Genomic DNA, 72,089 nt, shown 5'->3' on the forward strand with positions numbered 1-72,089 from the left:
TGGGTTTCCCTAGGCCAGGGCGAGTTCCGTAGGCAAGGTCCCTCCATAAGGCAGGCCATGTGGCACCCCACCCCACCTCTGTAGAGTGACAACTACACCTAGTCATGCCCCTGTGTCATCCATGTGTGCAGATGTCGTCCATAGCCTAGTAGGCCATTTCCTAGGAATTGAACAGTGGAGCCCAAGAGCGCGGCGTAGTGCAGGGGGCTTGTGTGTCTGTCGTGTCCGCCAACGGTAGCGGTAATGCATGCCCTCAACATGTATTTCTTCTGTCGTCCCCCCCCTTTTTGTGGTCTCCCTGTTCTTGTGTGCATTAGCATCATCAGGCAGAGGAGCAGTGGCACCGGAGCACGAGGGGGCTGCATCCCACATGGCCATGGAGGGCCACACTACGGAATCGGACTTCACCAGTGGGACGGAGGACGAGGGGAGCTCCACGCCGGGGACTGGAGCTGAGACCAGTGACACGGACTCGTCCTCTGATGGGAGCTCCCTTGTGGTGGCGGCAACATTTGTGCCCTCCCATCTACAGGTACAGCCGCCACCACCCCTTCCAGCACCGCCATCCCAGCAGCCCCTCAGCCTTTGCCCCGTGCCCGCTCACCCGGGAGGGTGGGCATCATCTTCGCGCCAGGCACATCAGGCCCTGCCCCAGTCACCCCTGCTGCCCTCAGTGAGGAGGCCATTGACCTCCTCAGGTCCCTCACTGTTGGGCAGTCTACCATTTTGAAAGCCATCCAGGGTGTAGAAAGGCAGTTGCAACAAACAAATGCATTCCTAGAGGACATTCATTCTGGTCAGGCGGCCCTCCAGCGAGCTTTTCAGACTGTGGCCTCAGCACTGATGGCAGCCATTGTCCCTGTGTCTAGCCTCCCCCCTCCAACTTCCTCAACCCAGACCCAATCCCCTGTACCCCAGCCTATCCCAAGCACACCTCTAGACCAGCATGCACACGTCAACACACAAGGGAAGCTCAGGCAAACATAAGCACCACGCATCCCACAGGCACTCACGCAAGCATCAGACACATGCAGACACACCAACATCCACTGCCTCCACTGTGTCCCCCTCCTCCTCGTCTCCCTCCTCCCTCCCAGTCTCGTCTCCACTCACACCTGCATGCACTACCTCTACAGCCACTACATCCATCACCAGCACACCCACCACCCCACCCCGCTCACGTGCAGTCACCACCCCCACTACCATTCACACGTCTTCTGAGTCCTCTCCCAGTGTGTCTGTGACGCCCCCTACCAAGATACACAAACGCAGGCACACACCCACCCAACAGCCATCCACCTCAGTCAGCAAACGAAAACCTCCTACAACCACAACCTCTTCCTCCACTCCCAAACCCCCTCCAGCTACCCATCCCAGTGTCTCCCAAAAACTTTTCCTGTCCAACCTTGACCTCTTTCCCAAACCTCCCCCACGCCGTCCGTCTCATAGGTCCCGAACTAGCACCTCAGCCACAACATCTCCGGGATCAGTGGTGCCTGTAGTCACCGGAATCTGGAGTACACCGGCCACAAGGGCAGCCAGTGTGGCACGGAGCCACAGCACAGACAGTCCCTCACCTGTGAAGCATCAGAAGTTGGCCAATGCCCGGTGGGAGAGGGGGAAGACTCCAGCCACCAAAGCCGCTCCCAGGGGTCCAGGTGGGAGTGTGGAGTCAGCTGCAACACCTCCCAAGGTGGGGAAGGGGCACAAGAAACTCAGCAAGTCTGGGAAGAGCAGCACGGCGGAGAAGACCGCCATCATCCCCGCTGCCCAGGAGCCCACCGCCAGCACCAGCCCAGCTGCCCAGGAGGCCACCGCCACCAGCCCAGCTGCCCAGGAGGCCACCGCCAGCACCAGCCCTGCTGCCCACGAGGCCACCGCCACAAGCCCTGCTGCCCAGGAGGCCACCGCCAGCACCAGCCCAGCTGCCCAGGAGGCCACCGCCAGCACCAGCCCAGCTGCCCAGGAGGCCACCGCCAGCACCAACCCAGCTGCCCAGGAGGCCACCGCCAGCACCAGCCCAGCTGCCCAGGAGGCCACCGCCAGCACCAGCACAGCTGCCCAGGAGACCACCGCCAGCACCAGCCCTGCTGCCCAGGAGGCCACCGCCACCAGCCCTGCTGCCCAGGAGGCTACCGCCATCATCCCCGCTGGGCCAGAGAGGACCGCCAGCACAAGCCCCGCTGGGCCAGAGAGGACCGCCAGCACAAGCCCCACTGGGCCATGAAGGACCGCCAGCACAAGCCTTGCTGGGCCATGAAGGACCGCCAGCAGCTGAGTCACTGCAAAGGAGCCTGCCGCTCCAAGCACCGCTGAACAGGGTACCGCTGTCTCAAGCACTGCTGAACAGGGCACCGCCGTCTCAAGCACCGCTGAACTGGGCACCGCCGTCTCAAGCACCCCTGAACAGGGCACCGCCATCCCAAGCACCGCTGAACAGGGCACTGCCGTCTCAAGCAACGCTGGCCCATGAGCGCCAAGGGCACTGACGCTACTGAGTCCATCACGGGCAGGATGAAGCACTCTGGGCACCATGCCCCCTCTAGAACCAGTGGAGAGATCCATCCACTCCCTCTGTCCTTAGCAGGATGAAGCACTCTGTGCACCATGCCCCCTCCAGAACCAGTGGAGAGATCCATCCACTACCTCTGTCCTTTGCAGGATGAAGCACTCTGGGCACCCTGCCCCCTCCAGAACCAGTGGAGAGATCCATCCACTACCTCTGTCCTTAGCAGGATGAAGCACTCTGGGCACAATGCCCCCTCCAGAACCAGTGGAGAGATCCGTCCACTACCTCTGTCCTTAGCAGGATGAAGCACTCTGGGCGCCATGCCCCTTCCAGAACCAGTGGAGAGATCCATCCACTACCTCTGTCCTTGGCAGGATGAAGCACTCTGGGCACCATGCCCCCTCCAGAACCAGTGGAGACTGTTATCCACTTGAGAGACTGTGGCTTTGCACTCCCCAGGATGGAACAGTGGGCAACCCACCCACTGTAGAGACTTGAGAGACTGTGTCTTTGCACTCCCCAGGATTGAACAGTGGACAACCCTCCCACTGTAGAGACTTGAGAGACTGTGACTTTGCACTCCCTAGGACTGAACAGTGGGCATGTGGATTTGGCGTTGTGCACTCAAGCGGCTGAGGTGCCCCCCCTTTCCCTTCCCCTGAGGTGCCTGTTTTATTGCTCTCTGATGCCCCTGCAGTGTTCTCTCCGTCATGGTCGGGGATCTTGTGTGGGCCTTGCCCATACCGTGTGGGCCCAGTGTTCCACGGACTTAATTGGAACACTACCTGGACTACTATGCTTGGTGTATATTTTGTTAATGGTGTATATATATATATATTTCTGCCTACTTGCTTTTAATATATTAGAATGGTTACACTCATTTCCTTTGGTCTTTGCATTCTTCCGGGGGGATGGGGGGTGTAACTGTGATGTATCAATATGTATTAGTGTGTGTGTTGTAGTGGGTGAGGGTGAGGTGGGGGTGTTGCGTGTGTGTGTCCCTGTTTTTTTCCTCCCCCCTCCCCTGTGTCGTATGTGCAGTACTCACCGTGGTCTTCGCCGCCGGCGTTCGTGCTCCTGGTAGAGGAGCAGGAAGACTATCGCAGGGAGAATTTGGAGTTCCGGATCCATGGTGTCCTCGTTCCTCGTGGGGTGTGTAGAGGTGAGCGTTTTCCCTTCGGAATCCTGTTTCCGCCGTGTTTTTATCCGCGGTGAATCCGCCCCGGAAAAGGTGGCGGATTGGTAGGTTGTGATACTGTGGGCGATACTTTGTCTCCCGCCTGTCTGTTGGCGGTGACCGCCGCGCTGTTTGTTTGTACCGCCGTGGCGGTCGGAGTGTTAAAGTGGCTGTCTTTGTTGGTGGTGTCGTAATTCCAAATTTTTTACCGCCGGCCTGTTGGCGGTCTTACCGCCGCTTTAACACCGACCGCCAGGGTTGTAATGACCACCTATATCTGTCCAGATTTGGTTCAGACACTATTAAACAACACATTAGGGCTGGAGACCCCTGACATATAAAGAATAATTTGTTACAGCTGGGAGACCACACCAGGAGACCTCCACAGTCAATCTTAATCAAGATAGACTCCTCACCTGGTAGGAAGAAACACCGTAGAGTACCAGGCAGTCAATTGCAGTCTCTTTTGCAGTCCATGCCAAGTATGGCATGGTGAGTTTATCAATGGGGGAAATTGCATAACTGGGAGAGTGAACAGACATTGAGGAATTGAGGCAAGGATGTTCTTTGTCATTTTGTGACCAGATGTTTGTTATTCTTCTTGTTGTTAGCATGTTTTTGGTGGGAAAATGTGTGGTTTCTAGGACCAACATTTAAAAAGACAATACGCTTTTCTTTGAACTTGGCTTCAGAACAAAGGCCCACCTTTATTAGTGTATTTTAGCTGCTCAGCAAGAGCATCTCGATGCAAGTGTGCGGAGATACTGGGGTTGTGGGTGAATGACCGGTAGAGGGAAAAGAGGGGTCATGAAACTACCAGTGATAGGACAGGGTAAGTGTAGGCAGTAACAATTGTACACATGTCAAAGGTTGTGAAAGACACGAAAAAGCATGTAAGGCAAATAGAAGGAGTGGATCATAAACTGGACAACGTCATGGTAAGAGTTAATCATGGGAGAGGCAAAAGAGATAACAGTGGTGCCAGACAAATGGCTGGAGAGCTTGGACTAGGCAGGACAAGTTTTAGTGACTGGAGGCAGCAGGAAATGACAGCAAGGTGTATTGGTGGAAGTAAGGGACCCAAGAGGACATTTCAGGAGCATGGGAAGTGGAGAGGAAGTTGAAGGAAGCAGAAGAAGAGTATGTTGCAGCCAGAGAAGGAGAATGTAGGGGAGAAGGCAGTGAAGGAAGGCAGAGAAGGCAGAAAGAGACAGAATAAAAGAAGGAGAGCAGGGACGCAACATGCCCTTGTGCTTTTAATTTTTTAGGGTCGAGCTCACAAGTGCTCTAGCCTGTTCTAATCTCTTTGTGGACTTTTAACCACATCCACTCTTGATATTCATTCTTTGTTCTGCTTGTCTTAAATGCTTCATTTTTATTGGTGCATTTTGTGAAATGTCTCTCCTTTGTGTGTTGAGTTCCCTCCCCAGGCGATTTAACTAAGTGAACATTTCTATTGGCCATCACGCTATATCAAACTTCCTCCTGTTACAGCGTGTGTTGACCCCTCCTCTGGTTTAGTTTTTGCCTTTCATCCCACCCGCGATCCTTTCTAGACATTCACACAGGGAGCCAATAACTCTCGAGCTCACGCTCATGGCTGCTGTGGTGCGTTGAACTGGCTTGCTTCTGTCAACTGTTTTACTTACCATTTTCAATTCAAATGGCAAGAAATGTCCAGTTAGGAATTTACAACAGTAATAGCTTTAACTAGAGCAAACGCGAGACCCATTGCATTGCAAATGCTTGTTGAGTATTTTGTCATTTTCAAACCTACGTCTATTTACTTTTTGAAACCGTATCTTCTTTACTCATTGTGCAGTAAATGCAACAGACCATAAAGTCAACTACATGGAACAAAGTTCATAATTTTAGATTTGTAAATGAATAATTAATACTGCAGTTAAGGATATAGACCATGATTTTGTAGTTCATTTTGAAACTATTTGTTCAGCTTCTAATACACACCTGCTTATTTTTTGTAGAAGTACCAACATGCAATTCTTTTTTCTACAACATTTGTTTATTAACATTCCTTAAAAACAATACTGTAAACAAGAGACTTTGCCCCATGATGACAGAGAAACGTGGCAAAGAATGACAAACACACAAGTTGGGGACTAGCAGGATCTTCAATCTAATTGTGGGTGTCCTGTCTTGGCTTCTGGGGCATCTAAGCACTGGGGGCATGTTAAACTTGGCACCCTTGGCATAGTCTCCCCTAACTTTTTGCCTCTGCTTCCCAGGTTGTTGATGTGTGCTGGACTCTGTTTTTGCTCTTTTTAATACTCTAGGCACTTTACCACTGCTAATGGGTGCTAAATTGCAGGTGCTTCTGTGTAAAATGTATGTGTAATTGGCTATTCATGATTGGCATATTTGATTTACTCGTAAGTCCCTACTAAAGTGCACTAGTGGTGCCCAAGGCCTGTATTTCAAGTGCTACTAGTGGGCCTGCCGCACTGGTTGTGCTACCCACATCAGTATACCTGTAAACATGGCTCAGACCTGCTACTGCAGTGTATGTGTGTGCAGTTTTAAACTGCCAAATCGACTTGGCAAGAGCACCCCCTTGCCAGGCCTAAACATTCCCTTTTTATACATGTAAGGCACCCCTAAGGTAGGCCCTAGGTAGCCCCATGGGCAGGGTGCAGTGTGCATTAAAGGTAGGACATGTAATGATGTGTTTTACATGTTCTGATAGTGAAATGCTGCCAAATTCAGTTTTCACTGTGCAAAGTCTATCTCTCTCAAAGGTTAACACAGGGGATGTCTTTAATTATTACAAAAGTGCAGATTCCCTTTGAGAGCAGATAGAAATTTGGATTGTTGGGTCTCTGAACTCACAATTTAAAAATACTCCTGTTAGTGAAGTTAGTTTAGATTGTTAGTTTGAAAATGGCACTTTTCCAAAGCAGGCATTTTTTTGCTTAAACCATTCTGTGACTCTGCCTGTTTGTGGATTCCCTGTCTGGGTCAGACTGACAGTTGGGCTGTATGTGAATCCCCTCTAGACAGTGAGACAAAGGGAGCTGGGATGTAGCCTGCATATCCTGATGAGCCATCTGTGCTAGAGTGGAGGGAGGAGTGGTCACTTACACCTGAATGGGCAGTGCCTGCCCTCTCACAATGCAGTCTCCAACCCCCTGGTGTGTGTCTGGGGCCTGGTCTGGGAAAGGCAGGATCTTGCAAACAAGAGAAACTTCCCTTTGAAGTTTACCAACTTCAAAGGCTGAAAGGGGTATAAGTATTAGACCCACAACCCTTGAAAATTAGATCACTTCTAGATTCAACAGGAGCCTCTGCCAAGGAGAAGAGCTGAGGAGAAGTTCTCCCCCTGCCTCTGACTTTGCTTTGTTGGGTTATCCTGCTGTTGCTGCTCCTGCCTGTGAAAGGGGACAAATACTGGACTTTGTTGTTCATTCCTGCTGAGAAGACTCTCCAAGGGCTTGAACTGAGCTTGCCTCCTGTTGTAAAGTATCAGGGCCATCAAAGACTTAGGGGGTGATTCTAACTTCGGCGGGCGGCGGAGGCCGCCCGCCAAAGTTCCCCCACCAAAATACCGCTCCGCGGTCGAAAGACCGCTGAGGGTATTTTGGGATTTGCCCTGGGCTGGCGGGCGCCCGCCAAAAGGCCGCCCGCCAGCCCAGGGCAAATCAACCTTCCCACGAGGACGCCGGCTCAGAATTGAGCCGGCGGAGTGGGAAGGTGCGACGGGTGCTGTTGCACCCGTCGCGTATTTCAGTGTCTGCATAGCAGACACTGAAAAACTTTGTGGGGCCCTCTTACGGGGGCCCCTGCAGTGCCCATGCCATTGGCATGGGCACTGCAGGGGCCCCCAGGGGCCCCGCGGCACCCCCTACCGCCATCCTGTTCCTGGCGGGAGACCCGCCAGGAACAGGATGGCGGTAGGGGGTGTCACTCCGCCGCCATGGAGGATTCTGCAGGGCAGCGGGAAACCGGTGGGAGACCGCCGGTTTCCCGCATCTGACCGCGGCTGAACCGCCGCGGTCAGAATGCCCTGCGGGGCACCACCGGTCTGTCGGCGGTGCTCCCGCCGACCCTGGCCCCGGCGGTCAGAGACCGCCGGGGTCAGAATGACCCCCTTAATCTGCCAGCACCTGGACTCTCTGCTGAGCTTCCTGCTTTGTCAAGTGGTGCTCTATCCAGTCCCTGGGCCCTTGAAAGGTAAAATTGGCAGAATAAGAGCTGAAAATCCACACACAGAATGTTGTGCGGTGAAATTTTTGACACACCATCTGCAACATGGCTGATAAATGACACAGCGCTGGCTTTGTGGCTGAAATCAACACTCCACCAGCATCGTGGCTGGGAGATCAGCGCATCGCGGCTGGAGAAATGACGTGCAACACCTGCTTGTGGCTGCTGATAATGACGCAAACGCCATACAGCATAATTTTCTAACTCCGTACGACTGGATTTTCCACGCATCGTCCCTGGGCGTCAAACTCATCCCGACTCTGCGCGAATCCGAGGTGCCATGTCCAGAAATTGACGCATCGCTCTCTTACGAGAAACAGAAACCATGCATCACTGAGCCGACCAGAGAAGAAATGACATACGGCCTCCCTTGCGAGGAAGGAATCAATGCATCACTGCCTTTTCTGAGGCACGTTCGCCCGTGCAGCTTTATTTTTTTCACTAACTAGGTACTTTTTGCATAATCGTCGTTTCCATCGCTTTCTATAGAGTAAGACTGTTATTCTTTTGACTTGTGTATGTTGGATTGTTGTCGTTTTTGGTCTTGTTTCATTTAGATAAATATTGCCTATTTTTCTAAACTGTTATGGTGTCTGTTTTGTAGTGTTTTCACTGTATTATGGTGCATGTTGGTACAAATACTTTACACATTGCTTCTGAGTTAAGCGTGCCTGCCTGCTCGTACTGCTCGTACTAAGCTACCAAAGGGGGTGAGTGGGGGTTAACCAGGTGTGTTTCTCCTTTGCCCTGACTAGAGTGAGAGCCTTTGCTTGGACAGGGGGTAACCTGACTGCCAACCAAAGACCCCATTTCCAACAGGCCCCAAACCTATCCCAGTCCCAGGTGTTGTTGTGAGAAAGTATCACAAAAAGTCTAAAAGTATCTAAGGTCGAAGTGGAGGATGTGAAGGGAGGAAAGGGGATGAGGGAAAAGGAGTAGGAGGTGTGTTAATTGGATTACACACCTCTACAGGAAGTGCAGAATTATTAGGCAAGTTGTATTTTTGAGGATTAATTTTATTATTGAACAACAACCATGTTCTCAATGAACCCAAAAAACTCATTAATATCAAAGCTGAATATTTTTGGAAGTAGTTTTTAGTTTGTTTTTAGTTTTAGCTATGTTAGGGGGATATCTGTGTGTGCAGGTGACTATTACTGTGCATAATTATTAGGCAACTTAACAAAAAAAAATATATACCCATTTCAATTATTTATTATTACCAGTGAAACCAATATAACATCTCAACATTCACAAATATACATTTCTGACATTCAAAAACAAAACAAAAACAAATCAGTGACCAATATAGCCACCTTTCTTTGCAAGGACACTCAAAAGCCTGCCATCCATGGATTCTGTCAGTGTTTTGATCTGTTCACCATCAACATTGCGTGCAGCAGCAACCACAGCCTCCCAGACACTGTTCAGAGAGGTGTACTGTTTTCCCTCCTTGTAAATCTCACATTTGATGATGGACCACAGGTTCTCAATGGGGTTCAGATCAGGTGAACAAGGAGGCCATGTCATTAGATTTCCTTCTTTTATACCCTTTCTTGCCAGCCACGCTGTGGAGTACTTGGACGCGTGTGATGGAGCATTGTCCTGCATGAAAATCATGTTTTTCTTGAAGGATGCAGACTTCTTCCTGTACCACTGCTTGAAGAAGGTGTCTTCCAGGAACTGGCAGTAGGACTGGGAGTTGAGCTTGACTCCATCCTCAACCCGAAAAGGCCCCACAAGCTCATCTTTGATGATACCAGCCCAAACCAGTACTCCACCTCCACCTTGCTGGCGTCTGAGTCGGACTGGAGCTCTCTGCCCTTTACCAATCCAGCCACGGGCCCATCCATCTGGCCCATCAAGACTCACTCTCATTTCATCAGTCCATAAAACCTTAGTAAAATCAGTCTTGAGATATTTCTTGGCCCAGTCTTGACGTTTCAGCTTGTGTCTCTTGTTCAGTGGTGGTCGTATTTCAGCCTTTCTTACCTTGGCCATGTCTCTGAGTATTGCACACCTTGTGCTTTTGGGCACTCCAGTGATGTTGCAGCTCTGAAATATGGCCAAACTGGTGGCAAGTGGCATCGTGGCAGCTGCACGCTTGACTTTTCTCAGTTCATGGGCAGTTATTTTGCGCCTTGGTTTTTCCACACGCTTCTTGCGACCCTGTTGACTATTTTGAATGAAACGCTTGATTGTTCGATGATCACGCTTCAGAAGCTTTGCAATTTTAAGAGTGCTGCATCCATCTGCAAGATATCTCACTATTTTTGACTTTTCTGAGCCTGTCAAGTCCTTCTTTTGACCCATTTTGCCAAAGGAAAGGAAGTTGCCTAATAATTATGCACACCTGATATAGGGTGTTGATGTCATTAGACCACACCCCTTCTCATTACAGAGATGCACATCACCTAATATGCTTAATTGGTAGTAGGCTTTCGAGCCTATACAGCTTGGAGTCAGACAACATGCATAAAGAGGATGATGTGGTCAAAATACTAATTTGCCTAATAATTCTGCACTCCCTGTATGGGAAGACCCGTGGGGGCAAAACAGTCAACCAGCGCATCGGGAAAAGAGAGAAACTTTTGATTTTTTGGCCTTTATTGTCTGCTGGGTGGGCGGACTTCACTGTCCCCACTGGGGAGGGTCAGTGGTCTCGTACACAGGTTCATATGTTTCACATGTGTAATAGGCCAGGAAAATAGGAGAGCAGGGGGGGGACCTTGGGGTTGCAACCTGGAAGACTGTGAAGACCATAGTTGAGCACATTGACCCTAGGGGCCAATGCCACCATTTTGTCTGTAGCGGCAGGCAGAGTGAAGTACAGAACATTCTCAGGTGGAGGAGGGGGTTATGGGGTCTTGCTGATTCTTGGCAAGTAGGGCCACATCCATGTTCTCTCCAGGGTATCTTGTGTGATCCCATTGGGGAGTGGTACAGGGATGGGTGGTGGGGGCATTCAGTCTCTGGACAAGATGGTAAAGGGAGTGTTTGGCCCAGATAAATATATTCTCCACTGTCAGTGCTGTGGCTATCCATCAGTGCATGTGTGTGTCCAAGTCTGGGGTATCTACAGAGTTGTGGTGGATTGCTAAGTGAGCCATGCATATTTCATATTCCATATGTGTCTATATATCCATCCAGTAAGGTTGTATGACCTTGCAGGTTTACAGATTGTGGTTTAGGTTGCAAGTGTTTTCTGAGCACTGCCAACAACAACTGTGTGGCAGTAATCTAGCCTGGCAGAACCTCTTCTGAGTCCAGTACCAGCCATGAAGGATCTTGTAATACAGGAAGTTAGGGCAGGACACTATGACGACTATGTCATGACTCTTGAAGAATGGCGTCCAGTCGTCAGGGGTGTATTCTCTACCCAGAGTTGCCTGCCACGATATTCGTGTGCGGGTAAGGGTATAAACCAAGAGCATGTTCTTAATAAGAACTCTTTAGAGGCTCAAAAAAAGGCCCTTATAACTACCCGCAACAAGTTATTGTAGAAGAGGTTAGGGCGGGAGTTCCACTGGGAAGGGACCTAGTTCCAAGCACAGGCAATGTGTCAGTTGACGGTGTCTCTAGTAGTCAGTCACAGACAAGGCAAGGTCCTCTCTCAGCTCTAGGACCAGTTTGAATGTGATCTTACTGAGAGAATGATTGACATAGAGCAAACCCTTCATGCTCCAATTGGTTATGTGCAGGGCTATGTTATGCCACATTGGTGCCGTACTGTGGAGGTGGGAGTTGATCACTCGAATTTTGCCCTGTGTGGCAGCTAGGAGCAACAAATGTGATGTGCTCATTAGGTGCCATTCATTTCACACCCACGTTGGTGCCTCCACTGAGGTGCTTAGGCAGTGCGCAAGTAGAGAAAGGTAGAAGGCTAGATTATAGAGGAACATGTGGGGTAAATGGAGGCCTCCAATCTCTGTGGTAGATCAGAGCACCACAGCTCACAGGCAGTGCTCAATGCATATGACATAATGTTTGCCTCATCCCCAATAGGAGCACATAAGGGACTCTCAAAGACAGCATACTAAAGATGAAGTTATATCAGGGTGCCACTGTTTTCTTCAAAGTTTAGAATTTGCCTCAGAGGGAAAGGTTCAAGTATCCCATTTAAGAAAGTCTAGTTCGCACTGCACCCCGATGGGAAGAAGGTTGGCTTCCACCATCCGATGTAGACAATTGTTTACCCGGATACCAAGATACTGGAGCCCCTTTGACACCCATCTAATGTCCTGACCACAAAGACATGCTTTAGTGGTCCCTTTGGAAAGTGGGAGGGCCTCCCATTTCACTCAGTTGATCTTACACCCTGAGATATCCTAATAGCGGTCTATAATGGACATTGCACTGTCAGCAAGGTGTCAGGGGGGAAGAGAAGGAGTAAGATATTATCTGTGTTTAGTAGTGCCTAGACAGTACTGCCACCAATTGTTAGTTCAGACACCTCTGTTACTTGTCAATTGGCCAGAGATAGGAGCTCGAGCGCCACTAGGAATAGGAGGGAAGAGGAAGGACTAGCCTGCCAAATGCCTGTATGTATTTTGAACATGCTCGACAGGAAGCTTCGACACTGGACCTCTGCTCTGACTGTGTCATATAGGACTCAGACCTTAAATATACAGTCGCCTCCCAAGCCCATTTTGATCATCGCTCGGTAGAGATAGGGCCACTCCACTCAGTTGAACGCTTTCTCCACTTTGAGCAAAGCAACAATTTCTCATCCAGGTCATCCTTAATGTGCCATAAAACGTGGGTGAGGGTGCATAGGTGGTCGCACAATGTATGGCCCGGGGCAAAGCCAACTTGGGATCCATAAATCAGCTGGTCATGCTCCCAGAATTTTGGCAAAGGTCTTGAGATCAACATTTATCAGAAAAATCAGGTGGTAACTGGTGCAGCCCACCATGACCTTACCTTTCATAGGGAAGACTTTAATGGTAGCCCTGTTGGATATCAGTCCCAGGAAACTCTGTACTATGGCCTCGTTGAATGCTTGGGTCAATGGGGGGAGTCAGCAGGGATTTTGTTTGCTTTATGGATCTTACCCGTATTTGCCTGGGAACTTACAGATGGGTGTGCGGCGATGGCCTCAGATACCTCATCCTCTAGTATATCACACTCTAGATGCATGCAACTCTCTGCTATAAGGGGGGGCTGGAGCAGCTCCAAAAAGACATTGATGGGTGCTTGGGGGCAAGGGTATAATTCCAAATAAAATTGTGTAAGTTGTTCCACTGTGTTGTGGAAATTAGTCAACGTAGAGCCTGTTTGAACACATTTACACCATTGTAGTTTGACTAGTGATTTGTCAGCCACTGCAGTGAAGAAGGCATTAAGGGATGATTTGGCAATCTCCAGGTCTCTGTGGTTAACTTCCATCGAGTATGCCATATACCAAAGATAGAGAGCCTTCACCTCATCCTCCTGATGAGCTGCCTGACTCGGATGTTTAGCCACTGCAGAGTCTTGCACCAGGGATCCTTTTAGGGTCCCCTTCTTGGCAGCCCAGTTGATTCTGCGGGATGCAACTGATCCCTCATTGTCTGTCAAGTAGGTACAGACATAGTTGCGGATGCCTCATTGTGTTCAGGAAGCATGCAGGCAAAAACCTGAATCTGCAGCAGGCTGGCGGAGGGGTAATCGGAAACAGCTCTATGTTTAGTCAAGCCATGCCATGGTTAGTTACAGCTGCTTCCCAGATCGAGCATCCCATAACTGAGGGGAGATGTGGGTGTTGAAGAAGTAATCTGTTCATGATTGACAGTCATGGAGGCATGAACAAAGTGTGTTGCCTTTTTGCAATGTGTAGGAGTTGCCACACAACCACTACCACTAGGGTGTGATCTTAGAGAAGGTTGTTCAGTACGGCTCCTTTCAATCTCGCAGATGGGGCTGTCCTGCCTATGTGGTCTGTGGTCTAGTATCAAGTCCAGGGCCAGGTTTAGTTGTTACCCAGGAATGAGAGGTACAAATGAGGAACAGAAACAGTTGTAATAAGCTGGCTAGGAAACTGGTTTTGTCCACGTTGGGGCACTGGTGGACCCAAGCACTAAGGACCTGTCCAGGAACTGCAGTTTCACGAAGACCACCGACCACCTGGAAATGTCCATTTTGTAAGTACTCTGCAGGGAAGAGCACACTGAATAAGGAAGGACACCCAACATTTCTCAGAACTGCTGCAAGAGGGGACATGCACTCCCCGACACCACCAGATTAATGCCACTAATGACAGTGCCCACCCAGTCCCATTTAAGTTTCAGAGATTCCTCAGGGTTCAAGTGTATTTCTTGTAGTCAGGCAATGTCCACTCTGTCAATCTGTAGATAGTGTAGGAGCTTTTTCCATTTAATATACAGTAGTGCAGCATGCCATTGCCATTAAATGTGGAGATCATGAGTGGTGTAGGTATAGTCAGTCAGTGAGGTGGTAAGGTGTAGGGGCAGTAGCTCCCAGGAGTAAGCAAGGAGTAGTCAAAGTACTGGGGGGAATGTACAGGGGAAGTAGGTGTGTTGGGGAGGGGTCCTGCTACTGAATTTAGAGGGATGAAGAAAAGGGAGGGTTGAGGGAGGTGTGGGGGTTGCTGTAGTGTTGCGAGCTAGAATCTGTGATCAGCGGCATCCACCCTCCTGAGGACCCCCTGTTAGTGAAGGGTGACCAGCGCCAGTGGGAAAGCTAGGGGAGTGTGGTGGACACCCGGGCTTTTGCAGGTGATGCTTATTTGTTAGAGTGGGTTGTAGCCAGGAGCGTGAGCAGAGTAGACTGGTCAGGAACTACAGGCCAGCAGCATGCAGGGGCCACACGATGAGATAATACAAAAAGGAGCCTGTGGCTGGTAGTCATCGTGGAGGGGAGGGTTGTGGCCATCTGCTTAGCCTGATGAGAGAAGGGAGAGGAATGCTGGGGGGGGCAATCAGTCTGTGTAAAATGAATCACTAATATCCTGATAACATTAACAAAAGGAAGACTAAACATCAGCTTAATATAAAAACTGAGCAATATTATGCAACATTAAGCAACATTCCACCTTTGTCGCCGGGGACAGTCCTGCCGTTTCCCTAGATCCCAGACCCATCTAGAGGCCAAGAACTGTGGCGTTTACATTCTCAGATGCCACAGGGTGGGTTGAAGGTCTGAGCAGATCATAGGGAAAAGTTATCTATTCCCAAATATCGATGTTTGAGCACAGAGTATGGAAAGTGTTTAAAGGAGGCATCAGGAACTCATCTCCTCATCCATAATGGGTGCGGAGGCCTGGCTTGAGGGGCAAGTGAAATTTGCTTCTGTCTATGTTCAGAACCTCCACCACGTAGTGAAGGCCTACTCGATCCGAGTCCTGACGTCATAACCCTGGGTTATGCTGGTCTTGTCAGCATGGCCTGGGTTGGGACAAAGTTGGCCCATCTGTGGACAGGTCAGTGTGAGTGGCCAATGAGGTTTTTGTGTCCATGGAAGAAGGCTCAAGGTTGTTGAGGAAGGATTCCTGATCATATGGGTTGGTGAAGTCTCTGTTCCAGCCATTGAAGGTGATCCACATCTAGGCTGGGTCGAGGAGGTTGTACCTGAGGTCCAGTAGTTACAGTCTGGTGTGAAGGGCAAGAAACTTCCTATGCTTCACACTGGTATTCAGAGAGTAGCCCCCCAAGATTGAAATATGGTGAATATCAAAAAGTAGTGGGGCTGAGGAATGTTTTGCTGCTTGTATGATAGCCCTGGCAAGTTGGTGTTGAAGAAGGGCAGCAATAATCAGACAGGGCAGTTGGTAGGAGATTGTCAAGTGAGACCAGATCCTTTGGGCCCTCTGTAATTGTAGACGTCAGAGAGGTAGAGCAAGAGCAGCTGGGGTAGTAAGATTCAGAGGAATTTTATCATGTCCTCCCCATCTGCACCCTCTGGCATCCCAAAATATGAATGTTGTCCTGTTGCCCCATGTTCTTTGAGTCTGCAACCTTTTGCAAAGTTAAATCTATGGCCCTCATGATGACACTGGCGTTAATTCACGCTTACTGCCACGCTGGCAGCCGCCAACTTACTGCTGCGGTGGTGAATATCCGTTCACCATATTATGACACACACACACACCAATCCAACAGACTAGAGGCACATACACAAATCCACCAGACCAAAGTCAGTGATAGTCTGGCAGTCCCAAAACCCATACTGTTATGGCAACAAAACAACGCCCACCACATTATGACCCACGAATCACTCATTCAATGGCGGTAAACCATTAGCAGTACATACAGCTGCGCTCAGAATGGAAACCCATATACAAAACAACACTACACTGACCAACATCAAATACACACACTTGACACACATACACACACCACACCCACACACTCATACCACTATAAAACACACACCCATATCAATTAATCAATCAATCAGTAATTTGTTAAGTATGCTACTCACCCGGAAGGGTCTCAAGGCGCTGGGGAGGGGAGTGCTACTGCTCGAAGAGCCAGGTCTTGAGGCGCTTCCTGAAGGTCAGGATGTCCTGGGTCAGACGTAGGTTGACGGGGAGGGAGTTCCAGGTTTTTGAGCCAATGTGGGAGAAGGATCTGCCACCGGTTGTGGTCTGGTGGATGCGGGGGACGGTCGCGAGGTTGGCAGAGATGTGGAAGTTGAGACGCTCGTTGAGGTAGGCAGGTCCGGCGTCGTGGGGAGCCTTGTGAGCGTGGATCAGGAGTTTGAAGATGATCCTTTTGTTGACGGGGAGCCAGTGGAGGTCTCTGAGGTGGGATGAGATGTGTTTGTTGCAAGGGAGGTTGAGAATGAGTCGTGCTGAGGCATTCTGGATGCGCTGAAGTTTCATCTGGAGCTTGGCCGTTGTTCCCGCGTAGAGAGCGTTGCTGTAGTCCAGTCTGCTGCTAACGAGGACGTGGGTGACCATTCTTCTGGTTTCAACGGGGATCCATCTGAAGGTCTTGCGAAGCATGCGAAGGGTGTTAAAGTATGAGGATGTGATGGCGTTGACTTGCTGGGTGATAGAGAGTGATGAGTCCAGTATGAAGCCGAGCCGAGGTTGCGTGAGTGGGTGGTGGCGGTTGGGGAATATCCCAGAGTGGCAGGCCATCCGGAGTCGTCCCATGCTGGTCTGTTGGAGACGACGATGATGATCTCGGTCTTCTCCAAGTTCAGTTTGAGGCGGCTTGCCTCCATCCAGTTGGCGATGGCGTGAAGTCCAGTGTGAAGGTTGGTCTTGGTGGTTGCGGTGTCCTCCGTGAGAGAGAGGATGAGCTGTGTGTCATCCACGTAGGAGACAATGTTAAGGCCGTGGGATCGGACGACGTTGCCGAGCGGTGCCATGTAGACATTGAAGAGTGTGGGGCTGAGTGAGGAACCCTGGGGGACTCCGCAGATGGTCTTGGTGGCTTTTGACAGGAACGGGGGGAGGCGGACTCTTTGGGTTCTGCCAGAGAGGAAGGATGTGAGACAATCCAGTGCTCTATGGCAGATTCCGGTGTTGTGGAGGCCCACATCACCCACAGTCCCTTACAAACAACAATTCCCACTAGGAGACTGAGAAGAAGAGCACAGACAACTAGGCACACACACCACTTACACCATACACCCCTCACGCACTCCACATCACACAGCCCACCACATTACCCAACACACCCTCACCAACACACAACACCCATGGCAACATAAAGGCACCCCCGTTTCACTGAGGAGGAGTTAAGGGTCATGGTGGAGGAAATTGTCAGGGTAGAGCCACAGCTCTTTGGAGCACAGGTTCAGCACATTTCCATTGCAATGAAGATGGGGCTATGATGGAGAATCGTGGACAGGGTCAACGCCGTGGGACAGCACCCAAGAACAAGGGACGACATCAGGAAGAGGTGGAACGACCTACGAGGGAAGGTACATTCCATAGCAGCAAGACACCAGCTCACCATACAGAGGACTGGCGGTGGACCACCACCTCCTCCCCACCAACTCACAGCATGGGAGGAGCAGGTACTGGCTATACTGCATTCTGAGGGACTCGCTGGAGTAGCCGAAAGACTGGACACTGGTAAGTCAACATTTAACCCTTATTACCCCCAATACCTGCATGCATCACACCCCCTCAACCTCACTCCCATCAGTCCACTCCATCCAACACACTGCACCCACAGATCTCACTAATACCAATACCAAGCCCTGCACGCCATACCAGTGCATGGACACCCCTCCCAACCCTGCATGGACACCCATCACTAAAGCAGGCACAGCATAGGGAAACTAACATAACCACAACACATCACCATACACAAGCAAAAGCTGGCAGGGCAGCACCAACCATAGAGGGGAAGCTAGGGAAGTACAAATGTCATACACTTGAAGCATAATACATAATTTACATCCCCACAGGTACCCTAGCCAATGTCAGTGGAGAGGAGGTGCCACCGCTATCCAGTCCCCCAACAGAAGAGGCCCCCAGTGATGGCAGTAACTCTGGACTCTAGGATCTGGAGGACTTACCTGGCCCATCAGGGACCACTGTACAGTCGGTCACCCAACCCCACTCACATACCACCACAGAGCCTCCCCGTCAGGAACCAACACAACAGCACCCACCCAGCGTACCCACACCTCTGTCCCCAGGACACGTCAATCAGCAGTGTGCCCACCTGTACAGGGTCCCGAGGCCACATCTCACCCACAAGACAATCAGGGACCTGGGGACAGTGGCAGTGGGCACACTGTTCAGGGGACAGAGGCACAGGCCAACAGGGACACTGGGAGGACTGCTGTGCGCCAGCGGGAGGACAGGACCAGGGAACCGACTCTCCAGGAGGCACTTGCAGAGATCCTGGGAGCCTACCAACATTCCCAGGACATGATGGGCCAGATCCTTGACAATGTGCAGGAGAACAGGCAGCTGCAGGAGGGACAGTATCAGGGGATCAAGGAGGACTTGCAGACCATCAACACCACCCTGATCTCCATAGCAGGGGTGCTGGCAGACATGGCCAACATCATGAGGGAGGCTACAACACACCAGCGGGCCCCTACCACTAGCCAGACCATCGACTAGCCCTCCACTTCCACTGCCGCTAGTGGGCAGAAGGCCCCGCCACAGGACCCACAGGCCACCAGCATCCCCCCCTGCAGAAGGTGAACCACCCTGCAAATGTTCCCTGCAAACCAGACAGAAGCCAGAGGCAATTGCCAAGACCACCGCCAGGAAATGAGACTCTCCTGATTGTCTCCCTTGTGTCCCACTCTGTCACCTTGTCCACCTTGAACTGCCATTGCTCTCCTTCCTATGGCTCCTTGGACACTGCACCCACGCTACTAGCAGACTGGAACAATACCCTGTACTTTCCTCCATCATCACCCCATTCCATTGCACTTTCTCCTCTATTTTTTAGCACTACAATAAACACCCTTGGATAAAACTCGACTACTAGTATTTCATGTATTGCAAATTTGTATTGATTGAAACAGCTATAACCATTACAAATTAACTACGTAGTGAGAGTATAGAATGAGTGACCTATTGCTGGCTGTTGTGATCACATCAGGACATTGTTGTCATATCACCAACATATGTAAAATGACAATCCATAGGTAACAGTAAGTAGTTAATACCGGCATGCCAATGCCACACAGAATACAACTATAGTCATAGAAATGTGAAGTTGCACTGTCTCACCTGTGTGTCATTGGAAGTACTGACAGATCACTAATGTTCTGTTGTCCACATCCCAATCCTCTGCTTCCTCATCCTCACTGTCCTCAGGGTCCACTGCTGCCACAGAGGCATCTCCAGTCTCCTCCTCCTGCAGAAAAGGTACATGGCATCTGAGGGCCATGTTGTGCAACATGCTGCATGCCACTACTATCTGACAGACCTTCTCGGTGGGTAGCACAGGGATCCACCTGCCAGATGGAGGCACCTGATCCTGGCCTTCAGGAGGCCAAAGGTTCTCTCAATAATCCTTCTGGTTTGCCCATGTGCCTCATTATAATGTTCTTCATCCCTTGTCCTGGCATTCCTCACAGGGGTCAGCAGCCACAATAGGTTTGGGTAACCAGTCACCTGCAAATACTGAAGGACGACAATCAGCCACACACTTTCCTATTTGGCCAATAGCATAGGCATACACCAACATACACTGGGTGGGGACCAAGGCTCACCTATAAGCCACACCCTGTGCCTCTGTAGTTGGGCCATCATATTTGAGATGCTGCTATTCCTCAGGACAAAGGCATCATGCACTGACCCGGGATACTTAGCATTGACGTGAGATATTTACTGGTCCCCCAGGCACACCATCTGCACATTCATAAAGTAGAAATCCTCATGATTCCTATACACCTGCTTATTTTGCCACGGAGGGTGGGGACAACGCAATATGTGTTCCGTCAATCGCCCCAATTATATTGGGGATATGTCCCATTGCATAAAACCCGGCCTTCACAGTGGCCAAATATTCCACCATGTGTTTTATCAGGGCGCACAACACTCTTGCCAGCACTATTGAGAACATTGGCTGTGACATTCCTGCTGCCAAGCCCACTTGCAAAGAATCAGTTGCCAGGAAATGGAGCACTGATAGAACTTGCACAAGAGGGGGGATCCCAGTCGGATGACGGATAGCTGATATCAAGTCAGGATACAACTGGGCACACAGCTCTGTGATTGTGGCCCTGTCCAGTCTGTAGGTGAGTATTATGTGCCTGTCCTTCAGTGTTAGTGCACAAGGGGTCTGTACATGGGGGTATTACTTCATCTCCTATGCATCTGCAGTGGTAGGTATCTAATGGACACAAGAGTGAGTAGGCTTTCACAATTGGAACAACTATACCACAATAGCAGTCCACATTGTGCAATCATGTATTGGGACAGGGTAATTTTCAAAGTATCTGCTTTTTATCCTGTGACACAGCAATTATCGATAGGCCTGTTCACCTCCTCCTGGAATGGCGACCGCCTGTCCTGTGTGAAGGGGCAGGTGAAAGTGTGGTAATTATGCCGGCGTTGTGCGCCGTGGCGGTAGGCAATCGTGAACCGCCGTGAAATTCCTCATTTGATAATATTGGGCCCTATGGGGTACAGTGGCCAATGGAGATGTACGCCTGCGGTGATGGTATACACCGCTGCGGACGTGATTGCCATTTTATTTCTCATTCCTCACTTATTTCCTGACCTTCCACAGGAGGGGACCTTCACTGTATGTGCTGCTGTGACCTTTGTCTGGAACCTACCATGGCCTGTGTGACCAGGGAAAGGGCCCCAGCCTTCACTTTTGAGGAGTTGGAGCGACTGGTGGATGGGGTCCTACCCCAGTACGGACTGCTTTATGGGCCTCCAGACCAACAGGTGAGTACACTGTGGGCACAATGCATGTGGCATGAATGCATGGAGTTGTGTGTGAAGGCATTGTGTAAGGGTGGGTGGATTTCCTATTGGGCGTGTACATGTAGTGAGCTGGCCTATGTGTTTTGCAATGTTGATGTGATCAGGTATGGTGGGCCATGTGTGAGACTGGACTGTTCGTTTAATGGAGTTCTCCTGTATGTATTACCTCTGTAGGTCAGCATCCATCAAAAGAAGCCATCGCCATCGCCAAGGAGATGCAGACCCCTGGGGGTCTATGGCAGGCGGAGCATCCACTGTCGCAAATGGTGAGAGGACCTGAGATGCTGGGCATGGAAGACCACGGAGGCCCAGCTGTGGATGGCTTCTCAATGAGGTTGGGGTGCCCGTCGGACTCTGATCCCCCTGATGGCCCGCATACTGGCAGTGGCGTACCCTGAACTGGATGGGCGCTTGAGGGCATCATAGCAGCCACAAGGAGGTGAGTACAGTTGGTATCATATACAACTTATGGCTGGTGGGGTGGTATCCGGGTGGTGGTTGTGTGTTAGAGGGTGCCCCTAAGGCCAAGCCAGACTTAGCACCATAGGTCCTTTGAAGAGTAAGGGTTGCATGGCAAATACAGGTATCCCAGGTTGTTAGTATTCACTTCTAGGCAGGGCTGTGTGGGTCCCAGGTGTGCTGCAGTTGGCGGTGTGTGCTCCGCCTCATGCCTTGGTGAATAGCCATATCACTGGTAGTGCACTGCATAGTGTGTAGGCCTGTTTCCTGTGTGTGAGGGTGCTGTGTATGCCAAGGGTGATGTTGGTGTAGTCATTGACCCAGTGTATCCTTTGTCTCTCTCCACCCCTTTCTTGTTTTGTCATCCTCTCCTTATGTCCATTAGCATCATCTAGTGGAGGAGCAGAGGCACTGGCGACAGAGGGAGCTACATCCCACAGGACACTGGAGGCAGAGTCCACCGACGGGACCAGTGGGATGAGGGCGAGGGGAGCACCATGGCAGAGACTGGAGGGGATAACACAGACTCTGATACCTCCTCTGAAGGGAGCTCCCTGGTGGTGGCAGACACATCTGTGACCACCCCAGCTGCAGGCACAGTCACCACCCCCTGTACCAGCACCGCCTTCTCAGTAGCCCCTCAGCGAGTTGCTTGTGCCTGCTCACCCAGGAGGGTGGACATCTCCTTTGCCCCAGGCACCTCTGGCCCTGCCCCAGTGAGCCCTGCTGCCCTGAGTGAGGAGGCTATTGACCTCCTGAGATACATCTCTGTATGGCAGTCAACCATTGTGAATACCGTCCAGTGGCTGGCATCCCAGATGCAGCAATGCAGTGCTTTCCTGGAGGGCATTCATGGTGGATTGGTGGCCCAACAGAGATTGATTCAGGCTCTGGCCTCCTCTCTGATGGCAGCCATTGTCCCTGTTTCTGCCGTCCCCCCTCCAACTTCCACTTCCCAGTCCTATTCTCCTCAACCCTAACCCATCCCAAGCACACAAACAGACGAGCATGCACACAAGACAACACCCAAGAGTGTCACAGGCAAACACAAGCATCACACTTCATCCCACATGCATTCACACAAACACCATACCATTGCAGACACAACAACATCCACTGCCTCCACTGTCTCCACCTCCTCCTCCTCCTCCACCTCCCTCCCAGTTACGTCCACACTCACACCTGCATGCACTACATCAATATCCACTATCAGCATCACCACACCAAGCAGAACACACACCTCACTGGCAGACACCTCCACAACATCCATGCACGCGTCCCCTGTGTCCTCTCCCACCATGTCTGTCCCCCCTCCCAAAAGGACACAAACGCAAGCACTCAGACACCCAACAGCCATCCACCTCACAACAGCATACAGCCCATGCACCTGCACCCAAATCCAGCAGACATACACCTCCAACAACTCCCTCATCCTCCACTCCCATTACTCCTCCCTCCTCCCACCCCAATGTCCCTAAAAAGCTTTTCCTTTCCCAAATTGACCTCTTCCCTACCCCCGTCCTTCACATATGGGCAGGTTACCAAGAACACAGCCCAGCACTTCAGCCAAACAGTCCACGGGGACAGTGGTAGCACCACCTACTCGTGGTGGTAAAGATACAAGACCTACAACACTGAAGGGGAAGGAGCCAGCACTACCTGGGATGAAAGGGAAGAGTCCTGCACCAGCTGTGAGGAAGTGGAAGGAGCCTGCACCAGCTGTGAGGAAGGGGAAAGATCCTACACCAGATGTGAAGAAAGGGAATGAGCCTGTCCCAACTGTGAGGAAGGGGAAGGGGACTGCACCACCAGGCAGAGAGGGGAAGAGCCCATCCACCCCTGCCAGGAAGGTTAAGGGATTGCGGACCCATGTACAGGAGGACAAGATGCACTCTACGCCAGCGGAAGCTGTCAGGCTAACACTGCCACCACCATCAGCTGTCACGGGAACCCCACCACCAGCCTTGGGTGTGCAGCCATCAGTGAGTGCAGGGGTTGCCCAGGAGCCTCCCCTAACCACCACCACCATGCAGCCATCAGTGAGTGCAGGGGCTGCCCAGGAGCCTCCCACAACCACCACCACCATGCAGCCATCACTGCCGGCAGACAATATTTAGTCCACCCCCCAGGGGCTACTATGCGGGCTGCCCCCTCCTGAAGCAGTGGGCAAAGACACCCACTTGAGAGACTGTGGCCTTGCACTCCCCAGGACAAAACAATGGGCATGTTGCCCCCTCCAGAACCAGTGGGCAAGACACCCACTCCAGAGACTGTGGCCTTGAACTCCCCATGATAAAGCAATGAGCATGTAGCCCCCTCCAGAACCAGTGGGCTTGTTCCCACATTCGGCTGAGGTACCCCCCCTCCCCCTGAGGTGCCTGGCTATTTGCAAACTATTACCCCTGCAGTGTACTATCCGGATGTGCTCAGGATTCGAGTTGGGCCTTAGACTGTGCACTGTGGCCATGTGGGCCCTTTGAACTTTGGACTGGGCAGTGTCCCTTTTTTGTACATGTGTACATTTCTGTTTCATTGCCAAATCAACTTATTAATTTTGAATTTGATCTGATTACAATCACTTTAGTCAATTCCTGCTGTCCTTGTATAATTCTGCCAATTTTCTGGGCCGATTTTTTTTTGTAGTTAAGTTGGTTGTGTATATGGTGTGTGTGTGTCGGGTGTGTGTGGTGTGTGTGTGTGTCACTCTCTTTTTCCTACCACCCTCCCTTTTGTGCTAGGTGGCTGTACTCGCCGTTGTCGTCTTCGTCAGCGTTGGTGTTCCAGGTAGAGCATAACGTAGAAGATCATCGGGAAAACTTGCAGTTCGGGTTCCATGGTGGCGTGGTTCTTCCCTGTGTCTCTAATGGTGAGTCCTTTCACTTCTGAGCTCTGTTTGCCCCAGGCTTTTGTTGGCGTTGGTACCGCTCCCGGAAAAGGTGGCGTTTTCCTGTGTCAAAATATGGTGGGCGGAACTTTGTCTTCCGCCTGGCTGTTGTCGGCTACCGCCGTGGGGACTGTTGTTTCCACCATGGCAGTTGGTGTGGTATATTTGCTGTCTATGGGAAATATTACTGCCATGGTCAGAATTTGGCAGTACTTACCGCCAGCCTGTTGGCGCTATTACCGCCACTTTATCACTCACAACCAAGGTTGTAATTAGGGCCTATATCCCTTCCCCAGCTTGAGAGTGCAGTGTTCTGTGTTTCCACTTGTCCTCCTTATTGGCCCAGGGTATCCAAACAGTTATGAAAGGTGGTCAACATCAAGGTGCAAGGGTTTACATCCATCGTGAATTCTGTATTTTTGCAATCCATGCTAGAGAGAGTGAAACCAATGGCTGAAATCTCCTTCATAATGGCTTTCTTCTTCAGCGCTGGGGCCTACTGAAGCTCAGGTGACTTATGGCTGACTAGCACCTAAGAAGAAAGGTATGGACGGGCCTCCAGCTTGTACTTTCACATGAAAGGGGCATTAGGTGTGGCTAATGAGTGTTGCACATAGGTAGATTGGTGTGTTGTCCATGAAGGATGGAGTCAGTGTCGAAAAGGCTCCCAGGCAGTTGGCATGCCAAGTCCCATGGTAGGTGGTGCTCTCTTCTGGTGAGAGAGCCTGTCTGGAAGCTGACAAGGCACCAATGAGGACCCCAGTAAGTGATAGGCTTGTGCAGTGGCAGCTTGTGCAGTGGCAGGTGCATGGGGGCATTCCGGCTAAGGTTCTCAGACAGGTAGTTTCTCTCCTCAGGGTGGCGTAAGGTTCTCAGGACTCTCTCTCTTCACCCCCCATTGTGTCTTGTCCTAGGGGCCTCAGTACAAGGAAGGGGAGAAAGTGTGAGGCCAGGGGGATTTTTGGTGGCCACTGTTATCTGAGGAGGAGAGGAAAAGGGGACTGCTCCGGTTTACTCACAACTTGACCCCTTTAACTGTCTTGTTGGCAAGTCCCCTGGTCATAGGGTCCCCTGGAACCTGGAGTAGGGTGGGCCCACATGAAGAACTCCCAGAAGATGTGGCCTGAGGCTTCTATCCCCAGCCTCCTGCAGTCAAAGTCCCAGGCCGGCATAGGGGCAGCAGCTGATCTAAGGCAGAAGAGCAATCTTCTCTAATCGTGAGCTCCTCTCACACTCCCAGTGTAGGTGTTAGGAGCTCTTGATCCCTGTGTGAGGGATATGGATGGTAGGGTCAGGCCAGGAGAGGAAGACGTGGTCAACTCAGGTAAGGTACGGCGGTCTTAGCCGCTGATTTTGGTGGCCTCAGATCGGCACCTGCAATGTGTAAAGGTAGTCAAGCTGCTGGTGTTGAATGGGATGCTCTTGTATGGTTGAACCCAGGTCCTCGGGAGGGTGGCAACTGATCTCGGGCAGGGGAGCGACCTCCACTAACCTCATACACCTCCTGCACACCTGGTGTAGATGTCTTCAGCCCTGGCTTGAGTAAGATGAGGAGCCAGGTGAGAGACAAAAGAAAGTGGTGGGGCCAACTCTAGCAGGTGCAAAGGGCCTAGCAGCCTGCTCCAGCAGCTGCACCTTAGCCCCCACAGAGTGTAGAACCAGTCCCGGCCTTCGGGAGCAGAGGGTATCTCTCTTGGGGCCTTTCCAGTCATCTTTATGTTTATTGCGGCAGGCACCTGTGGTCCGTGCCGTCTCCCACACCTGCTCGGTTGGTTCGCCTCAGTATTCTACCACCAAGCAGGGCCCTCCGGGGGTTGGGTTGAAGTGGGGTCCACAAAAAGAAAAGAAAAGTAATGGTGTATGCTCCCAGGTGGCACCTGAACATCATGAAGGCAGCAGGAGACCCTGGAGGGGTAGCGCTTCAGAGCAGCTTAATCAGGGTGCGGCCATCTTCATCAACACCTAGCTCCACCTCCACTCATTGTGACTCTGTTATATTAGTTTAGTTTTAGTAGTTAGAAAATATGCAGTTTTGTGTATAATATAATTGAAGGGGCAGATAGGCAACATATGTTTATTATACATGGTGTTCAAAAAGCATATTTTCACACACACTTCCACTTTGTTAGTTTATAAGATTGTATTGGATTAGGATAGATGGTGAAGTATATTTGAACATGTGAATCGCATGATGCCAGGTTAAGCCCAGGAATACTTCTGAGACCAACTGCACACCCAAACTAGTTCAGCAGTGCATGGGCAGAATATACTGTTGCAGATCTCATAACTATTTTACTTTTAATTTTCTTTTAAATATTACTTTTCATAAATATCCTCAGTTCCCATTGTTGTTATAAAGGGCTTACTGAGTTTAAAAGTGTACAAACATTGAAGACTTATTTATCAGGGTATTTTGTAAAGCAAAGATGTCCACCCTATGTAGGTCATATGGTGATGAAGATGCAGATTTACCAGGATTAAGCAAATGGGCTGCAAAATAAGATTAAGAACATCTAGGATGGGTATTTTCGGAGTAAATAATCATACACTGCTTCTTGCACTCTGAAGTATCATCCTCCCCATTTGTGAGGTTAAATAAGATAATCTTTAACCACTTTTAGACTGCAGACATTAGAGACTTGTGTGACATGTACCTGGAGTATTTATTTCTCAGCACAGAAGGCTTTTGAATGTAGTAATTACAATGCCTAATGCACTCCATGTTAAAACAAAATGTGCCTTCTAGTGTGGAACCAGTGAAACTAATGCAAGGACACTGAGAAGTGTAAAAACATTTTCTGGTGTAATAGAGTTGTTGAGGCAATATTCTTTATATGTTGAAATTTAGTTGTGCTCTTTTTGGGTAAACCCAAACACCTGATTTGCCCAAGTCCTCACAAGACTGTACAAATACATCAATTGCTATAACTGTTTAAGAGAAGGAGAGAAAAGGAAAACCTCTACTTAAGATCATCAGGTGAAACAAATATGTGTTAGTTGTTGCAGCCAGCCAGTTTTACATATTAAACTCTGAATTATTTTTTGTAGCATGTTTCCTCAATGCATACATTGGATGAGGACTAAGGCCAAGAGATGCAAACTATTACTTTGTACCCCAAAATTTGGAGGTACAACTTATTAGCCTTAGTTGCATTTTAGAAGAGTAATGTTTTGGGACATTTCTCAACATTCATGCTTGAACAGTTTGTAAATCCAGAAGAAGACTATTTGCTACACCTAAATCTGCCCCCTATAAGTTGAGAAGGATCTGGGTGTCTTCTACTTCTTTAATCAGAAACCAAGATGGCCGTTATGACTCTCTATTTTGTGAGGAACTATTTTGTGACAGTGTGCAATTTGGTTTGGCTGCTGTCTCAGTTAGCCAACCCCAACTTCATGGGCTGTATAGCCACACAGCAAGCATGCCACTGGCTCTGCAATAGCACACCAAAGGGAAAGCTATTTGTGCCTTACTGCATCATGATAATGTCAGGTTTACCAGATGAAGCAATCAAACAGAAATGTGAAGCTTGTCAGGCATGCAGCCACCCTTTATGGATGAGAGGCTATAGATTAATAAAAGCACACACCAAACCCTTCCCGCTTTACTAGGTACTAAAATGCATATGCTTTTTTAAGGGGAAATGTCCTCTTAAACCCGATGTATTTTCTTTCTGATTGTATAAAACCAAACAACGTGTGTGGAGAATCTCTCTCCAATGCTACTTAATGCTCCATACACAGACAGAGAATATTTTTCAGACAAGACCTGATTATAGAAGGAAACCTCTCACTAAAAGAATCCTCATTTACTAATCATTGTTCATCAACTTTGGTTAATTTTAAACTAATCCAGTTGGACCACACTATCAAGGTTACAAGTTTGCCCTCTGTAAAATGTTTATTTGATACTACCATATAAAATGTTGTGTTGATGCATCATTGACCATTTGCTCACTATGATCACAATGGCAGTATTGTAGTGAACATTGTAACCCACCTTATTATGTCCACCTCAAACCATTTGGAATGACACTATTATTGTGAACCACATTGCAGATATGGGCTCAGCCCAGATTTTGAATGGTGTGAGTGAAGTTGGTATCAAACATAAAACTAAGATAAAAAAAGCTAAGTACCTTAGAAGGTTACTCATAACAGAATAAAACAATGAAAAATGTATTACATCACAAGTGGCTAGTATGCTTTGCAGCAGTAGCCTTAATAGAAGCACCTCTCCCAACTTCTGTGACACCCCTGGTGGAAGCCAGCTCCCTTGCTGAGCAGGAGAATAGCACGTGCTTAGAAAGTGACAAGCCCTAGTACAAGAAGAAATGGAGGAGGCAGGTCTTTCATCACTGATTGTAGAGCCAGAGTCCGCTCTTAAGCACAACCGACATAAGAAGTGTGAGGTCTTGGAAGCATTGTTTCCACCATGGCTAGCTCTGTGGCATAACACCTGTCCTAGACATGCTTGGAAATTGGCATGACATCGGAGGCCCACCATACCAAGCAGTACAAACACCTTCATCTAATGAGCTATCTCAATTTCTCGAAATCCACAAGTGCCTCAGCTTTGAAGTATTGTTGGAGGCCAAGATCTTCCCAGAAATGCTGAGGAGAGTGATACAACCTGTCAAAACCTGTTTGATCACACCAAAGAAGGTAATAAGGGATTGAAAGAAGTATGTATTCATCCGAGCCTGACAAATGTGAATTGAAAAAGGAAGAATTCAAATTTGTTTTAAACATTTTCTCTCAAGAAGAATGTAACTGGAATCAGCGGAAATGTCAGCACTCAGCAGAGCTGCCACACCAACAGATGTTGCAGACTTGAGATCCTTTCTGCACCATGCAAGTTACTGCTCTATTTACAGCAATGACTGAGTGCACTACTCGTAGAACTTAGAAAAAAGGGCAACCATTTGAACAGAATGCCAAAGCTTTCAATGATATCACAGGGGCAGTGATTTCTTTCATGTAGCATACTGTGACCCTGAAACTATGCACTGAACTGATGGTGGATACTAGCCCTGGTGGACTTGGTGCTATAGCAGCCTAACAGAAGCCGGACAAAAACTCACAGAAAAAAATGATCACATATGCAATAGACTCTCAGCTGGAAAAGGCATGTCTAGCAGCAGTGTAGGCTTGTGAACACAACACATGCTGCTATATGACAAGCCATTCACCATCATTACAGACCACCAGGCATTACGGATGATATATAGAACCCAGAGGGTGAAAATCCTACCTGGGCTAAAATGGAACTAATGGAATCTAACTTTAAAATAGTGCACAAGCTGTGAAAAGAACACAACCTGATGGATTATGTCTCTGGAGACCCTCTTCTCCATGCCATCCACACACCATTGGTGACAGAAGAATTTATCAAATTTGTGGTGTGCCACCCAACCCCAGGACAAATATCCATAGAAGAACTGGCCACTGAGTCTCAAATGAATGCCTCATTTAGGGACATAAAAAGTAGCCCTGAAAAAAACAAACATAGAGGATGTCAATAGTAACAGTCATATTAGGAAGAGATTAACAAGGGGGAGATATTGGTGTTCAAGAATATGCAGGAAAAACTTCTAGAAACTGAACAAAGAATGTGTCTGTGTGGCACACAAATAGTTATACCAAAATGCATACATAGGTCAATTGGTCATCTTGCCATGCAAGTCATCGAGGTACGGTAGCCACTAATAAGCTATTACTAAGACAAAGTCTAGTTTCCAGTCTGGACACTCTTTTGGTAAAGGCCATTCAATCATGCCACCTGCGTCAAACCATGGGAAAGCACCCAAGGTCAAAACAAAACTGGATGTTGATCTCCTGGACATGGGATGTTCAACAATGGCAATCGACTTTTGTATGGACTCTGGAGGCTATCTCTTGGTAATTATTGATGAATATTTCCAGTTTCCTCTGGTGTGCCAAGTGTCATCCACTTCAGCAAGGGCATGTTGTCTGTGCCAGTCAACATGTTTGCAGCATAAGGCATTGCAACAATCCTCTAGACTGTCAATGGACAGAAATGCTCAGAAGCAGAGTTTCATACGTTCATTGCATACCTAGCAATAAATTACTGGAAAATCTATCCTCTCTGGCTGCAAGCCAATGTCAATGCTGAACAATTTATGACAGCAGCAAAAAAGGTTGTGAAGCGAGCCAAGAAAACACAAATCTTATTTGGATAGACACACTGTCAAATCCTTAGAGACTACCGCAACATAGTGCATAGCTCCACAGAAAGATGTTCTTCTGAAATCATGTTTGGGAAAAAATACCAATAAGACTGACTCAGAAAGAAGACCATAATAGCACTTTGGCTGAGATATTCTTAGATCCAACACTTACCTGCCGTTGCGTAATACCCATATTCGTAAAAGTGGGTGGATCACTAGTTGAGGTTTGGGCCTCTGATGCGTCAGTTTCCGTATCTTATACAAATAAATAAGTGCAAGTATTTCCATAAAGGTATAGCCAACACATGGTTTGCCCCTCACATGGCTAAGTCATGAGGACTCATACTGGACTGACCTTGGAGCCACAGTTAACAGGATTTAACCCTGGACCAGATGTATCCTCCATGGATATGAGTTTTCTCTAAATATCGACTGTTGCATTATTGATCCTCGCACTTCATGAACAAATCTGCTTCTGACTTAATGAATGAAATTATGCCTATATATTGTACCTAGAGCTTTTAGAAAGCCCCAGGCTTTAAGCCATGTAAGGGGTGAACACGTGTTGGCTGTACCTTTATGGAAATACTTGCAATAAGTAACAATTTGATAAATTGTTTGATGTTAAATAAAATCAACTTGTAGGAATCAAAGAGTCATTCTCAGATTCTAACTTTTGGGCGGATTCACTTAATTCTTCACACATTAGCATTTTGGTTCAGGATCAAGAAGCCAAAGCAAAAATAAAGAAATATGCTGACCCTAAGTGTCAAGCAACAGTCTCCAAAATACCACCTGGGGATCTGTTGTTAATGGTGTTGTGAGAAACAAAGGTGTCAGACTTCATATTCTGCCATTACCGCACTAACAGTCATGCAAGTCAAGGGGACCAAAATAATTACAGTGACAAGCTCAAGCTCAATTAAATGCACTGTATTTCACTTCAAGCAATAAAACACCTAAATAAAAAAGAGGATAATGCCACTACTGACGTAGAACTGGGAAACAGTGGAAGTCACACCTAAGTGACAGATAAGGGCAGCAGTCAATCTAGTAGGGTAAACAGCTTCACAAGCATTGACTCACTGAATGACATCATGGTTGGTAAGTGGCCATATAATCAGAAGGCCTACATGGCTAATTAGAAGACATAAGTTGTATCATCTCTAGAGATCCATATCTTTGATATGCTATCATTTTGCTACTCATTTCATTCCTCTCTTTTAGATTCCTATCTCTCTTGTTCATCTTTCTATCTTCATTGTATTTTTCCTTTGGAAAACAGGTGGAGATGTTGTGTAGGGAGATATGATTAGAATCCTGCCATCACCAGACACTCTTGGTCACTTCAGCACTAGACACCACTTACTGCAAAGAGGAGAGAACAGGATGTGGAGGGAACAGGACAAAAAGTGAAGAGAAGAAGGACAGACTGACAGGAAATGGGCTCCAGAAAATGTTGTCTATTAAGAAAAAAACAAGCATTGTCAAAGCCAATAGGTCTGGCATTTTGCATAGCTGCAGTAACTCAAATCATTACTAGCCGTTCCTCTCGAGTCAGAAGCAATAGCTTGAGGTTTTTAACAAGGCTGCAGTCCCTCAAGGCTTTTCTAGATGTCCATCTTGAGTCAGAAGCAACTGCTTAAAAAGTCTATAACAAGGCTGAAATGCCACAGTGACAAGATGTTACTAGATGTCCTTAGATTTAAGTTAGATGCAAAAGTTTGAAATGTGTTTCACAAAGCAGATTGACCATATACATCTGCATATATACTTTTGTCACTGTAATAATGAATACTTGTTTTCTATAGAATAGATTTGCTACAGCTGGTTTATGATGATGATTACATTTTGCACATTTTAACACATGTATTGATTATTATGGGCCACTTAGATGCAAAGTTTAGTTGCATATACCGAAGGCACCCTATGAAGGCACTGTGCTGATCCACTGCCCAATGTTGTGTTCTGTAGTAGGAGGAAGCACAATGTCAGTGTCAGTTGAAAAAATTAATAACTGAAGAAATTTGGCAGTCACCAGTAGGTAGCTACAGTTAGGACCTAGTTTCATATAAAAGTGTTTTTGACTTGCCTATATTTTTGGCACCATTTGATGAATCTTTACACAAGTTTCCCCCAAAAAAGTGTCACGTTTGGTCTTGGTGTGCATGGAAAATTTCGGGATGATCAGTCAAGCAGGGGCCGAGAAAAAAAGTGAGTTTCTAATGTTAATTCCCTTAGGGATTTTGAACATGACAGCAGTCAGAACTGCTTGATGGTATTATACCAACTTTAGCAGAAAGGGAGCTTTTGGTCCAGAAAGAAGCTTTCATGTTATTCGGTGTAAATCCATTCAGTAGTTTTGGAAATATTAAAAGAAAACCAAATGTGTATATCTAGAGGCATGAAGGGTTCACAAATCCTCCCAATCTCGTGTAGAGATCTGATTGGCTGCCAACACTTCAACCAGGAAGTTTTGGCAACCATTTTTAGACTCAGCTTCAGCCAATCTAAAAAAAGAAAAAAAGGAAAAAGGGGCATGGTACTGTTACCCAAACCCCTAGGCTTGGTCCAGGGGTCCCCCGGGGACCCCCTATCCCCCTAAGGCTAAAAAGCATTTTTTTTAATTCATGACAAAAATCACCAATATTTGCAAACTTTACCATGGATTAAAAAAAAAAGAAGCAAGTGTGGTCTACCACGCTTGCATTTCATTTTTTCCCCAGGTGGGCCACTTCCTGTGGGCATTGCCAGAATAAAGGTGAGGTGTAGGGGCCCCCTTCCTAGGGCTTATTAAAGCCGTGGGAACCTTCACCTACCTGAAGCAATGCCTCTTAAATGCAAGGGGACCCGCGCAGCTCCCCCTGGGATCGCCAGCTCCCCAGGTCAATGCATCTTAATTCTATATGGGAGGGCCCTTGTGGCTCCCTCTGACAGGGGGACTGCTACCTCCGTATGGCAATGCCTCTTAAATGTATGCAGGGGCCCATGCGACCCACAGCACTCCGGGACTGCCACCTCCCCAGGACAATGCCTCTAAAATGTAAGTGGGGGGCCCACACTGCTCCCGTGCCCTGGGGACTGCCACTTCCCAGGGTGATGCCCCTTAAATTTATGTGGGGGGCCTGCATGTCCCCCCAACACCACAGGGATGCCACTTCCTGGGGCCAAATTAGGACAATAAAGGAGGGGGCACACCCCTCTTGGAGCCATACATGGCCCTGGGGAGCGCCACCCCCCAAGGCATGCTCCTGCTACCTCTTGAGGTGCCCACCCTTGGAAGGTAGCTGTTTGCTCCTGCTTGGTAGGAGCTGACTGCTTCCGCCAAACAACAACATATCTCCACTTTCAGCAAGGAGGAATTGTCAAACAGCTTCTGTTTTATGAAAGCGGATTTTTCATCTCTTTCCCTGCATGCTAACATGTGTGCGTGCAGGGAAAGAGATGAAAACATTGCTTCCTCAAGCAGGGAGATGCTATCCAAAGCAGCTCCCTGCTTGCAGAAAAAATGCCGGCTTCTGCAGGAGACAAGAACCGGCTGGAACTGCGGTGGCCTTGAGGCTTCCCCTTGGTTCCATTAATCCATGTTCCATGTGCTAAAGTTATCTGATGAAGCCTCTTGAGGAACAATCTCATTGGCAAAGTTAAAGAAACATACATGGTCAGTGAAGACATTTCTTCAACGTCCTTTATGCAGCTGTAGTGTTGGAGATGCACTATACATTTGCCCAAAGAGGTAGCACTTACTAATTAGCCAGTAGAAAGTTGTTGGAAAACTGGGCTGATTGCAGAAGCACTTTTTGCCCCCATTGTTTTGCAGATACTGGTGCTTTCTGACTCTGACTGTACCCTGGGAACTGCTAACCAGTCCCAGGGCCAGTGTACTGTTTAAAATGATATATGCAAATCAGGCATAATTATAACTGACAACCTACCCATAAGTCCCTAGTATATGGAAGGGCATGTAGGTTTAGCGACCCCAGGGTAGATAGGGCACCCCTGGTCCACTGCTTTGGTCCCTGGTGTCATTGTAAATGTGGGCCTGCCTTGCTGGCTGCTTTTAACTACTAATTAACCGCAAATTCAACTTTGGAATTAAAAGTACTTACAAAGTCTTAAACTACCTTTTCTTGCACACTTTGCATGTTCTCTACCCAGCTGCATTGCACATCTGAGTGGAGAACATGCACAGGCTCCCACTCCCAGTCTGAGAGGAGAAGTAGGTCGCTCAGACAATCACAGCACTGCTGTCATGCTGGTGACAGCAGCATTGTGATTGGCTGGGTGCCTTTGTGCAGTCGGGTAGAGGCCGAGGACAGAGGGGAGACGAACACGTCTCTCCCGAAGGTACGTTTTAAAAAAAATACGTTTTCATTTTTTTTTCACCTGCCCCATCCTGCCCCGCCCCGCCAACCCCTTTGAGTGGGAGCCGCCACTGGCTGAAAGCTCTGATCATCCCCCTCAGATACAGTAGCCCATCTGTGTTGGCATGAATTGCATAAGCAGCCTCGCAATAAAGTCTCATGGCTCACCATTTTATGTGAAGCCATTTATGTGAAGCCATTTATGCCCTGAAGCAAGTAGACGCCTGGAACTCAAAGCTGGAATATGCTGCTTTCAAACAAGTAACTAATAAAGCTGCAAAGCTTCAAATTTTAGATATAGCCGAATTTTCCCATAAATAGCACGCCTGGCTCGTTATGCTTTCGTATGCTGCTTGGAGCCCGGAGTCATATCCGACCTCTAGTGGCACTGCATTTCGATTAGGTGAATTCCTATCAAAGGACTTGGTTCCCATCTGGAAGCAGTTATGTACTAATGGCCATTGCCACCTGTGTGGTGTCAAACAAGAAAGCATGCTTCACCTAATCTGTGTGTGCCCTGGCCTATTTTCTTTAAGACAAAAACTTTTACTGTTGGTTTTAAGGGCTCTCCAAATCGGGTCCTGTCACCCTGCAGTGATCGCTCATTTAGATGGGCACTCAATCCACCTGTCATGTAAGGGGACCAAATTCCTGATTCATGCATCCAAGCTGCTAGCAAGTGAAAACTCCTCTGAACCCAATGTTTGCCATGATTGGGAGCACACTTTAACATCTCGAAGCCCATAGCAGCATTGATCCCCAGTATCATGGGTGTAAAAGCTTGGAAGGCTTGGTCTGCATCCCCGGCATTGGGCTTATCGTGCTACAACCAAGGGCACCACATGCTTTGGTGCAACCAGGAGCACTTTATTACAGTCTTATTAATTGGGAAATAAGCCTCAGAATTTGGTTTCGTCCTCTTTGTAATGGTGTGTTTTTACTGCTTTTTGCACGTGTTACAACAAATCCGCCTAATTAGGTGCATCCTATTCCGCCGATATTTCAGATGTTTAGTTAGGTTTGCTTTTTATGCACTAACACTTTATCTCGCGGTCTCACACTGTTTACTTTTATCACAGCTCTTTCAATAGTATAATCAGATCCTTTTATCAGTCTTTTTTGATTTGGAACTTTGTTTGCAGAGAGTGCCTACTTTTGTGAGTTGGCATGCATTTTATCGAGTTTGTTTTATTGTTTAATGCCGTATATTGCAATGATTTTAATTAACATGCCAATAAAGATTATTCATTCCTTCATTCCATTCTGAAATTATGCAGCCACAGTCTCAAGAAAATGTTTTAAGTATAGTTCTAATTTCTATTCAATGTGCACATAATGGGAGAAAGTTCATTGGTCACTTATGAACTTCTAAAATCACCCTTAAATTCTATTTATTACCTGCACATTTTGGAGATGAGTCCTCATTGTGACCTTTTAACTGGGACTTCTGTCACCACAAAACTACACCTCACCCTTACACTAATGAAAGAACTCCACAAGAGCAGAGAATAATCCACCTTCATGAAGTCTAAGGGTAGAAACCTCAACGCTATTTTAGCAGTGTGGCTCTAAAAACAGCACAGTAAACTTAATTTGCAGGATTAACACTACACAATGATACACATATGAATAAACTCCCCTTGTGTTAAAAGTAATTCCTGCATAACCTGTTTGGCAAGGCTTCCATTCTATCTACTCCCCTGAAGATATTCAAACAAGCTTCTCTTAAAAAAAACTCGTGTTACAGTATGCGACGACAATAAAAAATAAACATTTTGGCAGACAATTTGAAACGCAGTTTTTTTGCAAAAGAAGAAATGTGAAGCAATAGTGCAAAAACCTGAACCCTAAAAGAAAGGAAAAAGCAGTGTCCTGTGTGAAAGCTCTATGGGTCGCTGTAGTAAGAACAGTAGCCCACACCTCTTCAGTTAAAATGTACTGAAAATGCCAGAGAAGAGACAGTTACTTACTCTGAGCAATTCCCCATCCTTCAGTCATTGACAATCACCGCTTACTCTGCCACTACACAGGACCTATGTTGCTGCCTTCGTGTTGCAGCAAAAACTAGACTAAAGCTCTAAGTCTTGGCAAGAAGGATATTGGTTTGTCTGGCGTCCACATCAATGCAAGGCTGTTGTAGCGGGAATGAGAAAGGCCCCTTTCCTACAACATTTGGCGATACCTCTATAACACTAATGCTCCCTCAACTATCCCTGTCCCGTTTACATTTCTCATTCTTTACTTCATCATGCATACCCTAAGAGTATTTGTTTTTCCAAATGTTGTTTCTGTAGTTTTATTTTCATGCAACATATGACTTGTATAGCGCATCTTGTAAACAGGTGATCTCAGGTTGTGGGTGGGTGTTTATTACATGGCAAAATTATAGCCCAAAGGCTGAAGGCAGTGTAAGTTTCCCACAGTGCCTTCCATTGAGTCATTAAAGTATTCCTACTAAATGCACATCTATCCTATATTTGGCCTCTGTGCATAGTGCACATAGCTAAGGTCACATATATGCCAAATATAAATGAAAGCTACATTGCGCACATGCAGCCAGAGGTTAGTCACTGCCAGCTTCACATGCCCATCTGGGCAAGATGAAGTCAGGGCTGTAGAGCACTTTTTCTCTCCATTACTTCAATTTGCATATCTCTCATGGTAACTCTTTCCTCTTCAGCAGCAGCTTTTCACTCTTTCCTACTGTTCACATTTCTTTTAATCAGTTCAGGGGACAATGGGGATCCAGGCGGATCCCAGATCTGGCATCGATCATGTTATCTGCTGTCCTTCCAGAGCAACAACTTGCAGAAGATGAGGGATGTTTTCATAAGTGCTTATGATAAACTGTGATTGCTAAGCAGACCTTTGACTTTGTTCAAGTGCTGGTTCTAATAAATATGCAGGCACTGTAAAAACGTAAGATGTTTCAGACTGTGTGAGCAATTACACTAACAATGATGTAAATAGCACTTATTAACTTTTTTTTATTTAGTTTGTTTTATAGTGCTATTTAGCCTAATGCAAGGTGTCAAAGCGTTTTACAGCACACAAACATATTATACACAGACAAGAATCATACAAGTGCACAAATCAGTGTACAGGAAATGTTACATTAGTGCATTATAGTTACAAACTGTAGATGTGACATACCATTCATACTTTTAGGCATAATTTAAGAGCCCTTGTTCTGGAGAAACACAAAGTCAGGTTTTCAAACGGTGGCTGGGCTTGTCTGTAGTAATATGACTTTATTGATAACCAAAGGAACCCTGTTTTAGCAACCTTAGGATAATGTTAGATTGAGGAAGAAACCACAAAGTTCTAAACCTATGTCTGCAGTTTGAATGCATCTTCTCCAGTTCATAGTTCACTGTGCTAAATAGGCTTCTAATTTATGAATTGTAAATACAAAAATGATCTCTGTGAGAAAAGCAGTAACTCACTGAAATATTTCCATAAAATATAAATCTGTGATCTACCTTTTAACCCCTCAGGTGCCCTGGACGAGATGGGTATGTCAGCTGCTGTGGCGCTCAGGCGCCAGGGACGTAATCATCTCGTCCAGAAATGGGCCACCAGGGAAAGCACTAGCTCCCCCCCTGAGGGCCTTGCACCCCCCACCCATGGGCAAGGCTGGAAGGGGAATCGCTTCCCCTTCCACCCCCGGACCCTCCCATGGTGTCTGATGACATCAGTGCGCGATCGTGCGCAGACCTTATCAGAGGCTGCCCACCGCGTAAGAGAAATGCAAAAGCATTTCTCTTCCGATCACATGGAGGGGGCGAGAGAGGCATCAAAGTAAAGGAAAGGACTTCCCTTTCCTCTGATGTCTCTCTCAGTATTTCCGCTGCCCGATTGTGAAGCTATCGGGCAGCAGAACTGCCCACTAGACACCAGGGAGTTTTTTTAGTTACTCATAAGGGGAGACGTCCCTTGGGCAAGGGCCGCTCCCCAGGGGGCAAATTATCTCAAGGACATTTCTCCCCCCCCGGGGGCAGATCGGCCTATTATAATTAGTAACTTTTTTTTTGTTTTTGTTTTATTTTTTTAGATGTGGAGAGCGACCCCTCAGCAAGGGTCGCTTCCCTGGGGGCAAAATTATCTTTAGGCCATTTCTGTCCCCCTTAGGGGCAGATCGGCTTATTTTTATTGGGCCAATCTGCCCCCAAGGGGGGCAGAAACCACTAGACATCAAGGACTTTTTTTTTAGGTCAGTTTCACATAAGGGGAGTGACCCCTTAGGCAAGGGTCGCTCCCCTGGGGGGCATATTTATTTTCGGCCATTTCTGACCCCCCCCCCCCTTTGTTTGCAGATCAGCCTATTTGTATAAGGCCAATCTGCCCCCAGGGGGGCAGAAACCACTTAGGCACCAGAGATTGGTGTATGTGTATGTGTGTGTTTTGTTTGGGGGGCAGCCCCTTGGGCATGGGTCGCTCCCCTTGGGAGCACATTACTGGTGGCCATATCTGCCACCTTTTGGGGCAGATCGGCCTATTTTTGGAGGTCCATCTGCCCCCAGGGTGGCAGAAAGCCCTCTAGAGACCAGGAAGTATTTTTTTCAATAAAAAAGAGGGTGGGGATATGGCCATACCCGACCCAAAATAAATGGGGGGGGGGCAAATGTTGTTTTGCCCACCGATGGCCAGATGGGGCAATTACCCCTGATCCACTCCTCGGTGGGGGGAGGGCATAAGGCCTACTAGATGCCAGGGAATTAAAAAACAAACAAAAAAAAAGTGGGGTGGTGGCTACCAACCAGTATGGGCATGGTTATGCCCCCACCCTAACTGAAGGGGGAAACAGTCTTTCACCTCTCCCCCGCACACTAAAACATCTTATCCCATGGCAAGCAAGAAGACATTTGATTATTTTGGGTTTTGGTTTTACATTTGGCCCATGAGAGCTTGTCTAACTTTCAAAATCGTCCCACTTAGAATGGTGAGGGCTGCACTTTTTGGACTTTGGGACGCTGCCATGTAGAAAAATCTACAAGACCTAGACACATCTGAAAACTAATCATCTGGGTGAGTTCGGGGTGGTGTGCTTCACATGCATCCAACACCATTTTCTTACCCACAATGCCATGCAAACCTCCAACTTTTCTGGAAATCACACATTTTTCCCACATTTTTGTGATGGAACCTTCCAGAATCTGCAGGAATCCAAAAAATTCCTACCATCCAGTATTGTCACATCTTTACCAATAAAAATTCTGCCCCACTTGTCAGCCTAAAAATGTTTTTTTTTTTTTTTTTTAAATGCCCTTTTGGACCCATTTTGGTTCCCCCTCAATTTCGACATGTTTTTGGCTCTTCCCTGTCACAGGCACTTGGCCCACCTACACAACTGAGGTATCATTTTTACCAGGAGACTGAGTGGAATGTTGGGTGGTTGGAAATTTGTGCGGTGATCCCACACAGAAATATGATTCTTTTTAGCTAAATATGAGGTCTGCTGAGGATTCTGGACAAGAAAACACTGGGGGATCCATTCAAGTCACACCTCCCTGGACTCCCCCGGGTGTCTAGTTTCCAGAAATGTTTGGGTTTGGTAGGTTTCCCCATATGGCTGCTGAGCCCAGGACCAAAAACACCCCCCCTCAAAAACAGGTAGTTTTGTGTTTGATAATTTTGATGTGTCTATACAGTGTTTTGGGTCATTTCCTTTCGCAGGCAGTAGGCCTACCCACACAAGTGAGGTACAATTTTTATTGGAAGACTTGGGGGAATGTTGGGTGGATGGAAATGTGTGGCTCCTCTTAGATTCCAGAACTTTCTTTCACGAAATGTGAGGAAAAAGTGTGTTTTTGCCAAATTATGAGGTTTGCAAAGGATTCTGGGTAACAGAGCCTGGTGGGAGCCCCACAAGCCACCCCATCTTGGATTACCCTAGGTGTCTAGTTTTAAAAAATGCATAGGTTTGGTAGGTTATCCCGTCCGCCGTTTTTCAAATTCCATAGGATATAATGGAACTTGTAATATGGTGGACGGTATATTCGTCACTTTTGGGACAGAGTAATCTCCTCCGCCAAACTCATAATGAGGCCCATAGTTCTCTACAGCTAGGGCATTAGCCACCAGAGTAATCTTACTGTTATTCTTATCCCCTGACAATTGCTGGGCACAGATGGATGATCAGGATCAATATAATAGCAGGCTGGTGAGTGGACTACCTGACTTTGCTCCACCATCAGACAGCTGGGGCCCAGCCACCAGTGTGACTGAAGAGCAATCATGTAAAAAAAAAAAATGCCTTTGAAAATCCTATAGGTCCCACCTATACAAGAGTTCTTGGCTTTGCCAATGTCTTTCAGCCATGTGGTACAGCAGCGTGGTACAATAAAAGTGCTATGATGCGTCCAGTCCTGACCGTGCCATAGTGCTTTTTCCTGGTTTTCTGGTGGAACGGTGCAGGCAGGTGGTTCATTCTTAATGATGGGGGAAACCTAGAGTAAATAAAAAAGATGGCGGAATGAGGTGGGTATATGTGTATGTGCGGACGATGGGAAGAGGTGGGGGCTGGCGGGCAGCAACATCGAAAAGTGGTGGGTGGGAGATTAAGGAAGAAACACAGGTAAAACAGTAAAAATAAAAAGTACCTCAATCACAGTGCCCATTGCTAAGATGTGTGGAGCTGATGACAAGGTAGTAGCATGCCACACTGTCCGTCGTCTCCCATATGGACCCTGTCTTGGCACACGTGGGCCAGCTGAAAACTGGCAGCTTGGCTGGATGAAGTTGGAAACATGAAGCCTTCTCATCGAGAGCTGGGGTCCCTGCCAGTCTGCTCTGAACAGAGCTAGCCCCTCCATCTGATACTGTTATTTGCTGATTATGAATCAGAGCTTGTGAGGAAGCTCACCTGCACAGAGGTGTAATCCCAGAAAGATGTGAGGAATGGCAACTGCAGGGTAGGCAGCAACACAAAGAGATGGTTGGTGAGAGAGGAAAGCAGCAGCACAGGCAAAAGAGTTAAAATAAAAGTAGTACCTCAATCCCAACATGAGCATCAGAGAGACACTAATTAAGAACAGTTAATCTGTGCTTCATCCATGTGCCAGGGAAGAAACTGGAAGTGATGTCTGGCCGCTCTGTCCTATTAGGAAACAGCAAAGAATAGTGACACAAGCCAAGGAATGGTAAGTATTAGGTGGACACCAAGCCCTTTTTGTAAACAATAGTGTCTCACAAGCAAGAGCACATAGTCTAGTGTTCACAGGATCGACCCTAATGATGACAGGCTAGGTCTTCTTGCCCCCAATGGTAAAGCCACTATGGAAAGCAGACCAGCCGCATGAGGCAGGGACATCACCATTAATAATCGAAGGCCCTCCTATGCTGAGCCTGGGAGCTAGGTAAAGCATGGAGCTGCCAGGAACAAGCTGAGTGGTGAGCACTGCCACATCCACATCCACAAATTTAACACACAAAGGGCCAAATAAAGGCCAAATGTGGCCAACCCACCAGGCCAGTTTTTCTCCTGCACAAATGGGAAAATCATAGCCTATTTGGGCATCAAGAAGCCTAATCTAGAAACACTGTCAGTGAGTGGAGAAAAATAAACATGAAACTAAAAGGACTGCTGTGTTGAACTTCCCTTGTAAACTGGCAATTTGTGAAAGAAACAGTCATCATAAGGCAGAGCTTTAGTTTCTAGACTTTAGTCTCATGCCTAGGTCAAAGACCTGCAAATGAGAAAAACAATTCAGATTTTACATATTAGGAGGTTACCAGCTATATAGGAATTGAATGATGCATGGCTCTATGCAAGATCAGATTACAGAAGCCCCACAATTGGGGAGCTCTGGCAGCAGATACCTGAGGCTATACTTGACAGGTACTGCTGCGTTGTATACACTATTCATTTTAAAATCATACTGGAAGAATGTCCACTTGAAAAGAAAGTGAAGGGCTCTTGTTGGGCACCAGATGAAAAAGAGAAAAAAAATTCTTCTAGCATAGGGTTATTCAGCCTTTCCAATAGTGAGAGCTACTTCAGATCATTTAAACCATCCTGAGCTGTTGTCCAATATACAGATTTGATAAAGTTACACAGAGGCCAAGTAACCCAAATACCACCCCTGGAGTACTTTAGTACTCATCCAGTGAGCACACACAATAGCTGGATTGTAAAACCTTGGGCTGCAAGGATAAATGTTGTCCTTTGTGCTGTTACTCTTGTGTATGAATGACTTCCAAGATGTGAATGACTTGTTAGGGCTTATATGTCTCATTGTCATATGATAAATACGATGGCACTGCTTCCATTTTGAGTGTCTAGTCTGAAAGTCTTCCACTATCTCAGTAACTGCCCTGTAGTCCATTTGTAGCTGTCCTCAAACAAGCAAATCAGAAAGGTCTTTTCTTAACACATACATTTAATGGATCACTCACAAAGTGGCGTTGTAAATAAAATTGTTGAGAAAAATATTGTGTTAAAAATATAGTTTACCACAAAATTGTGATCCTATACTTGTGACAGTAAGTTTAAGAATAACAGAAAAAATATGGTTGACACTAATATTGTCAACAAATAGACAAAAATGTAGATTTTTTTTAACCCCTTAGCTGCTAGGCCTTTCCACCACTCCAGGCTATTCCACATATTGGCTATTTGAAGTAGTTCACACTTAGGGCTCCATACCTTTTTTCCACATATGGTATCTAAGTTAAACTTGCGTCCTTTTGTTACAACACCCTGGGGATTTTAAAGGTATCAGTTTGTTACTTCCCCTGCAGAGGACTGAGAAAGTAGACAAAATATTGTAAAATTTTGAGTTTTTTGAAGAAAAAAAATAGGAAAAAAATTGCTTCAGTTAGAAGTGTCTGTTTTTTCTTACAAATCGCATCAACAAGCGGTTTGCTGTACTTCTCAGCTTTCAGGAACATACAGAGCTGAATCCAAAAACCTAATTTTGTACTCCAGTTTTACCATTTTTTAAAGAAGTAGCCCATTTTCCTATTTGGTGTGCTCTCAATCTAGTTTCAGTTTTTGGTGGAAATCAGTGTGAAACCCATGGATGATCCAGGAAATCTGTAGATTTCTGAAAAGTAGACAAATTCTGAATTAAGAAGGAGTCATATTGCAAGGTTTTCCTAAGGTCATTTTCTGTTGAAAGAAAAAAATATTAAAAGTGAGTAAGAAAAAACAGCTATGTGTGATAACATTTTCATTTGTAATTTTTTGTCGCAATGACCGATTTACAAAAAGCAATACACCATTGTAGGAGCATGGCCTGGTTTGTAGTGGGTACCTATCGTACTTACACCTTATACCAGGTCCTTTTATCCCTTATTAGTGAAAGGTAGGCAGTGTCTAGAAGCCAGGCTCTTTAGGGGAAGCTGTAGCTGAGCAGCCAAGTATTATCTAGGAGACATGCAAAGCTCATGCAATACCACTGTAGTCACACGGTACTCACACACATGAAAGAGAATACTTAGTGTTACAAAAATAAATCTACTTTATTTTTGTGGTACAAATGCCAAAAATACCATAGAGACTATACTCCCTTAGGAGGTAAGTAATAAACAAATGATATACACTAATATGCAGAAATAGCTTTAAAAAACAGTTAGAAAACAATAATTAGAAATGGGCCTGGGGGAACGCAAACCATATATAAGTGGAATGCGAATGTCGGTTTCCCACCTAGGGAAGTGTAGTGTGTAGAGGGGCACGGGGAGTATTAGAAAACACCAAAGGTAAGTAATAGAACCCACCCCCAGATCCCAGGAAAGCAGGAATAAATCACAATAACTTTCCTAGAACACACAAGAACATGAGAAAGAAGATAATCCAAGAACCAGAAGAGACTGCAAGACACCAACAGTGGATTCCTGGACCTGAAGACTTATGGAAGAAGGGGACCAAGTCCAAGAAGCACAAAAGAGTCCAGGGAGAACAGGAGCCCCTGCTAACCCAGATGAAGGTGCAAAAGAAGAACCACCGGTGGAGAACAACCGTCAGTACTGTATCCAAAAAGATGGATGTGGGTTCCTGGCTGGTGCAGATGATGTCCCACACCGGACGGATGATTGCAATCTGGCTTGCGTCGCTGGATTCTGCCAACAAGCCTTGGCACACGCAAAGCTCACAGTTAGCAGAAAATGACACTCCCCGTGACCAGGAGGGACATGGTGGACTCTACCCTGGAGAGGGAGTCAGATGGGGCTCTCAGCAACTCAGAGAACCCTCAGATGACCACACAGTGCGCACAATAGTCCCACAGCACAGGGACAACGGAGATGCAAAAGGAGGCCCAATCAGCACTACAACAAAGGATCCCACGCCACCGGAGAACCTCACAGGAAGCTGTGCATCACAGGATAGAGTGCGGGGGCTGAAACTTCACAGTGCATGAAGAATTTCATGGAAGGATGCCAACAGGCCTCAGAAACTGCAAAACACACTTGCACAGGGGTACTTGTCTTGCGTGGGAAAGCAAGCTTTTACCTCCACCAAAGTTGGACAGTAGGAAGTTAGGACCGTCGGGACCACTTCAATCTACCACTCGTGATGCAGGATCCCCGCAACTCATCAGGAGAGGGGACCCACGCTGCAGGTTGTTAATGCAGAGAGGTGCCTGCTGATGCAGGGGAAGGACTCCTTCACTATCAGGGAGGGTCCAGATGCAGTTTCTTCAGTGAGAAGGTGAAGTAAAGGATGCATAGGATTATTGCTGGAGTCTTGCAATCCGAATCTGAAGAACCACCCAAGAGAGAGACCCTAAATAGCCCTCAAAGGGCAACAGGAGAGCAGAAACCTGTCTGAGAGGTGGGGCTGCCTGGAAAACCTGAGAAGTCTGAAATGGCAATACTGGAGCTCATCTAGGAGCCCCCAGAGTGCATGAAATCATACAACCAATGCTTGTAAAAGCATTCGGTTATGATTCCAACATGTTTGATACCAAACATACCCATTATGTAGCTGGACCTATGTCCAGGGCATGCATAAAACAGAGTCCCTGCACTCACGAAGTCTTGGAAAATGGTCCTGGAGGTCGTGGGGGCACCTCTGCTAGTGCAGGGGTGCCCTCACACACAGGTACTCTGCACCCTGCCTTCAGGGCTGGAGGGCTTGCAGTAGGGATGACGTATAGGTGGCCTGGTGCAGTGTAAATGGCAGTGAAAGGGTGCACGCATCTGTTCATACAGGCTGCAATTGCAGTCCTGTAGAAGCCTTTGCATGGGCTCCCTGTGGGTGGCAAAAGATATGCTGCAGCCCATAGGGATCTCCTGGAACCACAATGCCCTGGGTACCTAGGTACTATATCATAGGGACTTATAAGGGGGCACCAGTATGCCAGTTATGGGTGAAATACTGGGTTACCAGTATAGATAACCATAAGTTAAGGGAGAGAGCATAACTACTGGGATCCTGATTAGCAAGGATCCCAGTAGACACAGTCAAACACACTGACAAACAGGCCAAAGTGGGAGTAACCAAGCTAGAAAGAGGCTACTTTCCCATTACGTCTGATAGACCATTCTGGTTGCGGGGGATATATATAGGGTTTGTAGCCTGTTCAAGAACACAAGATACCCAGAGAAAAATAACGGAGCTGCACCATAAAAGGTTTTTTCATTCAGTAAAGAGTATCAACCACTTTACATAGTGAAATAGGCAGAGTGAAAAATGGGCACAAAATATGGAGTTAAAGAGTAGGGGTTATTTGTTTATCTCTAGATGTGTGGGTATCAGTAATGGCATATGATTTAGAGCAGAGGTCTTCAAACTGTGGGGGGCTGTGGATGCTTTCCCTGGGGGCGCAAATGGTTCAACAAATACTTATAAATGAAGATGGCCCAGAAGCTCGACTTGGCAAGTTTCCAGACTGTCTTCATTTACATCCAGTCCTTAAAGTGGTTAAAAAAAACATACGTGCGTAATGTAATGTAAAATAATGTATTGTTATCTGATTAGCTATACCTGTTTTTATATTTCGTTTAAGATTTCTGTATTCATTTTATATGCTGGTAACTGAAAGAGGAAAAACAAGACACAGGATATTTTGTTCCTTTTACCAACCTGGTGGGAGGGTCAAAAACATGGCTAAAAAGAACAAAATATTCCTCAAGTGTTTTGTTTTTCAATTTCAATTAACTGCATATAAAATAATGCAGAAAGCTTAAAAGAAAAATAAATGCAAGTTAAGCTAATCCGATAAAAATACATTCTTTGTGTAATGGGACAGCTATAGATGTAAGGAACAGATACTTGTGTACTTATAGCGCTACAAGGTCCCAGCCTGGAGCAGAAAGCACTATGAATATGCAAGTCATTTTTAAAAACTTGTATTATTCACAGTGTAAGGTAGACTGCTGCTAAATGATGTGGTGTTTTAAGATAAAACATGTGCTTTCACCACATATTTTATTAATAGGTAATCTATACCAAACATTTGTCTATCAAAAATATACTTTCTAGAACTCTGTTTATAACACCCTGACATTATGCATCAAAAAGAATGACTCATTGTCCCCATGAAGCCTCAGGTGACTCCATCAACTAAAGCCTAAACTGGCCTCTAAGCAGCCTTTGTATTTGGGGCCATATTTACAAGCCCTGCTTCACCACTGAAGTGTCACTTTTGCGAGGCTCCCGTGGCAAACTACAGAGCCATATCTACAAGGCCACGTAAAGCCACCCTGCATGGCTTTTCATGGCCTTGTAGATATGGCGTGAGACAAAACAGCCCAAGTTGCTGCGTTGCCTCACACTCCGTATGTGAGGCATGCCATGGACATTTCAGTGGGTGTTCCCAAGTAACACCCATGGAATTTGACACATTCCCAGATTCACGAGAAATAGCAAACCTTGGAATTAGTCAAAACCCTACGCATCCCCAGGGGTGGTGTAAGGGAGGTGAAACAGGGGGAAATAACATTATTTCTCCCAGCAGAATGCAGCACACATAGAAGGAGGAAATTGCCTCCATTGATTGTTTTTTTGCAGGAAGGTGTCATTTCCTGTACAAACCAGTCATCCCCACAACACAGACACCCTTGCACCACTGTGCAAGGGTGCCTGCGTTGGTGCATGGCAGCCATTGTGTGCCAACGCAGCGGGAGAGGACAAAAATGTGCCCTTTCTTGTAGATCCAACTCATTTCTGCCCTTTCCTTGTTGCTCAGGGCTACAGCAAGGCACTTGCTGCGCTGCCCTGCGCCATAGGACTTGTAAATATGTCTCTTGGTGATTAACCAATTGCACACATTTACATTCTTTCAGGTAGCAGGCACCCTAGTGAGAAGGCCTTTTTCCTCCTTAGCTCTGTGTCCCTCCCGAGCTTCACAGCAGAGGAAAACTTGTCTTCACTCCAACCCTCCCTTCCCTTTACTTTTACGCAGAGGCACTTGAAGAGCCACAATGACTGTTGAGTGTTGGTTGTGTTTTATTTAAAGAAAAGTATGAGAACTGCTTTTGTAAAATTAAAATGAGCGTGGGGCATGTGGGTCCCCATAGATCGCATCCACTTCGACCTCTGTTTACATGCACATGTCCTTCAAAGTAAGTCGAGGGAGGAGGCCAGCCGGGGTTCAGACAGAGCGCTCGGATCATCTGGACCCCTTGAGCTTCAGAGTGATGGTCCAGAAGTAAAAGGAAAGTAGTGAGATCCTTGGATAGCATCAAAGAGATAGCCCAGAGGAAGTGTTGCTATATTGGGGGGTGGGGGGTAATTTTTAGATTACAAATGATAGAAACAGCTTCTTTAGAGAGATTCCTTGAGGAACATGTGGAGTTTTCATTTTTTTAGGTGCAGTTGCATTGGGACCCAGGCTCACAACACTCCACTTGTGGGGCCTAGGGCCAGATGTACGAAAGGATTTTACCCATTCTGTGTCTATGGGAAAAAGCTTTTGTACATATGTTCCCTAGGGTTTTTGTTCAATTTCTATTTTGGTTTGCTATATTTGTACTTTTATATCTCTCACTTATAGCATGGATTATGAGGTACAGAAAAATGACCCTGAAATAATCTCCTAAACGCCGTTACAGAGCTCACCCCTGCCCCTCGTACTCTACTTATTCTATCTATACATTTTTAGAGTGGGGGCACGACTTCAAAATATTTTGCTTAGGGGGGGCTCAGAGTAAAAAAGTTTGAAGACCTCTGATTTAGAAGGTATTTTTCAAAATGTCTTCTTTCTTATATACCGGCTTACATAGTAAAAGGCACAAAGGCAGCAAAATCCATTTGGTAATAACAAATGTTCCACTATCCTATGCTCCCAGAAGTGTTCTGATAAAAATGGTATGGGTAGGGTTGGTGCTTGTCACAGGAAATGGGCCCAAACTGAACATGGCCACATCACATTATTCCACTGAAAACTGATCCCTTTTCTCCAAAGTGGGTAGCTGTAGATTTTGGACCTAGCTCAGCGTGCACCTAGGGAAACCTACTGAGCCTGTACATTTTTGAAAACTAGACATCTAGGGGTATCCAGGGTGGGCTGACTGGCATGGGTCTTCCCAGGCTTTTAGTCAAACTTTGAGTGGAATGTTCTGATGGAAAGTTCTGGAATCTGCGATGAGCTACAAACTTCAGTCCCCCAAGTCTCTCTATAAACATTGTACTTCACTTGTGTGACAGGAAATGGCCAAAAACGCAACATGGACTCATCACATTTTTCCACCAAAAACTGACCCTTTTTTCAAATATGGGTAGTGTTAGAGTTTGGACCCTGACTCGGCCTGCACCTAGGGAAACCTAGCAAACCTATACATTTTTCAAAACTTGACACCTAGTGGTATCCAGGGTGGGCTGACTTGTGTGAGTCTCACAAGGTCCTTTGACTCAGAATTCCTTGCAAACCTCAAACTTTGACTAAAAAATACAATTTTCTTATATTTCTGTGATGAGAAGTTCTGGAATCTGAGGGGAGTCACAAACTTCTATCCACCTGGCATTACCCCAAGTCTCTTGATAAAAATGGTACCTCACTTGTATGGGTAGGGCAAGTGCCCGCAACAGGAAACATCCCTAAATGCAACATGGACGCATCACATTTGTCCACCAAAAACAGACCCTTTTTTTCCAATGTGGGTTGCTCTAAGTTTTAGACTTTAGCTCCATCGGCACCTAAGGAGACAAAGACAACCTGTAAAAAAATTTAATCTAGACTATATGGATACCCAGGATGGGCTGGCTTGCATGGGTCTCACCAGGTTTCTTTTCCCATAATCCCTTGCAAACATCAAACTTTGACTAAAAATCACAATTTGCTCACATTTCTGTAATGGAGAGTTCTCGAATCTGTGGGGAGGCACAAAAATCTGCCCACTCTGCAATCCCCCAAGTCTTCCAATAAAATGGTGACTCACTTGTGTGGGTGCCTGTGACAGAAAATGTTCCAAAATGCAACATAGACACATCACATTTTTCCACCGAAAACTGACCCTTTTTTTCCAATGTCGTTAGCTCTAGATTTTAGACTCTAGCTCAGCCGGCACCCACGGAAACCTAGCCAACCTCTACATTTTTGAAATCTCAACACCTACAGGTATCCAGGGTGGGCTGTTTTGCATGGGTCTATGATGTTTTTGTACCCAGAATCGCTTGCAAACCTCAAACTTTGACTAAAAATACACCTCAAATTTCTGTGATGAAAAGTTCTGGAATCTGCAGGAAGCCACAAACTTCCATCCACCAGGCATTCATCCAATAATAAAATGGTACCTCACCTGTGTGGGTAGGTCTAATGCCCGTGAAAGTAAAAGCAAAGTCGGGGGAGTCCCCCTGCAAGAGCTCCTGCTGACCTTAGTATGAGCAGTTCCTGTAGCAGGCAATAGGCCCAGACACACAAATGGGGCAGCATTTTTATTGGCACAGTGAGGTAATGCAGAGTGGTAGGAATTCTGTGGATTCCTGCGGATTCCGGAAGTTTCTATCACCGAAATGGAAGGAAAATGTCTGATTTCAGTCAAAGTTTAAGGTTTGTAGAGTATTGTGGGTAAGAAACCTCATGGGATACATGCAAGGCACACCACCCCAGACACCCTTTGTTGTCTGGTTTTCAAAAAAGCATGTGGTTTGTAGGTTTGAATAGGTGGCACCACAGCACGGCCCCAAATACCGCACCTACCCCTGTTGCTTAGCGCTCAACTTTCGTGTTGCTTTCTCTTGGGCCACCCACACAAGTGGGGTACCGTTCTTATTGGGAGACATGTGGAACATCAGGGTGGTAAGAAACCTGTGACTCCACGCAGATTCCTTGGCTTTCCGCCACAGAAATCTGATGAAAATGTATGTTTCTTACCAACATTTGACGTTTGCACGGGCTTCTTGGTAATATTACCTGGTGAGAGGCATGCAAGTCATGCACCCCTGTACTCCCCTGGTTGTCCAGTTTGAAAAAATGTGCAGGTTTGCCTAAGTGCCATGTCGAGTAGGTTCTCATTATGGTAATGAGGCTACTTGTTTTGGCCAGCAGAATCACATGGATTGTGGGTACTAAGTATGATTCCACACCACATGATGCCTGTTGGCCTAATACGGGTTCTACGGCTAACTAGCAGCACTTCATCTTTGACCACGATGATTGTGGCAACTGGGCGAATGACAAGAAAGACTCCTCAGGGGAATCGTGGTCAATCAGAACTCATCCTTTTCTCTCAGTTATCAAAGTCTCATAAAGGCAAAGACAACAGAGGCAGAATATAGTTCAATAAGGATTTATTGAAGTACCTGCATCTTAGATAAAATAGCATGTATTGCAATAACTAGGATGAGAAAACACAATAAAAGTAAGGATGTGACTAAAAGTGTCCTACCATACTGTCACTAGGAGTGATCTATATTTCTCCTGCCTAGGCTATGTTAGAGCACAGTATAATGAGCCTAGCCTGCCCTTCAGGTTTCCCCCTGGGAGTACATAATCCCTCATACCTGGAAGAAGAAGCCTGTAGTCTAGAGAGACACTGTCTCCATGTGGATCAGGGGTTTGGCCGTCCACTGTAGCGAAGCAATCTGCAATCAGCATGCAGTCGTGGCCTTCTGGCTGGAATCTCCCTCTAACACGTTTGGGACAAATGGGTGTTTTTATAATAAAACAGCTGACATTCTAAGAAATAGTCCCCAGGTATGAGTGTGTGTTTTTCTATTAATATTGAAGACACAGCATACTACATTTGTCGGTGACCCTATCTGACTCTAGCCTTGGAGAAAGCACAAAGTGAAATAAATGTCCTACTAAGAACATAGGGGGTCATTCCAACCCTGGCGGTCATCGACCGCCAGGGTGGAGGTCCACAGAAGCACCGCCAACAGGCTGGCGGTGCTTCCCTGCCCATTCTGACCGCAGCGGTAAAGCCGCGGTCAGAAAAGGGGATCTGGCGGTTTCCCGCCGGATTTCCCCTGTCTGGGCTGAATCTCCATGGCGGCGCTGCTTGGATTCTGACCCCCTTCCCGCCACCCTGTTTCTGGCGGTTTTTACCGCCAGGAACAGGATGGCGGGAACGGGTGTCGTGGGGCCCCCTAACAGGGCCCCAGCATGATTTTCACTGTCTGCATAGCAGACAGTGAAAATCGCGACGGGTGCAACTGCACCCGTCGCACCCCTGCAACACCGCCGGCTCCATTCGGGGCCGGCTTCTATGTTGCAGGGCCTTTCCCGCTGGGCCGGCGGGTGCTCCTTTGGCGGGCGCCCGCCGGCCCAGCGGGAAAGCCAGAATGGCCTCCGCGGTCTTTTGACTGCGGAGCGGCCAAATGGTGGTGACCGCATGGCAGAATGACCGCCATAATGCCTTCCTAGGTGAAAGGACAATGAGATAGAGAAAATAAAACAGCACCACAATTATGGCTATTGCTAGAAAAATGAAGCAATGCCGAATAAAATGTAACTGGATTAAAGTGCACAGCAGTAGGCCTAGTTAGCTAAAATATGTTACTAAAATATGGCTAAAATAGCTATACAATACCCTCTCCTTACTGGTCAAGGGTGCTTCAAAAGCTCAAGGTAAAATAAGTCTAAAGAAATCCTTGCAATAAAAGCATATGAGCATATATGTCAATAGAGACAAGTTAAGAGACACAGGGGCTGGAAAAAGAATAATCTTAGAAGTCACAAGTGACATGAGAAAAAAAGTTAAATTTAACAATCAGTGTCATTTTGGAAATCATCAATTACATCCGTGATAATTGAAGCCAGGAGACGTTCCACTCCGGCAGGTAGTAAAATATCCAGATCATGTCCAAGGAAAACCACAGAGCACTCATGTTCCAAAGCCTGAGCTCCACCTAAAGCAGCAGCATTCCGTGTGATGCCCACTGTTGAGTTAAGAGTCGCAACTCATAAGTGGCTTCCCATAGCAAACGTACCTTCAATGTGCATGTCTGATAATGAGCCCTCAGCGAGAACATCAACAAATCAGTGTCCAATGAAAGCAAACACTGCGTAGAAAGACAGACTTTCAGAGCACATTCAAAGAGGCACCAGAGGCATCGAAACACAGGCTGCACACAATCCAAAACTGGTTAGAATGACAAAGACCAGTCACACTTTTTCAGGAGTGGTGCTCTGAAATACTGCATCATGCGTTCACGACACAGTTGCACTGGTGGAAGCGCTTTCAGTCCTCCTTGTGTGAAGGAACAGCCATTGCGCAGAAAAAGTAGCAACATCAAATTGCCACCTATTATAGCCAAAGAAATCGGAAATCCCCCCAAAACACTCAAAAATATTGAGTGTATGGCTGAAGGTATTAAGCCGAATGTGGAGGAGAAACTGAGAATGAAACCAGAACCAACAGCCTTGAAAAAATGGTCAATTCCAGTAGTACTGGATGCATTAAATATTCGTCCCACGTGTTCACCAAAATGTTTCGGAAAATTTGTGCTTAAAAGGGACTGAATCTCTGCCAATGACCTTGCAACCTGAAGCGCATAGGTCTTGCATGCAGATGTAAGTGCCACATATTTTTGAAACAATAAAGCCTTTAGTCTGGTTAACTTGTCAAAATTCACATCAGATGTAGCAATATGAGGCCAAACGTCTGCTACTCCTTTTAGTTGCGTAGGGGGAAAAAGGACATTGCCGCAACTTGTAACAATTTGGGAGACCGAAACGACATAGGCTATTCCGGTTCGCATTCCACAACAGCTCTCTCTATTAAGGAGCACATAGCTGCCATTTGAGAGCATCTGGAACCCAAGTCTAATCAATGGGACTGGAACTCCCTTCAGATAACAAGTCAAATTTGCCACGGAGTCATTGCATGCCCTCTGCAAGGACAGCTGTTTACAAACCATTGAATGGCTTACAGAAGTCTGGCATTCACTACCACTAAGAAAGACCTCTTTCATGCCATTGAAACATTTGTGTGAAAAGGGAAGCTCCCACACCTTGTGTATGTAACTATCTCCCAGCCTTTTATTTGTGCTCATTGGAATGTGTTTCAGACAGGATGTAAATTAAAGTGCTGAAATGGGCAGATTTATAACCCCATGTATTAGCCACTCAGCAGATGGTATTTCAGCAACAGTGAAAGGCAACTTTTCTAATTTCTTAATATTTAACATGACATATGTTACTTCCTTCTTAGCCATAATTTGTTGTTGTCATGTTATATTAAATGTTACTTGCGCTCAAGTGTTGCCGGGAAACGCATCCTGCTTTCAGTGTTTGTAGCATCTACCCTAACTGCATAATGGATCTTAGCTGACTTTGTCCATGTTACATAAATGACACATCACTCTGTACTAGCAGTCTGTGGTAATGCCATCAGGCTGGCGGTACATACCGCCACGTTATGACATTGGCGGGTTGGCTGAAGCCAACCCACTAATACACCACGCCGACTGCTATGGCGGTAACAGCTGCCGGGGGTGCCGCTATTGTACCGCCTCAGGCATTTTGACCCTGCCTACCACCATGGTTTTCGTGCTGTTTGTAATGCCACAAAAACCATGGCGGTAGGCCCTATCCGTGACAAGGAATTCCTTCCCTGTCACTGTTAGGAGGCCCTCTCCCCCTCAACAAGTCCCCTGATGCACCCCTCCATCCATGTTCCCCCCTTCCAATCTCCCACCCCCTACAAACACATGCAGACACGCACCACGCATACACACACTCACACAGGCATACACTCATGCATATACGCATGCATCAGTTCATTCATGCACACAGCCGCACCAGATTCACACAGACATGCAGATATCCATACTTATCCATATCACATATCCATACTTACCATCCATACTTACTCGCATGCCCATCTTAGCCAGCCCTGTGTTTTCCTATATGCTTTATGTTGTATCATAATAAAGTGAAGTATTGGGAAGTGGTGGAGCTGTCATTAGGTAAACCTTTCAATGGCTGTGCATGAATACCAATCTTCCATGGGCTGCTACTTCACTAGGCAGGCAGCTGCAGAGTTTTAGTTCCTCTACTTAAGGAAATCATGGACTTCTTATGGCATCCGCAAAACCTTTATCCGGCGTCAAAACAAGGTAGGTATTCTGTTCACCAATTGACAAGTGCATTATTGTCCCCACACTGCACGTAGTTGTGGACGGAACATATTTTGCGTTTCACAGAGTACGCTGTGTGACAAAAATTTAAAGGTTTGATTAGATTTTGAAGGGAAAGGCGATCGGTCCTTGCCTGACCCTGACATGGCGTCACAAGATCCCGCCTCGCACAACCAATATGCCAACAGTCAACTTATTCTGAATGGTCAGACACCCAGCTAGGCGCCGTTTGCAATTTATAAGTCTCCTGATCCTGGATACCTGATGACCCTCTTCCATGTTTTTTTTAAAAAACAATCACACTTACCAACAGGAAGGGAGCATACTACGCCTTCCCCACCTTCAATAGCAAATGGGTGGGACACTGTCAGGTGGGGACCCCCAGCTGCATTGGCAGACAATCCATTCTTTCTTCTTTGACACGTTCCATGTATTCCTCTAAAAAAGCAACAACTAAACAAGGTATCTAGTTACTTCACCCCAGATGAGGCGGGAGATCACTCAGTGGACTCAGCAACCATGAGCTACATGTCCCTCACAAAGGAGGATCTCTTCACATTAGACAATAAGAAAGAGCTTCATGAGGAGCTCACATTATGTTCCAAAACCTCCTGGATAAACTCACCATGCTCCAACAAGACATTGACTCAGTGGGCACCCGGGTAATAGATCTCGAAGCCAAGACAACTGATTGGGATCAGCATGCAGGTCAGATGGAGTCCTCCGTCAAGTTGCTCCAACAACAATTACAAAAAGCCAACTTTAGGTGCAAGGACCTGGAAAATAGATTATGTTAGGATAATATTAAAATGAGAGATTTGGAGGAGGGGGTGGAAGGCCCGGACCTGGAGGCCTTTGTGACAGGCCTCTTCTCGGAGCTCCTAGGTGGCTCCTTACCTAAAGTGAAAATTAATAGAGTCCACTGAGTGGGTCCTCAGCCAGCGGGGGAGAGACGTGCCCGTGGGATGTCATTGCAAAATTGCACTCCTTTAAGATTAAAGAAGCTATCTTACTAGTGGCCCGCAAAGTGGACTCAGTCACCTTTCAAGAAGCCTCCTGCTTTTTCTTTCAGATATCGCACCTGCAACCCTACTCAGGTGCCATCAATTCCACCCAGTGACAGACAGATTGAGGAGGGAATATATTAAGTACCGATGGATGTATCCCTTTGGTCTGGCTTTCGAACTCCATAATGCACCACAACACATCACTGGCCATGGCCCTCTTAGACATTCCACTCCCTCCTGACCTTGAGATTGGAAACACATCCAATGCTTCAAATGGACATGCATCAAGTCTCCTCTAACGCAGCCCAATGGTGCCCACAACGTCAACAACCAACGAAAAACCTCTGAAGGTCCGGATGGGCCTGGTGCTCTCAGGAGCGCGCCACATGGGGGAGGTTTTTCTCAAGGGTCTCTCACCCTCTAACTGGTCAATTTAAGGTAGGGAGACTGTTGGGACAGACATTAGAGTCATTCTGTACACCAGGTGGGTCAGTGGTAGGTGTCAGGAGCAACAGGTCTCGGACAGGATGTACAAGGGTGCTCTCTCCTCCAGTTCATTCCTTTAGACTTTACCACACTGCCTTATTTGGAAATACTACTATGAAGTGTTATTAGCCATATCAGACCAATTCGTCTAACATGGTTGATGTTTCTTCATAGGAGATTCCCTATGTGGAGCCATATGTTAGACGGGTTCTTGGTTTACTGTTTTCTTTTTATTCAAAGTTTAGTGAATTGACCTTTTCCTTATGTGGATGCGTGGGGGGTGCCTTGGGTTGAGGCGGGGAGGAGAGGAGAGACTGAGTTAGTAGAAATACTGCCAGGCTACCTTGGGGCAGGCTTGGAGGAGAGGAGCTGGGAAGTCGTCTTGGGAGGCTTGGGCACAAGGGAGGTACAAGCATATCACTACAGTGATTACTACGTTTACCATGGAATGGGGAAATATCTATTGGACAACCACCATGACATAGTGACGCATCTTAAAAGGAATAAATATCATAGACTGAGACATAAAGCATACCCCTAGTGTATAAATCTTCTACTCCCTCTTAACACAATGAGGTGGCAGTAGTATTTCACTCCTCAATACAATTTAGGCCACAGGGTTATAAGATGGACAGTGAGGGTAGGGTCATCATGGTGAAAGGTAACTAACGAGGCAGAAAATGTACCTACACTTCCGTTTATGCCACTAATACTAACAAGCACCCATTATTACATTCTTTTGTAACTATACTGGGAGGCTTCGCTGAAGGGATATTTTTGTAATGGAAGATTTTAACTTTACCTAGCATTCCCATATGACCAGCACCCATCCTCATAGATAACCCACTAGACGTTTCCCAAGTCACTCAAAAAGGCCTGTCATACTATGTGCTCTTGGACACCTGGAGATCACTCCACCCCAACACGCTTGACTACATGTTCTTCTCCCACAAACATCGCACATACTCAAGGTTAGACTAGGGCCCTCATTATGACTTTGGCAGTCTCTAAACAAGACCGCCAAAGCCACGGGTGCCAGAGGATCACCAGCTGGCGGTCTTCCACCCGCCATATAATGGGTACTGCTGGATTTCTGCCACACTTTCGGTGGAAATCCGGCAGTAGCCATGCTGTCGATCGGCGGCACACTGGCGTCGCTACCACCTGCACTGCCCAGCCAGAAGGACGCTGCCAGTCGTATTAAGACCATTGATTTAGCCTGGCGATGTCCTGCTGGGGGGGTGCTGCTGGCAGTAGCAGTGCCCCTTCCTGTTTCCTGCCAGACGACCTCCTCGCCGGACAAGGTATGTTGGGTGTCCGACGGGGTGGGGTGTGAGAGGTGGGAGGTATTGTGTGTGAGTGTCTGGTGTCTGCGTGTGTGTATGAATGTGTGTGTGCGTGTGTGAATGCAACTGTGAGTCTTGTGGTGTATGCATGGTCGTGTGCGTGTGAGTGAATGTGTGAATGAATGTTAAAGTGAGTGCGTGTCTGCATGTCAGTGTGAATGCGTGTGAGGATGCGTGTTTCGATGTTTGTGTGTGTGCGTGCCTGAATGCGTGTGAGTATGTGTGAGTGAATGCGTATGAGTATATGTTAGTGAATGCGTGTGAGTATGTTTGAGTAGTGGGATGCGGGGGTCAGGTGCTTGCTGGGGGGTAGAGGAGCCGTTTACTGGTGACAGGGAAGCAATTAATCAATTATGCGGAACAGCTATGGGCATTTCTTTTTCTCCAAATTATGGCAACTTGGTAATGGGTTGGTGGGAAAGAGAAATAGCATGGGGAAAAGCAAATGATGAATTTGTTGAAAAAGCGTTACTTTGGGTCCGCTATATTGATGATCTTTTTGTGATTTGGAATGGCTCAAAAAAATAATTTATGCAATATTTCACTGTCTTGAATAACAATGAGGTGGCTATAAAATTTACATGTGAAACGAGCAAAACATCCGTAAATTTTTTAGATATTGCCATCTATATTGAGAATAACGAAATTGAAACAACAGTATTTCGGAAAGAAACTTCATGTAATACTGTGTTGCATGGAAAACGTTTCCATCCCAAATCTTTGATCAACAGTACACCCATGGGTGAATTTATTAGAATGAGAAGAATTTGTTCTAATGATAAGGAACTATCACTGAAATGTGTTGAAAAATATGAAAGGTTTAGAAATCAAGGATATAATGAGAAAATCCTTCAGAAAAATATGACTGCAATTAAATTAAGACAACAAGAGGAAATTCTGTTTAGGAAAAGAGAATAAAATCTAGGTGATCCTGTTAGAATGACAATGAGATGTACTAAAGAAAGTGGATATATAAGGAACATTGTGGGTAAACATTGGAAAATAATTGAAAAGGATCCAGACTTGGGACCTTTAGTTGGACCCAAACCGCTGTTCTCATATAGAAAAGCACCTAGTATCAAAGATATGGTGCTTAAAAGCCATTTTTCATTTAAATAAAGACTGTAATTGGCTGGAAGAGGAACAAAAGTTTTTTTTTTAATGTAATAGCTGCAAAGCATGCAAAATTGTCAAGTCATTGAAAAAGATAATACTTCCAAATGGACATGAGTTGGCAATTAAACATAAAGGGCCAGATGTAGCAAAGTGTTTGCGCCTCGCAAACGGCGAAAATCGCCGTTTGCGAGGCGCAAAAGCCACTTTGCCATTCAGAAATGCATTTTGCGAGTCGGCTCCGACTCGCAAAATGCATTTCCGACTCGCAAATAGGAAGGGGTGTTCCCTTCCTATTTGCGACTCGCAGTGGGATGCAATTCCATTTGCGACCGCGTACGCGGTCGCAAATGGAGTCGCAGTTACCATCCACTTCAAGTGGATGGTAACCCACTCGCAAATTGGAAGGGGTCCCCATGGGACCCCTTCCAGTTTGTGACTGGACCCCAAATTATTTTTTCAGGGCAGGGAGTGGTCCAAGGGACCACTCCCTGCCCTGAAAAAAACCCGAAACTAAAGGTTTCGGTTATTTTGAAGTGCAGCTCGTTTTCCTGTTAGGAAAACGGGCTACACTTCAACAAAAAAAAAACTGCTTTATTGAAAAGCAGGTCGCGAACATGGAGGTCTGCTGACGACAGCAGGCCTCCATGTTAGCGAGTGCCTATACTCGCAATGGGGCCGCAATTTGCGACCCACCTCATGAATATTCATGAGGTGGGTCATTGCGACCCCATTGCGAGTCGCAGTCGGTGTCTGAGACACCGTACTGCATAGCAATTTGCGACTTGCAAATTGCGAGTCGCAGGGACTCGCAATTTGCAAGTCGCAAATTGCCGACTTGCTACATCTGGCCCAAAATCACTTGCAATACTAAATTTGTAATTTATGTTATAGAATGCCATTGCGGTCTTAAATATATTGGAAGTACAATTTGCATGTTGGGAAAAAGAATACTAGAACATATTAGAGCGATAACCCATAAAGACAACACATATGCAACTGCCAGGCACTTATAGACACATATATCTAATGACTGGAGAACCTTAAGATACTATGGGATAGATCACATTCCAGACCATGAAAGGGGTGGTGATCGAGTCAAAAAGTTGCGACAACTTGAATCAAGATATATAATTCAGATGAAAACGAAGGTCCCATTTGGGTTGAACAATGACGAGGAGCTTTATATACATTTATAGTTTGTAATTTAAAATATCATTGATATATGCCCTGAGGTGCCAAATAGTGGATCAAGTTTATTTAATATATGATAATATGTACATTTTGTAAAGAGTGAATTAATTTAATGGCATTAGGAGTGGTTTGATTGGGCCATTTGGTGACCAATGGATGTAAAGGGGTAATGATCTATATACACTACAGGATTTGGTGCAATTGTAAAAAGTGGGGTGTTAATGTGCAACAAATTTATTCTTATTTCAAATTAACTTTAATATAATAACTTGTCTTCATTTAAAAATATTTTGCGAATGTAAAGGGAGTCATTGTGTTAGGACATATTTGGTTGTATGGAGTTCTGTTATTGTTATCTGTTGATTTATTTAGTTGGACTACAGATTCCAACATGCATTGCTTTTGTTACAAGGTTACCAACTATAAAAGAGAAAAAATGGGTTACAAGACTTCAGAACTCGACAAAGACCCTGTCGGTCGAAACGCGTTGTTCGTTTGCTCACAGTCTTGTAATAAACAACTAACACGGAGTCCTAGGTGGAGTGCTTTGCCAGACGTCTGTTTTCATAAATTAAATTCGAGGGTACGGCTTGCCCTTGGTACGTGCACCGGTTAATTGAGCGCGGAGCTAATTGAATTAGCCACTTTGTTTGAAATATATATATATGTATATATATATATATATATATATATATACACACACATATATATGTGTATATATATACACACCTATATTTATATACATACAAATATATATGTGTATGTGTGTGTGTGTGTATGTATATATATATATATATATATATATATATATATATATATATACAAACCCCCAAAACAGTTAACCAATTTACATCATTACTATTCAATAAAATAGTTTTCAAGTAATAACTAATTGTTATTTGAGCTGTATGCTGTGGTGGGCGGAAGCAAAGTTTGAATTACAGTTTGACAGACCAGCAAATGATGAATGCAGCCAAAAGAACCTTTATGTAAGTGTATTATTTATTTAAGGAACAGTGGTCTAGTGAGACAGCTAGAGCTGGCTCTAAAGCCATATTTTTCAGGGAAGCAGTCTTCATGTACTTTCTCCTGGGCCCTAGGACAGGAGTCCAAGGAGTGTGGCCCAGTACATATAGCTACCAAGTTTTCAGTTTGCTTTTGTGATTCATTTCCATGGCTTTTGTGGGACATTTCCAGGGCTTCAGTTTGCACATGAGTGACACTCGATTGGCAATTGTGTGACAATTTGAGTGACATGTTAACGTGAGAAAACCAAGCTACATAGTCTATGTAGACCAATAAGTATCACAAATTCCCCCATTTTTGGTAATGTGATGCTCTCACAAAGGCCTTGAAACTGATGCAAACTCCTGAAATGGAAGGTCACTAACAAAATTCCCCGTTATTAAGTGATTTTTCCCAGTAAATAGTTCTGGACATTACCATGGTATTAAACAATAGACAAGTCTGTTACTAACTGACAATCAAGAGTGCACCATGCTTGAAAACTTTCCTCCTGTGATAGTGTTCAGACGTGGAAGTGTGTGTGGGGGGTGTTGGGCACTGGCCTCTTTGGCCACAGTGTGTGCAGAGTTTCCAAGTGCATTCTCATTTGTATCTTCGGTGCCTTGTTCCTATGGTATTTGACCATCTATTTGTCAAACACTGTGTGCTGTACTTGGGTTGGTGATTTGTATTTTGTGCAGAATGGTGTTGTGCCATGGCTGAGGTTCATGCTATGTAGAACTGCCTGGAATTAGGACATGGATTGTGCCTGGCATCCACACTCTAGTATATTTCAGCTACTGGATGGTTATCACTTTCTCACATAATAGTTAATGCTTTAAAACTGGTGACCTGCCTTGCCAAGTACCACATATCACATCCACACATCCACAGTTGATAGACTAAACCTTGCCCAAGCATAAGTGGTGTAATGTACTCAGTGGCTTCTCTGAAGCGCTCATTTGAGCTAACTTATGCCAATTTGTTGTAATGCTGGAGGGTTTATCAGTTTACTTTCGGTAGCATGGTGTCATGAGAACAGAGCTTATGCTATTAAATAGCCAAAAAAGGTCACCAATGTAGTGGAGGGTTCATTCCCTTGCAGATCACTGTACACGTATATACATGTATATATATATATATATATATATATATATATATATATATACACTTAAAAAAACAAAGGTTACAGGGGTGTTATAGTTAGGTTCTGAGTTTGCTCGCACAAAACCAGAGAAATTCCACAATTATAGTTAGAGTTATTTCAAGTAACTATAACTTGCAGCCTGAGGTAACCATAACTCATGCCCCCGCGATGCATAGTTTTTTCTTCAATAATTTGACTTCTAATGTTTCATTGATATTTTTATTGATGTCATAAAAGTTGTCATGAGTGCTTTAGCATTTGGGGTGATTAGCAGTACATGTTGTGTGCGCGAGTTATAATTACCTTAGGCCGTGAGCTATAGTTACTTGAAATAACTCTCTCTATAACTGCTGAGTTTCTCTGGTGTTGTGTGAGTAAATTCAGAACCTAAATATAACGTCCCTGCAAACTTTAGTTTTTTTAAGTGAATTTCTAATGTTTATTAAATTCCATCTCCTAACTATAACATTCCTGTAACCTTTGTTTTTTTTTTCAGTTAATTTTTTAAGGTAAAGTAATTTTTATTACTATACAATAATCTAACCACCAACGCACGTGGCCTTTGGCCATGTGCGGTGGGGGGTTGGCCACAGGGCCTTGCCTGTGGTTAGTCTCTGTAGCCAACCCCCCTAACTACCCAATCCCACGCTGCACAGGGACCTGTCCCACAACATATGGAGGATGTCTCCTGTAGTAATTCACCACAGCAGGCAGTCAGGTCAGGTTGGGGGAATATATATGCCATTCTTCGAAGGCGTGAGGTATGCTTGGTGGAGACTATTAGCTTAAAGCGAGCGTTACAGAAGATTTTAAGTGCCATTTCCCACATGCCAGCCCAATCTCATTCAAAATGGGGGCTCCAAGGTCCATCTCTTTTTGGCCTCGTACCACCACAAGGGGAGTACACACATTGTCCCTCAGGGCCCCATAGAGACTCAAAACCAGGCAACAGATGTCATAGGTGTTACATAGGAAGCAACAGCTGTCCAGGGGTTTAGGTTCTATGCCATCCTGGCTTCAAACCGTATGTATAGCTGCCATCAAGGTACCGTACAGCAGAAATTGTCCCATGGAATATTATAATCATTATATAACTCCTCAAACGGAAGCAGCATGCCATCAAACTACAATGTGCCCACTGTATCCAACCCCGCCATCTCTCATTCCAAAAGGCGACCTTCTTCTATTCTCTGCAGTTGAGGAAGCAATGCCCGTAGCGGCTAAGTCTGGGAGTATGGTGATCAGAAGCGAGACCGATGGAGAACACGCATCCAACACGACCAAAGGACTGTTAAATCATGACAATCTATATGGATGGCCCGTCTCACGTTGAGCATCAGGGTCCAAAGATTCAGCGAGTCAGGGAGTTCCGGTAAGTGCAGCAACTCTGGGGCATCACATCCCGGGAACCAGCTCTCACACCACTGTAATTGGGCTACTAAGTAGTATAGATAAAAATTAGGGGCATTCACCCCCTATCCATCATTGCGTGGTGCAATTTAGCAAGAGTACATGTTTTCAACCTTTTTCCTTAATAAGGTCAATAAGAATGAAGCCCAGTTCTCAGAATGTGGCTTGTGGAATCACCAGTGGGAGCACTGCAAAGAAATACAAGAGGCGCAGTAACAACACCATCTTGTTCTCACCTGAGAACAACAACCATTAAGTACCCACATTGCATTGAGGATCACATACATATTGTACATTAGTCAATTAAAGGTAACAGTACCTTCTTAACTACTGAGATGTAACCAGTGACAGATAAGGGTAAGGTCTTCCAGAAACTCAAGGTTTGATGCATAGCAGTGACCGCTGCACCTATATTGCCCTCTAGGAGGACAGGGAGAGCTTGATCTACCCATACTCTTAAATACTTCACTACAGTTGGTTCCCAGCACATGCTCCAGATCCAGCAGTTAATACCCACTGTGGCACATCAAGAACAGATTAGTTTTTTAGTCAATTCACCTTGAGGCAGGATGCTTCTCCAAAGGACAGAGAAGATGAGCTGCCCTCGCTTGTTCAATGAGCAGATTGTGAAGGATGAGCACCATGGCATCTGTGTAGAGGGAGATATAATTGGTTATCCTGTGGATGCAAACTCCCAAAAAGGGAAGCCCACTGCATGCCCAGCATGCCAACAGCTATACAGCGAGGGCAAAAACAAATAGTGATAGTGGGCAGCCCTATTGGGTACCCCGAACCACCACACATTGGTCAGAGATTGTGCTTCCGGTACATATCCTTGCAATAGGGTTTGTATATTATAAAAAGGTCCAGGCCACAAATCAAGGCCAAAGTCCCATCTGAAGCATGAGAGCACAGAGATAGCTCCAGTTCAAAATATCAAAAGCATTCTTTATGTCCACAAACATGCACCCCCCCAATCTCTGGAGCCATGTGCTCTCACTGAGAATCGCCAGGAGTGATTTCATTTTAAGGGCCATGCAACTGCCAGTTATAAACCTGGATTGATCAAGGTGGCTCAATCCAGACATGTGAGGAAGCAGTTGGTGTGCGAGCACGCTGCTAGGTTTAGCATGGACAAAGATCAGTATGTGGACACATCCATGGCAGGTTTCCCTGACTTAAGAAGAGGGACAATGAGGGCCTCACATAATGGGGAGGCAACGTTTTTCATGGTGAGTGTGCACTTCTATAAATCAACCAGGTTGGGGACAAGAATGTCAAGATAGGTGGCATTAAATCCACCAGCAGCCTATCTGTCCCTGGAACCTTTCCATGGGCCATGTGTTGGGTCTCAGCACGGATCCTCACTTCAGTGATGTCTCCACCATTGCCTCCATAGTGCAATCCCATGGAATTGTACGAGCTGTATATAAATAGGAATAGAAGTCAGCAAAGGAACCATTTATGTCTCCGTTGGTGTATTTATTGAGTATTGTTCGGAGTAAGCAACTCCAGGATCAGGTGACTCGTGATGGGAAAGCTTCGTCAACCATGCCAAAAATGGGCCAGATTTGTCCCCCTCAATGTGTGACCTGACCATATAAGCTTTGTGATCAAAGCAGCAAAGATGCTCCACATGTTTTGCCACTCTCTCCTTAGCACCTAGCAGTTCCTGTTGCAGTTCCGGGTAGTCTGGTGCCAGCACTCTAGATCACTAAGTGTAATTTTATGGACGACAATAACCTGAAAGAGGGTCTTCCAGATTCCCATAGATCCAGACAAGCAGCACCCCTTAATTACCATCTTAAAGGCTTCCCACTCCACAAGTGGGGAGGTAGCAAAACCAGTATTCTCATCAAAATAGTGCTGAATACTCTCTCCGCTCATATTTCAAAATATCGTGTCCTCCAAGCTCACCTCTTCCGGTCACCAACTGGGGATGCAGGTGCTTGTTCCCTCTCCTTGAAGTGTCATCAATAGGGGATTAGTATCGGAGATAGTGTGGGTGAGGTATTAAATAGAGGATGTAGCCCTGAGCATGTGCAGAGAGCAAAGAATGGAGTCTAGGTACCCATGTAATGTGTCTACAGTAGAGTGCAAGGAATAATCATGCTTGTGCGGGTGGCAATGTCACCATCCCTCAAGTAGGCCCCAGTAGCACTGCCAGGCCGCAAACCTCCATGATGATTGGCTGGCAGGGGAATCACGGAGTTGGGGATGGGAGCGTTCTAAGTCAATATTAGCAACACAATTGAAATCCTCTCCAATAACAATCGCCCACAGCAGTAGTGAAGATAGCACCCGGGACAGTGTGTCCAGAAATAAAGCTGGTCTGTGTTATCAGGGCCATCTAAGTGACCCATTAACACCCATTAAGTTTGCATACTGCCCCCTCTATATCGGCCACACTATTGGTAAGGTGGAACGGGACCCTATGCTTTACCCGTATCAATGTCCCCTGTACAAAGGCTGAATCTTTTAGAGCAGCATCCTCCTTAGCATTCAAGTGAGTTTCCTACAGCAAAGCTGCATGTATCCCTCTGCGCTTCAAATATGCTAATACGTTGTGTTGCTTAATCATGCTATGGATGCCCCTGACATCCCAAGTAAGGAATTTTGTAAGTACAACAATCATCCTCTATTGGAAAATACCAAAGGTCCATCTGCTTTCACAACCTAGAGTGAAAAGACGGTCACCCTCCCAGTGGCGCCTTGTGGGGGAAAATGGGGAACCACCCCGTCCCCCCCAACTAACCATGGAAGCCAACAACAGTTTTTGGGGTAGAGCAGGGAACCAGAGGGTGTAAGACACCAGGAGAAGAGACAAAACATGGAAATTGGCCCTTTTTGCAGGATTATCCCCAAACTTTTTGCCTTCTTCCTCTTATTTTTTCTGACCTGTTTTTGTTGGCTTTAGGACTCTGGGCACTTTAACACCACTAACCAGTGCTAAGGTGCAAATGTTCTCTGTCTAATTTGTATTGGTGATTGGTTTGTCCATGGTTGGCATATTTGATTTACTAGTAATTCCCTAGCAGAGTGTGTGTCCAGGGCCTGTAAATCAAATGCTACTAGTGTGCCTGCAGCACTGATTGTGCCACCCACATGAGTAGTCCTGCAAACATTTCCCATGCCTACCATTGCAGTGCCTACGTGTGCAGTTTTAAACTGCCATTTCAACCTGGCAAGTGGCCAGATCCAAACCTTCTTTTTTATTACCTGTAAGCTACCCCTAAGGTATGCACAAGATAGCCCCATGGGCCATGTACAGGGTATTTAAAAGGTAGGGCATATAATGGTGTGTTTTACATGTCCTGTTTTTTCACTATTGCAATACCTATCTTTCCATGTAGAATAACATGGGGATTGCCTTGAACTATCTTTTTAATGTACTTTCCCATTGGGAGCATGTACAGATTTGACGTTTAGGGTCTCTGAACTCACAGTTTAAAAATACATTTTTGGGTGAAGTTGGTTTTTGAACTTTGAGTTTGAAAATGCCCCTTCCAGAATGTGGGCATTTTCTTGCTTAACCATTCTGTGCCTCTGCCTGTCTGCTGAATGTACATCTGGGTCAGAGTGGCTGTCTGTGAATTCACTCTAGACAGTCACACAAAGGGAGCTGAGGTGTGCCCAGCATACCCTGATGGCCCATCACCAGGCTCATGGGTCTTCCTGAGATAGAGTGGTGGGAGGAGCTGACACCTCAATAGGGCTGTGCCTGTCCTCACACAAAGCAGTCTCCAAACCCTCTGGAAAAAGGCAGGGTCTTGTGCACAACAAAGAGCTCTCCTTGAAGTGTGCCTACTTCAAAGACAGAAATGGGTATAATTACTGGACCTCTGACACTACATAGGACACTTCTGGACTGTGGACATTCTACAAGGAAAAAAAACTGGATGCTGTAGGAGGGACTACTACTTTGCCTGTTGCTTTGTTGTGCTGGATTGCTGCTTGTTGCTTTTGTCCTAGGAATGCAAGGACTGGACGAGGAACGAGAAACAGAACTGTAAACCGCTGAACCGGAACCCGCTCGTTGTCCGTGTCCGGTCGGCGGATGACTGAGCCCCCCGGGGTCTCTCATGGGTTCTGCCGAGGTGCAATCCGCGCTGGAGGGCCAGAGCAGAGGCTCAGAAGTAAGGTGGAGTGAGGCGCAGTGAAATGGCCGCAGCTGCAGCCACAGTCACAGCCACAGTGGCGGATGGCGGTAATAGCGACCACAGCAAGCCTGAGGAGCAAGGAGCGAGGTGCAAGTGAGGAGCTCGGGGAGCCTGTGCAGCCCGAGGAGTGTGGCGGTGATCGGCTGCAGCGGATGCAGTGCTTTTCTTGGTGGCCTGCCTAGAAAGCAACTGGCGAGTGGGAACCGGGGCCTGAAGTGCGGCTTGCGTTTGGGGCTGCAACTAGTGGCTGCCAAGAACAGTAAGTCAGGGGGCCCGGGGCCAGGAGTTGGGGCACAGAAGCCCAGGAGTCCAGAAAATAGCACTGGCATGGACTGAAGTGCTTTGAAGTACCTGGAGGTCAGCGATTGAGCAGGACACAGAGCTGAGGCACACAGTTATAGCACCAGAAGGGGCTGGTGGACAGATGTGATTTGCCCTGCCTGTCCTACCCGAGTTGCAAGGCATCCCTAATAGCCTTAACAGCCCAACAGCCATTAACAGCCCATCCCTTTAGGGCAGAGGGGACATCAGAGCACTACTAAAGTTTCGGCGCTCAGGCTTGTATTAAGTCTGGGAGACATCGAGCATTTGGCTCTGAATAGTTCCCAGGTGTGAGAGCGGTTGGTGCTACACACGCTACACAAGCAATACACGCTATACATGCACTACACTAGTGTAATTGGTCACACGTTGTCTGGTGGCTGTCTGGCGGTATTTATTCTCAAACTTATCCTGGACCTCGACGTCCACCCCTGCCAGGTGCAAATGGTGGAGTGAGTAGTACTTTGTGAAGACTTCGGTATTTCTCTCTAGTTTCTCTAGCTCGTCGCTCTGCATCACTGGGCTTTTTCCCTGTGACATTTTTTTAAAGATGAAACAACTTGCTGTATTCCAGAGGGAGTAACTTAATTATGACTGTTGGACTTTTTTCCTTATGCAGGGTCATCCCCAGTCTTTTTGCCTCCTTTTTCTTCTGACCTGTCGCTGTTGGCTCTAGGACTCTGAGCACTTTATCACTGCTGACCAGTGCTAAACTGCAGGTGCTCTTCCATCTAAAGTTGTTATGATTGGCTTATACCTAGTTGCCATATTTAATTTACTTGTAAGTCCCTTGTACAGTGGTATCTCTATACCCAGGGCCTGTAAATTAAATACTACTAGTGGGCCTGCAGCGCTGCTTGCGCCACCCACTGAAGTAGACTTTCAAAGCTGTCTCAGGCCTGCTGGCGCAGAGCCTGTGTGTGCAGTTTTCAGCCACAGGGACCTGGCATCTAAATTTACTTGCCAGGCCCAGAATTCCCCTTTTACTACATGTAAGTCACCCCTAAGGTATGCCCTAGCTAGCCCTATGGGCAGAGTGCCATGTATGTAGAAGGCAGGACATGTGCCAGGTTGTGTGGCCTGTCCTGGTACTGACAAACAGCCTAACTTGGTGTCCCACTGCTGTGAGTGCTGCCTTCTCATAGGATTGCATTAGAAATGCCCTGCATTATGTGTAAGGGGTATTGTCTGATTTATGAGGGGTAGGGTAGGCGTGTTTGGTATGGTTGTGATGGTGTTAATAAATGCTGCTTACTGGTGTAGGTGTATTTTTTATTTCTGTTACAGAAATGCCACTTCTAGAAAGTGCGCATTTCTCTGTGCTTATGATTCTGGTGTTTTGCAGCTTGACTCCAATCCACGTCTGGGCAGAGTGACAGTTGGGGCTTTGTGCATACTTTTCAGACAGCCTGTACACAGGGATGGTGGAGGTGTCACAGAGGTGCAGCTGCATACTGAACAGTCTTCCTGGGCTGAGAGAAGGGAAAGGTGGGCACACCTACATTTGCAAAGGCTGTGCCCTGGCCTCACACAATAGGGTTGTTTACCCCTCACTGATGTTTGGAGCCTGTGCTGAAACACTGTAAGGACTGAGTATAAGTACAGAGGAATTTTCCCCACAACTTGGAGACTCTTGGAATCATCTTGGAACTGGACACAAAGGACTGGAAGGACTCATCAGGAACCGCCATGGACTGCTGCTGCTGTGCTGACCTATGACCTGCTTGGTCACTGTAAAGGACTTGCCACCTGCTTTCATCCCCTGTGCTGGCCTGTTGCTGGGCCCCTCCACTTGTGGGCCTTGTTCTCTGACTCTTGTACCCCCAGGGGCAGGGTGCTCTGGCCCCTGACCCCTGCGACGATCTTCAGGCACAAAGAGTGCCTCAACAGGGTGTCTGACTAACACTGTGGAAAGCGCATTGCTATTGCTTGAAAAGCACTTTTTCAGATTGTGGGCAGAAATTCACCGCCACAACCGGGGCTTAATGTAATGCCCAAGCGCTTTGAAAAGTGCATCACTGTGCCTGGAATCACCGCCAAAGCCAGGGGAGACTTGACCCAAGGGTAGGTCGCTCCCCCTGCCGCTGCAGCTCCTCCAGGTTCCTGAGTTCCTGAGACCCACCTCACAGTAAGTACCCCTCCCCTCCAAGCCCCTCGCTCTGCCCCGCGCTACTCACCCTCTCTCCTGCTCCTGCTTCTTTTCTTCTTTTCTTCTTCTCTGTTCTTCTGTTCTTCCTCCTCGCTCCTCGTCTGTAATCTTCTTCTGTACTCTTCTTTCCCCCATCTTCACTCTTCTTCTCTTCTTCCTCATCTTCTTCTGTGGTCTTCTGCCCTCTGTTCTTCGTTTTTCTGTATCTTCTTCTGTGTTCTTCTGTGTTCTTCTGTGTTCTTCCGGTCTTCCTTTCTTCTCTCCTTCCGGTCTTCTGATCTTCCTTTCTTCTCTCCTTCCGGTCTTCTGTTCTTCTGTTCTTCTTGTCTTCGGCTCTTCTGCCTCCTCCGTCCTCTTCTACCCGCACCTGCCCTCCAGCTCCTGCCTCATCCCCCTCCCCCACTCGCATCCCCCTCTCTATCTCTCCTATCTAACCCGTTCACTATCTACCTCCCTCACTCCTCCTATCTACCTATCTCTCTATCCCACTATATAACTCCCTCACTCGCCACCTCCTCCTATCTTCCTATCTCTCTATTTCCCTATCTATTGATTTCCCTATCTATTTTCTCTATCTATTTCTCTATCTCTCCCCCCCTCCCTCACCCCCTCTATTACCTATCTTCCTATCCTCTCACTCTACCTCTCACCCTCACCCACCTCTACAACCCCCCCTCCCCTATCTTCTCAACCCTACTCCTATCTTTCTCCCTTATCTCCTAAACCTCCTAACACTCACCCCCCTCCACCCTTAAACCCCCCTCCCCCAGCTCTTCTCACTCTACCTGTCCCCCCCTCCCTCGCGCTTTCCCGCCGCGACCTCCTGCACGCCCCCCAAGCTCCCATTCGCCCCCACCTGACCCCTCCCCCCCCCCTACCTCATTTGGCGGCCGCTGCGCGACAGTGGTAGCGACCCTTGACCCAAGGGTAGGTCGCTCCCCCTGCCGCTGCAGCTCCTCCAGATTCCTGAGTTCCTGAGACCCACCTCACAGTAAGTACCCCCCCCCTCCCAGCCCCTCGCTCTGCCCCGCGCTACTCACCCTCTCTCCTGCTCCTGCTTCTTTTCTTCTTTTCTTCTTCTCTGTTCTTCTGTTCTTCCTCCTCGCT

This window comes from Pleurodeles waltl, chromosome 3_1 (genome assembly GCF_031143425.1).
Source record: "Pleurodeles waltl isolate 20211129_DDA chromosome 3_1, aPleWal1.hap1.20221129, whole genome shotgun sequence".
Classification (NCBI taxonomy): Eukaryota; Metazoa; Chordata; class Amphibia; order Caudata; family Salamandridae; genus Pleurodeles; species Pleurodeles waltl.